This window comes from Pollachius pollachius (genome assembly GCF_949987615.1).
Source record: "Pollachius pollachius genome assembly, chromosome: 8".
NCBI lineage: Eukaryota > Metazoa > Chordata > Actinopteri > Gadiformes > Gadidae > Pollachius > Pollachius pollachius.
The window spans coordinates 20271603-20343691 of record NC_136941.1 but is presented as its reverse complement, the minus strand read 5'-3'; the positions used below and the strand labels follow the sequence as shown (position 1 = coordinate 20343691).

Sequence of the window (72089 nt, the reverse complement as noted above, 5' to 3'; positions counted from 1 at the left end):
TTGTGAATGTTGTAGTGTTTGCTTAACCGCCATAAAAGATTATGTCCCGAAAAACCGCTAAAGCAGGAACACCAGAAGCCCTACGGAGGGCGCCGCAGAGTTCAGAAGGCCTACAATGAACACGGGGCACATTGGTTCATACGGGGGGATAATAATAATAACGGTGTCAACGGCAATATCTGGGTTTTTTGTGCCTGCTAGTGTTTGTAAAGATAAAAATAAGTCTACATAAGTCTGGAGATCTGGCTGTTGAATAAGCGCCAAGCCGTCGGGAGTCCCCGCGTTACCACAGGGAGGTGTGGGCCGGATCACTGCAGAAAGGGACATAAATCCAGTTGTTTTAACAGTGAAAAGAAAGGTGCTTTCTGGTAGAAAGAGGCGAGGATGAAAAGGGTGGGATGAATGTGGGGAGTGAGTTTTTTAATGACGCTGAAAATTGGCCCGTGACTGTGGTACGGCCCGGGGGTAAATCACAGCTACGGCTTGCTGTCGGCGCGTCTGTCCCCTTGTCCCCCCATCCTGCAGCCCGCCCGCACCCCCGCCCGTCTTTGTCCCACTCAGTCCCCCACCCCCGACCCAACTTTCATTTACAACCACATATTCAAAACTACCATCTCTTAGCCGTGCTCCCTCTGCCACCATAAATAACCCCGCGGCGGTTCGCGTGTGTCTCTGTGTGCGGTACGAAACCCTGCATAGGTAGCGGCTCGTTTCTGTTCTCATTGCGAGGGGGTCCGGCTACCTGAAGATGGCGTCCGTGTGCTCGGGCAGCAGCGGTGCCGTCTCCTCCGCAGAGCTCTGGCTGCCACGCGGAGCTGCCTCAGAGCCCTCCTCCTGAGGGCAGAGGACAGACGCACGCAGGCACACTTAGACATATATCTGTACGGCAGCCATTATCCTGTCATAACTAGCAGAGGCCTAATTGCCCTTCACAGATAATGCATGCAGCCAATGATCCACTGCCACTGCGTAACTAGCGGCCAGGGCCATCGGAGAGAGCATAAAGCTCGTTTTCAGCGTCATATATAAACTGCTCAGCGAGGAGCCCCTCTCCACCCCCCCGACGGTGTCTTACCGACTCAGAGCTGTGTGCCATCGCGTCGGTGCTGGCCTGCCGGGGTGCGGACAGAGGCGCGGGCTGGCTGATGACCACTGTGCCACGGGCCAGCTCCCTAAGGGAGGGGGGAGGCGTGGTGGGCAGCAGGGGGTCCAGCTGGCCCTGCTCACACAGGCTGTAGTGGCCCAGCGGGCCCGGGGAGGGGCGGGGCGGCTGGGGCTGCAGCGCCTCGGGGCTCTCCTCCTCAGAGTCAGATAGGGGGCTGGACGGCCGCCCTGGACACAAGGACAGCGGGGGGGGGGGGGGGTCAGTGGGGGGGTGGACTCAGTGGGGAGGTGGACTGGGTGGGGAGGTGGACTCAGTGGGGATGTGAACAGTGTTGCCTTAAGGTCCAATCTTGTCTGAGCCCTATTAGCGTGTCATCATGCAGTGTGGTAGAATCATGAGTTGTGTGCGGTTGTGTGTCGACCTGTGGCTTCATTCACCTGCAGGGGTCATGGAGACCGTGCTGAAGCTGGGGTCCAGCATCAGACCCATCTTCTGTTCCACCATGCGGATGTACTCCCTCAGGTCCTGGAGGGGAAACATCAATAAGATGAACCATAACCACACCTAACCTCCTGCCTCCAGCTTCTGGGAGGCGTTTCTGACCTGTTTCTCAGCCAGCAGCTGCTCCTTCTCCTTCTGAGCCACCCTCACACTGGCCTTCAGCTCCTGGAGCTCTCTGCGAGTCTCACTCAGCTGAACCTGCAAACAACATTAAACGTTGGCATCTTTTAATGGGAAGGTTTTAAATAACAATCACATACAGGATAGCATGCCTGCGCATTGTATTTATTTAATTTATCGAAAATGTTATTACAAATTCTGTCCCCATCTGCAGCTCAAGGTTGCATAGCCCTGAATTAGCGACTGCTGCGTGTCCCCCTTTGTGTCTGAAGATAACTTCAGGGATAAAGGGAGCCACTGAAAAGACTATCAGCAGCAACATTGCTTATTGCGATATTTTGTAAATTTGTATCCTCCACATGAAAGTCTGGATATTGTGTCAAACCTACTTCACGTGTGAAGTTCCATAAAGATCCCATATCATGCTTTTTTAGGGTTAATAATTGCATTTGGGGGTACTACTAGAATAGGGTTACATGCCTGTATGTTAGAAATACCCCTTGTTATTCTCTCACTGACTTCTGTGCATCAGTACCGGCCACCTCCGTCTGACATCACACTGTTCCGGAGGTAACGTAAGCAGAGAAACAAGCTGTTTCCAACACTTATTGAGGGGCGTTCTCGGTGGGCGAGAGTACTCCCCCACCGCTCAAACTTTGATTTTTCTAGCTTAGCAGACATATAAGCATTAAATCCCCCCTTTAACATCTGATGCGTTCTTGGGACCTGGTTCCTACCCTGTTGCAGTCCTTCTCTCTGCCCAGCTCCACCTCCACCTTCTCCCTCTCCATCCTCTCCTCCTGGAGCTGCTCCTCTGTCCTCTGGAACTCCACGTTGACCTTCTCCAGACGCTCACAATCCTTCTACCATGGGGGGGGGGGAATGCAGTTACTTTCCACACAGCAGAGTGGATTGCCACTACACTCTGAGCTCTAAGCTTCCATTGGCAAGCAATGACTGGATCGGCCTCTTCAAGGTAATACTGTTGTCTTCAACCACTTCATTCACTCAAAGGGTAATATCGCACAGTGATTAAGTGTGTGTGTGTGTGTGTGTGTGTGTGTGTGTGTGTGTGTGTGTGTGTGTGTGTGTGTGTGTGTGTGTGTGTGTGTGTGTGTGTGTGTGTGTGTGGGATATATCAGTCAGAGGGGTCACGTGGTAAAGTAGTGTACTGCCATACAGCAGCAGAACGTAGGGCTGTACAACAACATACCTTTAGGCTGTACAGCAGCACGACATACGTCTGTACAGCCACGTAACTTAAGGCCTGCAGCCACACACCTTAAGGCCGTACAGCGGCAGAAGATAGGGCTGTACAGCCACATAGCTTAAGGCCGGACAGAAGGCAGAACATAGGGCCGTACAGCCACAGAACTCCGAATTAGAAAGTTGCCATGATCCCTATAGTATTCAAATCGTCCAACTCACCTCAGGACAAATGCTGGTGCCTTTGACCCCCAGGGATACCGTGTAACACCACTCTCTGGAGCTATAACGGACAGTGTGGTCCCAGGGGTGCGTACCTCGGCGGTGTGCTGCAGGTGCTGCTGCTCTTGGGCCCAGTGGGCCCGGGCCTCCCTGAAGGCCAGGCTGGAGTCAGCCAGCTGCAGGGTGAGCTGGGCGGCCTGCAGGCGGGCCTGGTGGATCTCCGCCTGCCCGTGGTCCCTCTTGGTCACCATGGCACTCAGGTCCGCCTTCAGGCCGTCGACGGTCCGCTCGCTGGCGCTCAGACGCTCACGCAGGCTGCGCATGTCCTTCAGCGCCGCCTCGCTCTCCGTCTGAGGGGGTGCGCACCGGGGGACAGGGCGATGGCCACACGACTTAGACACGATGAAAGTGTACACACGACCACTTCTTGGGGGGGGGGGGGGGGCGCTGGGAATTTGCAGATGAACGACTAAAGCGTTCGAACAATCCGTCTAGGGGGACTTAATGGGACATGAAACAAATCAGATGCGTTTGTAAGACGCTGAATAAGAAATAAGGGGTATTTCTAACATACAAGCATGCAACCATATTCTAGCAGTACCCCAAAATGCAATTATTAACCCTAAAAAGCATGTAATGGGATATTTAATGCAAAGACAATGTAACTATGGCCCCGTTTACACGAAGGGAAAACGCAGATATTTCCACGCAGTTTGGCCTCTCATTTACACGAAAACCCAGTTTATATCACAGAAAACGATTATTTCTAAAAACTCCGGCCAAAGTGGAGATTTCTGATAACAGAATGATGCGCAGAATGATGTCAAAAAGAACATTTGTTTGACCGGTTACCATGGTTATGGTTAATGTGCAGTTGCGGTGTTAATTAGCGATGTTGTCAGCTTACTGTTACATTAAACTGTAATCAGAAAACGCGGTTATATGCTATAGACCCTATAGTATCTGTTGTATAAAGGATTTCAAATTATAAATATGTACATTTTATGTTGAAAGTATAGACTGTCGCGATTCCCATTGAAACGAATGGCGCGGTGATTATTCTTCAAAATGAGAGCCGGTAAATTGTGAAAAATGAATTAAACTGTTGTTTTGAAAGGAACAGGAAGTCGCTCGTGTTATTCGTTGTTGTTGTTGATTCAGAGGATTCTGATTGGCTTGCATGGCTTTATCCTTCTCCCTACACTGCTGCCCATAGGTTTGGCAGTTATAATGGCGCTCAACAGCGTGTTTATGCGGGTTGATGTAAATGACAACTTTTTTGAAAACGATGTTTTGTGCACGATGTTATTTTTGAAAATGGAGGAGGGGAAATATTTGTTTCTCTAAATACCCTGCTATGTATAAACATGGCCTATGAGTTGATATCTACAACTCGCTGTCGGTCTCCTCGCACTGCTGGTTGATTCCCATGTCTGACCTCTTTCCGGTGGGCTGTGGTGAGCTTGTGGGTGAGGGTGCTGATGGTGTTCTGCAGCTGCAGCACGCTGGTGTCCCTCTGGGCCAGAGAACTTCTCAGGCCCTGGAACTCCTTGGCCAGCGTCCGGAGCTCAGCCTCGGTGTGCTCCAACTTGGTCTGGGATCAAATGGAAAAAGTCTCCATCATATTTTTGAAAACGAAGGAGAAACAGTAGGCAGAAGTGACATTGACCCTAATGTGTGTAGTGTCAGGAAAAGCATTGGCTTTGTAGTAAAAGATGAGAACGTTCAGTACCTGCAAGTCTTTTTTCTCAGTATCTTCTTCTTTTTTCTGTGTTGCTGCCCTCTTGGCTCTTTCCTTGAACCTGTACACACAGATAGATAAAGTATCGCTCTTAGGTAAAACCAAGAACATTACTCAATCAAGGCAGAAATCAAGGGAAAACCGGCCGAATGTACGATGATTGCTGTCACCTGTCCAGCTCAGTCTCTCTGTCTGCAGCCCTCTGTGCTAGGGTCTTAATGTCTTCCTCCAGCTCTCTGATTCGCAGCTCGCCTGCCTCCTTCAGGGCCAATAAGGCACCTTGCTGCTCCACTAGATAATCCCCCAGAGCTTGTTCCTCCTTACAAAGGAAAAAAAGGTAAAAAAAAAAAAAAAAAAAAGGAAGAAAACGTAAAGGATGTTACTTTAAAGAGAACGATTATCTTGGCTATTCTTATTTTAAAGTTTTAGTTTTCAAAGTAATAAATCATATTTGTGAAGTTGGCAAGTATGCAGAGCACCGCAGAAGGGAAGGGAGTAATTTCCTCTCCCCTTCCCTTCCTACCTTTTGTCTCTGTTCCATCTCCACCACGCTGTTCTGGCTCCTGTGTAGCTCATCCTGCAGCCGGGCCATGTTCCTCTTCAGCTCCCGGCGCTCCGTCTCCCAGGCCACCCTGGCCCGTGCATACCGCTCCTCCTCACGTTCCTGCTTCCTGACCAGCGCCTCTTGGCCCTGCAGAAGCTCTGCACGCTCCTTCAGACACTCCTGGAGTCGACTCTGACAGACACAGGGATCATGAGAGCATGTAATCAGCGAGTGGGGAATCAAATCCACCGGGGTTTTTTTAGCACGCCAGTAAACACCAGCATTGATTTACCTCTAATTTCATTTTACAAATGCTAGTTCATTCCACTAAACTGAAAGGAGCCACATGATGTGCTCTTAAATCTCTTCTGCTATTAATGTGTGCCCACCTGCAGTAGCTCAGCCCTGGGGACCACCAGCAGCATGTCCGTGGACCCATCCTCCCCGGGGCCCCCTTCCTCCAGAGTCACCAGCTCCTCCAGGGGTTCAGGGGCGCCGAACGTGAACGCAGGGCTGCGTGAGCACACATCCCCCTTACTGTCCACGTACACAAACTGGTACTCCTCTGAGCTGGGCTTTGGGAGGTAGGAGGCTGGGAATATCAGGAATGAAAATCTAATGAATAAAACCCAATTGTTCCATTTGCATATGAAAGGTTTGCTTTCACTGATCCAGATTCAACCGGCATTTCTGTAAATGAAAAGAAAAGTGTAGGAAATAATGGTAGGAGATTTGACCTCATATTAAAATATTATGGGGAGTGAGGCATATCCTCACTCCCTGAAACAAGCCCATGCGACAGCACTGGTAGTTTCGCTTTACTTTCACATCACTGGGGAACAGGAAACCATCAGGGTTTGTTCTTTAACACTGGTAACCAGTCGCTAACCTCCCACTAAAGCAAGGCAATGGGGACGCATTTTAGCAAATTATAATTCAATTTGACAGAGGTCCATGTAACACCTGCTGGGGCCCACCCAACCCTTATTTGGTAGCACCCTGTCAGCGGTGACACAGGGCACCAGTACCAGTGTGTCGTATGTGATCTCAGTCTGGCTCTGAGCTACTGCCTCCAATGTGCCCTAACTCAACCCCTGCTTTCAAATGGTAATTAATTCAAGCCATGCTGCTGATGGGTTTAAAATCTCTGCAAGACAGGAAAAGAGAAACAGGAAACACTTGTTTTTTTTCCTAAAGCCGTATATTGTTTTATTTTCCTTTGGGCTCCCCGGTGGGGAACACTCTGCGTGACATATCTATCACTAACAATAAAGTTTCCTGGACGCTACACACCAGCCGCAAGCCTGCTCCTCACAAGAGTGATTCAATTTACGAAAAGATCAATCCAGCGCACGGAAGGTTTTATTTGACTTGGCCAGAGCAATAGTAGCGATTACGACCAGCTATGGGATATAAAATACAATTACAAAGCAAGGAAGTTAGTACCCTGGAACTGCACACAGCAGTTGACATCTCTGCCCTCCTGGTTGTCAGCGGGGGCTGAGGACCAGACGAATGTGTGGTAGTCCCTGACCGACGACCACCCCACCTGAGGAACCCACACACACACACATTTAATCACTGTGCGATATTACCCTTTGAGTGAATGAAGTGGTTGAAGACAACAGTATTACCTTGAAGAGGCCGATCCAGTCATTGCTCGCCCATGGAAGCTTAGAGCTCAGAGTGTAGTGGCAATCCACTCTGCTCTGTGGAAAGTAACTGCATCCCACGTTTTGAAACTCCACCAGCCAAGCCGTTTCCATGGCAACACGAAAGCAACAGAGGCACAGTTATACCTGTTGGAAACGATATGGGATGAAAAATAAATAAATTGCGAAATGTATACACATTCACTGAGGTATTTTAAAAGAGTGAAAAACAAATAGGTGATAGGTGAGCACTAGGGAATGGAGAGAGAGAACACCCGGTGAATGTTTACTCAAAGTAAGGAGATACTCTGACTTAGCACAGCATGTGTTCTAAACCTCAATGGCAGCAGGGTGGCCTTGGGCCAACATGACACACGACACCTCGACATAACATGACCGTCACCAGCCACCAGTCTTCTCCACCGTTGGGTACTGTAGGTTGTGCAGGTAATTTCATTTTAACATATCCTTTCCAACAGTAGTTACAGAATAGACAGGCTAGTAGATAGATAGAACGCGTGAGGGCTAGAGAGCTGGGTGGATGGATGGACGGACCCATGTATAATGTAAATGCCATTAAGGATTACCAATATAATAGATTGGCTAATAAATATATGCGTCAGAGGCTTTATTAAGCATATTCTCATATACAATCAATTTACTTTAGTTAAATAAAACGTTATTAAATAACTTTATCTAACGTTAGAGGTGACACTTGTACAAAGCAATGTTTTTTTCATGTAGGCCTATACCACAAACAATTATATACAATTAAATATTTTTTATTGAGCAGAGAATTGATCAGCCTAAATGGAAAACTGTGTGTTTGAAAGCACTAATCACGTGTCGCCAAACATAGAGTTATAAGACAATAGTAAAAATGCATTTGTGAAGTGTCCGTAGGATGCACATGTAACCTATAGACACTTCACAACGCATTTTTTTACAACGTGGTCGAGAGCTCCCATTACACAGACACTTAGGGCCCGGAGCACGCTGATAGCGGAGGACATGTGTTATGCGTGACTACAACAAGTAACAGTAGAACCGAGTGTGTAGTAACCAAGTACAAATCCACAAACACGATGTGTTTGCAAAATGTGTGTCACTGGATACAGTGCAGATAGTGAGAGATAATGAGCTGCTAAGTCGTGCTATGTTAATTGGAGACGTCAACTGCGCAGTTATTTTCTAGGACACTTCGAATGGACCTACCTTTTCCTCGCCTTTAGTTAAACGTAATATTCAGACGGATATGGAGATATGTGTCGCAAAAACCACTTGGAACCCAAATACCAGCTGCTGTCTTCTCTTCTCTGTGTTTGGTTCGAGTGTTACAGCATAAAACAATAACAAAAACAAAGCAACGAACAAGCATGACGGCCCACAGGCAACCACATAGTTGGGATTTGTAGTTTTAAAGTCTGGCACGCTAGCAGGAAAATGTATTAATAAACTACAATACCCACAGACAAAAGAGAATTCCAGGATTCACGTCAAACGGAATGGTTGACCACCGTTGTATTTCTCACCGGTTTGGAGAGCTCGCTGCGCCATGGATGTGTGAGGAAAAGTCCCCAACAAAACAAAGACACCAGCGGTGGGCTAAAATATTGCAAAAATAACTGCCAACAATGCGTATCTATTTGTACAAATTAAACGTGAAATAATTCATCGCTGTAGATCTTTTTTGTGCATTTTCACTAGTAATATCATATAATAATAATAATAATAATAATAATAATAATAATAATAATATTATTATTATTATTATTATTATTATATTATTATTATTATTATTAATAATAATAATAATAATAATAATAATAATAATAATAATAATAATATAAAAATGCATGGTTACAAATATAATATGGCTACTTTGGTTAATGCATGTGCCTATTATAGATAAACACTTCTCTCTCCATCTATCCATTACTTTAAAGGTTTGGCACGTCGAGGTACCATAGTTCTCCGCTGGGTTGTAAATAAACATAGCCTACATAAAACCCAAGAACAATAAAAAGATGGGGCTGGTCACCAGATGGCAGTACATCATCTTGAATACCCATTGACTAATCAAGACAAACGCACATTGTGTACATATACCAATAAACGATGACCAGCTAACGAAAGTGTGAAGAGTAACCATGAAGGTTTTTTAGGTTGTCCTCCGATACATATAAAAACACATCACGTAGAATTAGAACATCGCTATGGCACAAACATTGGCATGAGCACAAACTTTATGGGAGAATCCAGGACACTTTGCCGTCTCAACAATCATCGGGACCAGAGCTCTGAACGGGCCACACCGGAGGCCACACACTGGGGGTCACCGGGGTGCTTAAACGAATATCACAATTATATATTGTATGAATGCATGTTTTTCCTGACACACAATACTTTTGGATATTTTATTTGTGATGCAAATGTCAGTTTTGCTGTCAAATTTCTTAACGTTAGTGTGTATCGTGAAGTCTCGACCATATCTCAATTAGCCATCATTTTAAGGAGACCATTATCAAGGTTCGTAGCATAAAGGGATTTACCAGCCCACTAGTGGTGCAGGGCTCAGTGAGGACGAGCCACACTGAAGGGCTTGGCGTTTCAAATTGCAGTGACCGCCTCCGTTTGGGAAGCATTGGCCTTTTCGTTTTTGGTCATTGTTTAGCAATTCTTCAAATGATTTGTCCTTATGTGAAGACTTGTTGTCTTTGAACTGCACTAGTGTTTCTCATGTGAAACATGGCAAAACCAAATCCCTATCCGCCTTTGTCACGTTATATTGTCATTTATTTAGAATTTAGGGGAAGCCACGAAGGCATAACAAATATACAAGTCCTAAATTAAAAACATTAAAAGGCATTTAAAATCTTAAATATAACTTGCATAGCTGATCATTTGTTGCGACTGTCGGTGGTAAAATAATAAACCCTTCAATAAAGGTCAAATGTTTGTGAAATAGATATGCATTTGGCCTCTCATGGCATGCACAAGCTGTGTTGACCCCTTCATTGATAGATAACTATAAGTTTGTTGTAAGTCAATCAGCACTGCTCAGATAAATTGGCAGGGAACTTGCTTATTGAAATCAGATTAAATGTACCTGCAATTTTCCATTAAAGGGGTTGTTCGGAATTTTGGACATAGGGCCTGATTCCCAAGTTAGCCTTGGTGTTCTTTATCATTGGAGACAGTTTTCAACACATTTCATTCAGTCCTTCTAGTTGCAGAGTTCGCTCGTGCTAGGCCAGTGCACGGCAACGGGCAATAGCCTGCTAATAAAACTGTCTTACCCACTCCACAGTAAACCCGAGGTAAATCAATTATAACACCAGGCTATATATGTAAATGTCTCTGCTGATAGAATAATGTTAGAAATAAAACTAACCTCGCATCTTATAAATCATCGCATTTTGAGGGACTACTTTCTCAGCAGCAGCGGAATTTGACCTAGGTATCAGTCCGCCGCTGCCGTAGTCTACTCGCCTACTACCAGGAATATAACACTGCTGCTGAGACACAGCAAGTCCCTCAAAATGCAATGCAATGCAAGGTTGGTTTTATTTCTAACATTATTCAATCAACACAGACATTTACATCGACAGTCTGGCGTTATAGTTGATTCGCCTCCGATGTACTGTGGAGTGGGTACGATTGTTTTATTAGCATGCTAGGATTGCCCGTTGCCGTGCGCTAGCCCAGCACGGGGTCACCCTTTTTTTAAAAAAAAAAAAGTCCTATGTTCCCCGTTTTTCCCAAAAAGGGTCCTATGTTCCTCTATAGCAATACATAAGGGGAGCAATGTTCCCGCAATCTATCAATCTTTACGGTAGACTCTCAGCCAGTGTTTCCGCTAGTAAAAATTGGTGTCGGTCATTTGACCTGGAAGGTTTCATTTGAACGTTTTTAGATCGGGCCCAGAAAATCAAGCCCGACCCGACCCGAGTCCGTGCACGTTCTGTCCGAGTCCCGGCCCGGCCCGACACATTCACTGTAATTATGAGCCCGAGCCCGATTTCAACCCGACATTTTTTTAATACATGTGTTACTTTGTACACATTTGTTACTTAGGCCTACTCTGTTAAATATATATGTAAGGAATAATGTATAGAACGCCGGTCATTATTGGGAAAATAATCCCCGACAGGGCGAACAGGACACCGACGTGCAGCGGAGGTGTCTTGCTTCGCCCTGAAGGGGCTTATTTTCGATAATGACCGGCGACGTTCTATACATTATCCCGCTTATTACACAGCTACTTGCCAAAACGAAACAATAACTTCATATGGTGTGTCTTTTTACAAATCATTCGTTACCAGCATTCGTAGTGTTGATCAGCAGTGAAATAGTTCGCCAAAGACGTTGACGTCGCTTAGCAACAGAAGACGCTGGGGTTGACAAGTTACCGGAATACTACCCATGCAAGTGAACGGAGCGTTCCACGGCATTGAGAAGACCCGTGTAATAAAGGCCTATTTCTGTTTATGGCATAGATTTCTCCTCAGATTAGGCCTATAAAGCAATGATTAAAAAACCCCACAAACGCTTGATCAAAGGCACGGCCCGACCCGGCTCGAGGATAGTGGGGAAATATCGGCCCGACCCGGCCCGCGGGTCTGGTCAATCAAAACCCTCATTGTTTTACATGAATTGGCTAACAGAATGTTTAGCTTATCAAATTGTGCAGAGAGATTTATTTCCATTGGTCATTCTGACCGGAGACATTTAGAATTTCCGTCCTCCTCATTTTTTTCCGGTCAATGACCGGTAATTACCGGACGACGGAAACTCTGCTCTCAGCATGGCCAGCAGGCCTACCGTCGCATGGCCCACCTTAGGTTCATTGTTCTGCTTTTTAAATCTAGGATTACTCATGTTTGTATATTCCCACCCCTAATCATAGTCTTGCATCGAGGCTTAACCTTTTCCTTTTATTATCCTACCAGTTATCCATTGTATTGTGCACCCTTGTGGAGAGTTTAAAACTAAATGTCATTATACATTCACCTCTAATAATGTTTCATTTAATTTGTTTAATTAGATCTGTTTCAGATATAAAGTGCTTTACAAATATAAATATATATAATAGGCTACATCAAGGCAGAACAAGAACCCAACTACCTTCATTAGAAAGAAACGACCAACAACCATGTATTTTAACCATGTATGATTGAAGGCAATTTACCTTTTTCCTAAGAAACCTTCTCTTAGTAATTTATTGTAAACACCATGTTTAGGTGCAAAAATTTGGCTGCTGGATTATCTGTTTATGGTGGTTTAATGAGATCAGATTAAACTTTGTGGACAAAAATCACAAAGGTAAAATTTAATTTTTGGTTGTTAAAAGAAAGGGGGAAGTTTCTTCTTAAATTGTTATTTGCAAGTTTTAGTCCCAAAATGATATGGTTTAGATTGTCGGAATCAGTGGAGGCTCAGCTTTCATATAATATATAGTTTGTGCAGGTCCAATTTCGTGAAAAAGATCGCGATTGCAGGGCTCTGAAGTCTCACGCATTCAGCGTGAGACACACGCAATTCAACCCATGCACACGCTCACACGCCACACTTCGTATTTCTCACGCAGAGAAATTACCAGGATTAGCGCCCAAAAATTTGGGCCGCTATTTAACAGTGGAACAGGTAGGAATCAAATGGGTTTCCCGTACGTAGGGTAACCAGACGTCTTCTTCTCATCTTCCAGTAATGATGGAGAAAGTAACAGACCGGGGAACATAGGACCCCTTTTTTGAAAAAGGGTCCTATGTTCCCCGGTCACATACATATCGGGGAACATAGGACCCTTTTTGGGAAAAGCGAGGAACATAGGACCCTTTTTTACAAAAAGGGTCCTATGTTCCCCTGTCTCATACAAAGAGGGGAACATAGGACCCGGGGAACATAGGACCCGGGGAACATAGGACCCGGGGAACATAGACACGCTCCCCCTAGCACAAGCAAACTGCAACTAGAAGGACTGAATGAAATGTGTTGAAAACTGTCTCCAATGATAAAGAACACCAAGGATAACTTGGGAGTCAGGCCCAATGTCCAAAATTCCGAACTACCCCTTTTAGCATACAAAATTATACACTTAACAAAATCCATTACAAAAGTGCAATCAAATAAATAAACAAACATATTGGCACTAAAATGATTCGGGTTTCAGAATGCTGAATGTACAGTTTGTATGAATTAGTAACCTATAAGTTCCAATTAAACGTAGGCACCGCATCAACATAGCTCTACCCTTGATTTATTTATTAGAAAATCTGAAATCATGTATGCACTCAAAACCAGTGGAATCAGCACCTTTACGTTTGCTACTAAATACGGCCCTCCTGTAGCAAACAGTGTTCACACATTCCCAGTGCTCTTGTATTATGGTAGCAATGCAAGAGCCTATTTCAGGCTAAAGGGCTTGTGTGTTTGAGAGTTTAAGTAGTGTTATCACCGTGGTATCCCAATGTTTACTACCTGCGCTAAATTTGATAGTTTTTTAGCACAGTCGTTGTGTATGAGTGTTATGAGTGATGTTTTACATGAAATGGGCCAAATACCGTAGCATTATTCCATAGTTGTCCGCACAGACCAGAAAATTAAATAGATCGCTGCTTAGAGGAAGCTTCACCATTCACACACACCCTAGTGTTACACTATAAGTGTCTGGGAAACCCCGCAGTCAACCACTTCTTAGAGAGAGCACCACAGACACCTCGCAGGTGGTGTCTTTTCTTCGCGATGTCGATGAGAATACTTCTGGCGCGTTTCCACCAACGGATGTGGTTCTGTTAAGTATGAATATGGTGCGGAATGGTTCGTGTTTCCACTGCCAAAAGTGTGCGTCCGGAATAAGCCGCGATTAGCTGTACCTATCTCTCAGTAATCCTCTGTTGGGGTACCAAGCGGTCTGAAAGGGTGCCAACAAGTTCGAGCTACACACGCCGTCCGTTGATTGGTCGACAGAATCATAACTTCCATGCGACAGGGGGATACTATAAACAAACGCAGTACCTGCAAGGTATTTCTGGACAACGGGGAACGCTTCATTTATTGAAGAAAATGTTGCGCAAAAGTTTGCCGTCCTTCATGGACGTCCTAGATTGTTGTTCTTTGTTTAATGTGTCGCATTCTTCTTTTCATTGAATTTATTAGCAGGCTACACTGCGTCGGGCTACTATGAGGTCACAATGCTTACGTATCTGCCGCGGCTATCGCCATCCGGCTTAAATCCCGCCCTACCTCCATAAGGGTTCTGTCGGCGGTGGAAACGCGAGCAGTGACTGAGCAGCGCCTAACCGCTAGTCTGGCTATTGCCAGACCAAGATCAATCGGAGATTGCACGTTGGTCTGGGGAAGCTGCTGTCATTTTCTTCAGCACAAGAGGCGTGATCAACGGGCCTAGTTCAAATGACACTGTAGGCGATTGCCTGCTTGCCGTCGCTTCCCTGTCGTCATTGTGTTAAACCAGCCAATAGCGCGCCAAGGGGAAAAGCCAGCTTGGTGATTGGCTCCCGCAAAAACGTATCGGAAGCAGAAAGAAATGTATTGCTCTTCTCCAGACCCTTGTGCAGGGCGAACTCAAGACGCCGGCAGAATGTCCGGGGCTACCCAGTCTACTAAACTGCACCTACACTACCGGACCTAATCGTACTGGGCCTAACCGCATCACCTGGTGGAAACGCGCCAGTACGTGCACCTTACTGGCATTGTCACACCAAAATTGTACCGGGGGCGAAAATTGTACCGCCTACGTAATCCGCGTCGAAACATTACGTCGTCGTTCGATGCGATTGTCTGTTGCCAGGCAGTTTTCAAAAAACATTCGCGCTCATCAAGAAGAAATAACATAATGCAGATAACACTTGTTTTTACTTTATATTTGCATTGTTTTGAATTTAGCTAGTAAACTGAGTGTTTAAAGTGTATCAAAGTACAATTTTGGTGTGACAGCATCACACATAGACCATTACCTGCATGCGATTCAGGGTGGAACATTCACGTAATGTTTTGGGGATACTGGCAAAAACATTGATTTTAATTCTGATTTTCTAGATGACAGCCTTATTTCAGTAACAGCGATAACATTTCATATATTACACTATGTGGACATTCATAGAATATATATTACCACGTTTAATCTAAAAATTAAGATATTTGGGTTTACTGGCTATTTAAAGAGAATTGTAGTACTATGAAATCCTAAACCAATGTAAATATACTGTAACCTAGGGGTGAACGTGGACTTTGACAAGCCTTTACTGCCCAACATTGCCTACTGGGCTATATTGCCAAAATACACTAGTTTAGTTTAGTTTAGTTTATTTGTTTTGCACAAATGACAACATCTGTCCAAGGCGGGAGGGAAGCCTATGTAGGATTGTACAGAGTTCCACGCCTAAAAGTTAGCTTCTTAGCAAGCTTACATCAGTGCAAACTCTGCGTTTTCCTTGCATTATAGATTGTTAGCTTCAGCTTTAGCTTTATCTCCTTACTGCTGCTTTAAATGTTTTTGTAGCTGGTGAGAATGAGTATTACCCAGACATTAGCCATGAGAGGCCAGGACAACAATACGTTTTTGTTGACCCTTTCAGTCTCTCAAGGTGATTCTCAACACTCAAGCAAATTAATATCAGTAGCTGCTATCTTTGCTTTACACAGGGAATGGGTTAGCCTAGCGATTGTAATACTTGCACTTGGTTCTATGAACATCTTTACTGTACCGACAGCGATATATTGTTTCACTTCTTATGACAAATGTACTTATTGTAACAAATGCACTTATTGTAAGTCGCTTTGGATAAAAGCGTCTGCTAAATGCCCTAAATGTAAATGTAAAATGTAAATGTAATACAAGACTAAAAAGCTAACTGAGGACTCAGGAGCCCTTAGAGGCCTACATGGTACTCTGCAGTAAAAAATAAATCTGCATGTCCATAGACAATGAGACAATTAATACAGCTGCAGACACCAGGGCCCTACGTGTTGTCGCTTCGTTTATCCAATTTCCTTGACCACAAAAACAAGTGGGCTGGTCTTTGGCATGCAACTCCTGGCCAGAAATGAGTCTCCACTTTGGCCCTGGCTTTGGGTAGGCTACTGGTGCTTGAAACAGTAGTACCTTTTGTTGAAATGTGTGATTTAGCTGAGTCACTAGGGGGCATGGTTGCTCTGTATCACGTGATGTAAAAGCTGAGGTTAATCTAGCTTTTCTCCCAACACCCTCAGCGCTTTAGTCCCCCCCCCCCCCCCCCCCCCCCCCCCTCTCACCAGGAAATGACGCATAGAGCACATGCAGGAGATATGCTGAACCCCATTTCAGTGTGGACCCCCATGTATATCGTAACCCAGAACAACTGCAGTCAAGGCCTTTAAAAATATAGTAAGCTGTGGAAAGCCAAAAATTGTGTAATGTTTTCATACAAATGCTTGTTGAAACATTCGACATTGACTTCAGTAAACACACAGATGTCTTTCAAAATGCCTGGGCTCGCGACGTATTCACAGTTTATATGTAGCGCCTGCCGCTGCCTTGACCTAGGCTAATGGTAACTCTGCGTTAGCCACGTCTAAACCACGTCTCTCATGAGAAACACAGCAATGTCTTCCAATAATGACAAAACACTTCATGATTAATTACTAATCAATGACCAACATTCGTTTCTAACAAGATAATAACTGACAATGCTCCTACACACCAAGAATGGTGCTGGTAATTGCGATGTTACGTTGCAATGTACAACTGTATTTAGCATATTAATTACCTTCCAAAATAAATGGTTGCAGTTTTGTGAAATGAGTAATTGCATTCCAGATTTAGAACTGTCATTTTCCTAAATAACATTTGGCCATGAAACCTGTTTTAAATTGTGTTTTAAGAGGTATTAGTGAATGAAAAGTCTTAAATTGAACTTGTTGCAACCTGCAGTTATCACTAAAAATGGTGTATTGGCAACAAAAAATCCCATGATGCATTACGATGTTCAGGCTCTTACTGATCCTTGTCGTTATAGCAATTTTATCATTTTATCCATATCTTATTTATATTGTAATAATTTTTTAAAATGTCGTTAGGCCAGTAGTATCAATACAAAGAATCTCTATACGAAATCCAAATTGTCAAACCATTAATTCATTCCAGGACATTACAAGGCACATATTATTGTTGTGGGATGGTTTTCAGCTGTTGACTTAAACATTTTCCACTGAAAATTCTCTATCCCTTTCTGCTGCAGTTTTACTACCTGAGGTGGTCTGCCTGAATATAGCTTACCACATGTCTCATTCTAGGGGAATGGCAGGTATGTGTCAGTAGTCATAAATTGCAGCTTGCCTTAAGCGCTCATCAGTTGCCAAGGAAACCTGCCATGGGATTGCATGCTTTGGTTGTATTATTTAGACAAGGAATGTCCCAGGCGTGGTAAAAATGTAACAATTGGTATAAAAGATGCACGTTGTCTTGTCTTTTCAAAATTGATTTGGTCCGATTTTATTTAGCTCGTGAGCATTGCAACATAAATGTAACAGATAAATAAGTCAATTCAATAATGATGTCCTTGTCAGGCGTAGGTGGTGAATTGTAATGCTTGTTGGGTCATAGTGTGAGACATGAGGAGGGCGCAAAACAAAAGCTAAGCTGAATGCTGGAAGGGAGGCAGCATGTTGGGGAAGGAGGATATAGTGAGGAAAAGGGGGATGGAGGTATTTAGTATGCACAGCCAAGCTGCTCCATCTGCTTAGCGCAGCAGTCCCTGTCGTATAACTGTCTACAGGCCGTGGGCCACATAAAGAATGTCTCAGATTTGATGTAATTCCGCAAAATTAATGACAGCTTTACTCGGTATAGGCCGTGAGGGAATGATTAGTGTTTGATCGTCCATCTGATCAGCTTTCTAGCCTGGCTGCTGGTGCGATACTCCCCTTTATACCAGGATGCTACCAATGACACACACACACCACACTCTGCAGTTACACCTTTTACAAAAAAAACCTCTCTCCCTAGACCTCGCTTGCAAGCAGGATTCTGTTTCCTGTTGCCCATAACACTGAAAACAAAAGGGTTGTTAAAATCTCTGTGCTGTGATACTTCATTTCCAGATCTGACTGGAGCTCTACCCTGGTCCCTTGTGGGTGGATTTGACACCAGACCATGTCATTTTATATCACCCCAAACGGCCTGTGCAGTATTTCAATAGAAAGTGGGCTGGCCGCCGACCGATTGAATAAACCCAGAGGTTGCACTGTGACCTTTTACAAGACCTGCTTTACTGCGCTGGCGATTGGAAATTGAAATTGGGTATTCGTTTTTCAAAGAGATAGGGGATAGATAGATTGGAAATTTGAGAGAAGAAATTGATCCACAAGACGTGCTACAGCAGTTGGGCATGCAGAGTTTCTCCTATTCATGTGGCCCACCCCGGACGCCCTACCCCCAACACGGTGCTCCTGGGCCACTGCGTTTACAAGCGGACAGGGCATTCTGTTTTACAAGTGTTCCTGGTGCGTCTCATGTGCTAGCAACATTAAAATTGAACCCATCTTATCTGTGCAAACCGTGAAGCTTTACATCAGAGGCTGTCTTGCCACTGGCAGGAGGCTCATGTGAGCTTTAATATAATGTAAAAGCCCAGCGGACAATTAAAGTGAGCCAATAGATAAACAAGTGATTGAAGACGGTGTTGCTGGTTGGAGGAATGTGGCACGAGGTGGGGGAAGGGGAAGCTAGCGCACGTGAACAAGGCCAAGGCCAACACATGTCTCCAAAATGGATGCCCCAGTCAAATGTAACCCTCCGCCAGGGTTCGGTTGGAATAGTACACTTTCTGTGCTCGCGTTGGTTTGAGTTGGTTTGAGACACATTTTGTGCTGAGTTGCATATAGCAAGCTAAGTTCCTGCCGGTCTATTAGTGTTTTGGTCTCATACCAAGCACAAGCAGACTAATTCAGTGAAGGCGTAAAAGCGTAATGTTTGTGCCAACACAGATTGCTGGACAGATTGGCCATCCTTTACTGTATGGAAACAAAATGTTTTCCCCTCACAAATTGTAGCCCATTATAACAAATTAATTTGGAAACACCATTAAACTAAACAAAAAAGTATCTTTCCTCTGTTTTGATACTAGATCTGTCCCAGTTCAGTTCCATGGTGAACCAATTGTCAATGTTTCCCTTTTTCCTCAGTATTTTCCTCCATCTGGCATGCCCCTCCACAACGCTGTCTTTCCTTCTGATCCAAAGCTCTTTCCCCTCACCACCCTTTCCTCATCGGCATCCTCTGCTCTCCTTTCATTCTGCCCTCTTTCTTGGCGTCCCCTCCAACCACCGCTTTTCTTTCCTCCTCATTTTATATTTTTGGCTGAGCCGGGGACCTTTCTCGACGCGGTGACCTTTCTGGTTTTAAATGAAGCCCCACTGCGGCGTGGCTCTCTTCATAGTCCGCCCGTTACGAGCCTTCAGAGGACCGCAAAAAAATAACGATTCTGATGAAATGGCCCCTTTAAAAAGCTCTTCCAAATTCCTTTTTACATTTTTCTTCTCCTCTATCACCCAATCAGCCCCCCCCCACCACATATTCACCCCAACCAATTATTAATATTCAAACTAATGAACACTGTCCTAAAGAGCATCCATCGACATTTGTGCAACACACACTCCAACCACAAACATGCACAGAACCTTCGGCAGCTGCCTAATGCAAATGGATCAATGCGATTTCACTAGGAGGTGATTGTAATAACTGGTCAACTGATGTCTGAAGTATGATGGCTTCTTCAGAAAGAGACAGTTTCTCAACGGATAACCTACATTGTGGCCTTTTAGGAGAGACCATGTTTCACATTGTGCGATGAATAGACTCCATAATCATGTTGTTACCTGTTTCTTCTCTAGCTTTATACTTGTTCTTTCACACATTGCTTTCAACCCAACTGGCAGGTTTCATGTTGGGAAATTAAGAAATAAAAAATATGTTGCATAATTTTTCAAAAAAGTGTTCAAAAGGCGTTCAAAAAAGTGGCACCAAGGTCAAAGAAAAAGTGCAAGGCAAAAGTCAGTTGAGCTCATCAATAAAAAACACACGCTGGGCCTTCTCTCCAAAGCTACAATGGAAGCTGCCCTATTCAGTGGGCCTCTGTAAAACTCAGAGACATAGAAAGCAACAACAATTATAAGGAATAATTAGAGCAATTAAGTTGTCCAGTGAGCTCAAAGCTGGAGTCTGGTTTTAAGCCCTATGCACAATGGCTTTCATTTGGAATGCTGTAATGTTTCTAGTCCAGCGGTAAACTGGCTCTGAAAGCAAACAGAACAGAGCTGCCTTATGCTTTTTGCCCACACTTTTCTGAATGTTATTTCCAGTCTAAACATATAGCAGCTTAATGTCAGGTTGCCTAAGGTTTCCATTCTGATTCAAATATAGAACTAGCGTGATGTCTTTAAATATGTTCATGAGCAAGGCTACTATTATATCGGAAGAAAAATAAAACATTCTAGTCACCATGCAGTACGCACCCAGTATTGCAGTATTAATAATGCAACACTGGGTGCATCGCCATCTAACCCCATCATTTGACACTGGTTCCGCTGCAGTATTCCACCTCATTACATTACTATCATTAGCACAAAACACAGATGCAATACTCTAGACTGTAAACATGGGGTTGTGGAGGAAATATGAGCACAATATAGAGCCGCTTTCTCTAATAAGAACATGTTTCATGTAGGCATTGTAATTATGCTCCACATGGGCCGTTCCTAACAACATGTAGAGATGATTTCTAGGACCCTTCTGCTACGGGGCTCCCAGTAGCCTTAGTAACCTTAATAAATTATAGGCCAGCCCAGTTAAAACGTGTGGTATTAGCCCATTCCAGGGTGTGGCCTCCTGGGTGTCTATGAATCATTGATCTCGTCGGACCGTTTCTCTCTCGCTCTCCCACACTCTCCCCTCCCCCAGGCGCTGTCACACTTCAGTCCCCCTGGGTGCCCGTCTGGGATCTGCCGGGCTCATCAACGGTGTGTGGGGCTGGCGGAGGAGAGGAGAAAGCTATACTGAGAGCTGATGCAGGCCGTAAATCTCACTGGATGGCGAGGGAGGGGAAGCCTGCAGTGTCCATTCTAACACCGCAGTCCAGTAAGTCCAACTGTGTCCCGGTGTTGGAAGCATAACACTACCTCTGATTCAGGTCTCACTCTCACACATGTAGTAGCCCATCCCAGACACCTTCACACAGACACACACACACACGCACCCAAGCACACTGACACATGTACAAGCGCACACACGCACACACATACAAGCAAACGCGCACGCACCCACGCTCACGCACATACGTACAAGAACATACACGGACCCACACACGCACGCACACACACATGCACAGACACACATGCACAGACCTACTTACTGCTTACCGTAGAAAAAATCTTAACATGTGCAGGATAATGACCTCTCACGCATCGTTGCAGCAAATCATTACCATTCTTTTATATCAACCATCATTAATAAACATGTTGAAAACAAATTGTGTTTTTATTGCAGAATGCAGGTGAAGGGCAGCTAATGCAACATCTGCATTAGCTCTTTGTTTGGGAACAATTTGTTCACAAATAACAGCCGAACAAGATAAATATATCTTTATTTATTTAGCTTCAAGGGGATGAAGCACCCATTATAATTTTTTTTTTCTTTATTGAGATATATTTCAAGCTTACTGGGAGCGATTGGCTTCAGCATAAACATGTAGGGTTTGCATAAACAAGGAAACCATTTTGTACTATTTGTACTTTCCACAATTCTTTAATTCCTGGAGGGAGTTTCAGGAATCTGTCGCTAAGGTGATAACGAGAGACCTTAGGATTGTGTTTTCTATCGAGGAAAACAGAGGCGGCTGAAGTGATACACTAATAATAGTAAAAGCATAGCAGCGCACTACGCACTGCAATGCAGTCAGGTGAATGTGGCTCCCTCATGCATACATTTAGCTGGGTGTGATACCGTTCCAAACACATAGACACGCACCCTCCCTCTCCTTATCTGAGAAATAAGCATTTTTACAGAGTTTGAGCTGTAAAAGGCAAGGAGCAGATAGCCAATAAATCTATCCATAAAAACGTTAAGTTGTCAGAGGTGCCATCAGCCATCAATCGTGCGAGGCAAGCTGATGAAGGGGAAATAGGTGATAAAAAACAGCATTTTAGGGAAATTATGTCCAGTCTTCCATTTGCAAAGTGCTGCAGTCGCATGGCGGCAGAATCTTAATCATGGAGCGGGTGTGGATAGGGACTGTTCTTTAGTGTGACGGTGAGGAGGAGCACACCCTAGGAGGAGGAGGAGGAGGAGGAGATGAGGAAGAAGAGTGGTAGTGAGGTGGAGGGTGGGGGTTGGAGGCGGACGGGTGGCAACATTGTAGAAATGTATACAACTAGTGTAAATCACTTCTACACTCCCTGTCTTCTCCCCCCGTCTCCACCGCAATTTGTCGCATCCCCAATCTCCCTGTTTCCTACGGTCCTCGTTCCCCATCGCGACCCATTGGCTACTCTCCCTCTGCACCCACTCTCCTACTCCCTCTCCTCATTTGCACTCTCCCTGCTCCTCGCTGTTAGCCTCCCTCTGGCTCTCTGCCACCCCCCCCCCCCCCCCTCCTCCAGCTCCCTGCCGTAGCGCTTTATGTGAAGCACCACTGGCCTGCCCACACAGCCCTCTGCCATCCATCTGCAGCCTCCTTCCCATTGTGGTTTGTTTACATGCTTTCTTTTATTGATCCGTGTTTTTTTGTTGCCTGCCGGGGATTTATCCGCTGTCCACAGACTGTATCGGTGATCCTATAGATTGACTCCTCTCTCTCTCTCTCTCTCTCTCTCTCTCTCTCTCAGATCGTCTACATATAGTTTGCTCCAGAAATAAAAGGAAACACCATTTCCCTTCCAGCTTATTTTACACTTTATCAAGCTGCCTCGTGGTTCCATTCTTGGCTCACTCCTTCATGGAGGCGTTTGTTTCCCCAAATGGAAAAACAAAGCAGCAATGTTTTCATATAAATAGACATTTTAATGGAATACGTCCTTTGGGCTTGTCTGGCGTGCTGTATTTACGCAGGGCAGCAATTAAAGTGACATCAACTTCCATTGAATACAATGTATTACTTATTTGTGTCACAATGAATGGGTCTGTGAACACAGCGGCGGAAGATACATTACGGCGCGTCATGTACGCACTACGCATTGAGTTGATAAATGCCCCCATTGTCTGATCTGTGACTCCCCCTTTAATCGAAGGTCATTTGTTAATTAATCCGGATAGCCCTACACACTCACACACTTTGGTTCAGCTCCAGTGGTCTTAGCTGAGTGATGTCATTCTGTGCCGAGCTGACTTTAAGCGCTGCAAAATGGATGCAGCCATGCATGTACATCTGCATTGGCCCCACTGGCATATTCGTCCCTAAATCTATCTATTATAGGAAGGTGTTAGTGCGCACAAAGCACTCCTTAAGGAGACAAAGAGCAAGTGCTGTATGTGCACAAGTCTAATCCTAAACGTAGAATAATTAGTTGTGGAGCACAGCTCTGTATCTGTGGGCTCCATCATTAAGAAGATGTAATGGCAATGCAGGATCCAAGCACAATGCATCCTCATTCAGGACTTAGCCCACCACATGATCCTCAGTGTTCAGTGCAGAGTGGTCTAGCCCCCAAGTCCATAAAGACTGTGGCAGTCACCATGGATGTGGTTTTACCCTGCTGGTGGTAGGGCCTGTGCTGCCACCTTTAGTTGGACAGTGGTACTGTAATGCAGTATCTCGTCACCTCAGGTTTGCTCCTGTTTATCTCAGCTAGTCTGCTGCATGGGTTTTTCAGAGGACTTTATGATACAAATAAAAGGCAAGATATATTGTTTATGTTTTTATTGTCGTTTACTAAGCTCCAGTGTATAGCTTGGTGTATTTCTGCGTGTATGCATGTGCATAAGGTATTTCCAGGTAAATGGACAGAGGTATATCTTTTTGAATATCAAGACCGTATTAAAATACTGTAAGAATTTTTCACCAGTACTCAGCAATATCACAATAATTAGCTTTGTTTGTGCTTCTTGGTGCTGCAGGTCAACAACCCATAACATTTCTAAAGCTCTATTTTTCCTCTTCAATAGTAGAATTAGTCTGGACTTAAAAACATATTCTTTCAAATAAATCGTGTTTAATCGTCTACCACAAATGCTTGTCTTGTTTTGCCCTGGCGTTTACAAGTGATGAGAGGTGAAAAGCATAACATTATTTGCTATTCATGTACGTTAGCTACTGCGCAAATAACACTACCAATGAATTTGAATGGAATGAGAGGAAATCACACAGGCTCTTTTCCTGCTATTGTTCTACTCTTAGAACTACAGGAGCGAACATTGACCTAATAATAATCTAATTGAAGTACAATATTAAGGTATTAAGAAATGTATCATCTAAATGACTGGCTCCTACTCCTATTACTATTGTTTTGTATGTCAACAGAAACAACCATTTGTTATGTTTAATTGTGTATGATAATATTATGATTATATTATATCATAGTATCTCTGTGGCTTCATTTTGCATCATCTGGCATTATAGATACATCTCTAAGATCGGAACATCTTCGGATGTCTTTAGCGGTAGAAACAGAGGTGGGGAATCTTCTCCCACAGGGAGTGGTTTTCCTACCCTGAGTAGACCTGGGTGTAGTCCCAGCAACCTCTGCCAGGGGGCGCTTTAGCACACACATCCAGATGCTGGAGACTGAGGGAACAGGCAGAGAACTACACGATCTCCCTCGCTTCATCCTATGCAGCAATATTTACCTCAATGTACATTCTTCTATCATACGATGGTGAAAGATACACTCATGTTAAATATTCCATTGAAATGCTAGATTACAAAATGGATGGAAAGAATCTGAAAAGTGTCCATTGTGTCAATTGTGAATCCTGGGCTATTCTTCTGTGATGTGCACAAACTATTAGTGCTTCTCGGTTTATATCCACTATTAATGTTCTATTCATTAGCATTAAATCATGTCAATCTTTTTTCACATTTAGAGGTCAGAGTGGCTGGTTGACGCATATAAGAAGAAGATTAATTTATCAATAGAACACTGTCTGGAAAATGTGTGCATGTCTGTAGAGAGATATTATGTTTGAAAAGTATTTAGAAAGTTAAAGTAGCACATATATTAAACAGAGCATACATTTCCCTTCCATTGCTGGAAAGTTTCAGTACGATAGCTTTGAAATGTGAAGCTGTAATTCTTTTACCAGTTCAAAATATATTTTTTCTTAATTTCACTACTTAAATAATTGATCATCCATTGGATATATATAATTCAAAAGAACATGATCCAGAGCCATCACAAAGTATAGATATTCACATCTAATTGTCCTTTGTTCATATAAACGAGTATGCCCAAATAATGAATCTTTATAAATTGTGCAAACATTTTTTTTTTACCATTTTAAGGATTACTTTATTAATTTTGATTTTAATGTCTAATCGTTTCTTTCCATTGTTATTTTTTTAACAACACAGCCTATTGCAATAAAAAATATATATTTCTTTTGACTTGGACTGTTGTGATTTAGAGCAGCTTTGCTTCATTGCATATGACCGTGTTTGCTACATAAATGTTGATTGTAAACCCAATGGTTACAAAGTCTGCAGCGTAGAGCTATTTGTTATTATGCTATAAATATGATTGCATCCTGGGTTTAAACTTGTTTTCTAAGCCCAATGTCACTGCTGTTTCCTTAGCCCGCCATAGAAGAAAAGTCATAAACCTTTTTTTTTCTAAGTAACCGTGTTAAAAAGAACACCTGTAACTCAACACACAGAGCTCGCTACTGAAATGCCATGGCAGAGTTTATGACTCATGGGAATGGGGACACATGGTTAAATAGATAGCTTGTGTACAACGGTATCTTCCAATTGAGAGTTCTCTTGGTTTTCAAACAGAAAAACGCATTGGGACAACATCTGAATGGAGGCCATTTTGGTCTTGGCTTTTTTTTGTTTGCACAGTCCTGTGGTTGAGCAGTGCTTGTGGGGGATGGTTTGGCTGCCGTTACCCTGAAGACTCTGGTTAATGTTTTAGTCATTCTGGAGCTGCTGGGCTGGGAGACAGATTCAGTCAAAAAGCATTTCAGTACCCTCAGGTTCTCCTAGTGATTTACTGCTTATTTGGACATCTGCAAAGAGCTTTTGCACCTTCTGCATTCCATTACTCTTGCTCTCTCTCTCTGTCTCTCTCTCTCTCTCTCTCTCTCTCTCTCCCGCAGCAGTAAACCGTTTGGAACATTTCCGTGCGACTGCGTCCCCTTGAAGGAATCCAAGGTAGAGCCACTTCCTGTCACCTTCTCGCATTAACTATTCCCCCTCCCGTACCTGATTTTCAACTTACCTCATCTCCGTATACCACCTTAAGCCCTTTTTTCTGTGGGCCACAACAACCACACCCCGGCTCATCTCTGCAGTCATGTTTTATGTGTGCTGCTCTTGCTCCTGACTGCTTTAACTCACCACTTGGACACCAGCTGGACACATCAATCCATGTGACAGGTGCTTGTCAATTGGCCCCTTACTGGGTAAGCAGCCAAAAAGGCAACACAAATTCATAAGCAGCACACCTCAACTGCTAAAGCGAGACAGAAATTTGTCAACACACACACACTCACGCAAAGCAATATATCTTTATGGAGCATCTATCTTCATTAACAAGGCGTACATCGGAAACTAATGGTCACACTGGTCCAAATGTTTTTTATCTTGACATGTTGTGTTTGCTCCTTGGCTGACGGCCACCCTGACCGGAGGAAGGGAGAAGGAGTCAGTGGTCGTCAATAACAGGTCTGTGTGCTATGGGTGGTGCAGGCTGTGTGGCATGTGTTTAAAAAGTGATGGCCAGAGGCCTTCTGTCTCTGCAGCTCTGAAAATATAGTGTCATTAGCATCTGTGTCTCCCCAAGTGGGACGGTTGCTGAAGAGGCCCAAACATATCTGGTATGCAGAGTTTAGGAGGCACGCAGACAGGATAATTGGTGGGCAGAAACTGTCCACAGCTCAGGACTTTCAAGTGCTCATTGCCTCTTTGCAGTTTTACACCCCAAGTGGCTGAATAGCCTAGGGGGAAATGAGGTGTGCTTTGATTTATGCTCATCCTCCAGTCTTTTGTTTCTTAAGACCAAGGGCAACTCAATTGAGCCATTGAAGAAAGGCAAAAGTCTTAAAAACCCTCTCTGTCATATATTATTTGTGGCTTGTCAAATTTCCGACAGAGGTAGCGACATACTTGTGTGAAATATTAGCAATGAGCTTAAGTTATATTCTTCACAAGTACGATTTCTTTAGGTTTTCTTCTCAAAAATGAACATGAAAAGTGTGGCTAACCACAAGTACACATTGCGCTCACTCCTGGCTTGTTACACTTAAGTGGTAAGTGGTCACAGTCACACCAGGGTATTTGAAACAGTACTTGTGTTTTTCCTATACTGCTTCTACCCCACTGTTGATGCCGTCTAATTAATTTACCGTAAAATAATACTGTAAAGGAACTTCCAATTTAAAAATACAATTATTAGTAAATTAACACAACTCCTTCATTAAAGTTGTTCAAGAATGTAAGACAAAAGATCCAACTTCAACATAATACTAAAAAGTCACCTTTCTTAAATTGCCTATACTTGTTTTTACATCTAAAGGCAATACAATACTATATTTAAGTTTAATGTTTGTATTTGCAGACAATTGTATGTATTTGTGTGAGTTTTCAAACACAAATTGAAAAGGAATGATAATGATAAAGGAATTTATTCTTCCACATGTACTAGCAAGAATGACACAATGAATGACATCCAACTATGAAAAGGTGGAGAAACATGATGTGCTTTCCATTGATCAGTCAGATCAGTTGTACTATATTGCCAATTGTTACATTATTTAGAATTTAGGTTTATATTTATATATACATATTTATTTATAATTGCTGTGAAAAAAAAAAAACACATTGTCCTACCACAATAGGTGAAGACAGTTGATGTAGATGAAGCCTTAATGAGAGAAATAAAAAAATTCTAAGTATCTTGAAATAATGCCAGAATAGATTCTGTTCTGGAGTTGGTGACTTCCAGTAGAAGGAATACACTTTTACATCAAAAAACAGTAGCAATATATTCTGCAGAGGTATGTCATCCTTTTTGGCATAACGTTTCAGGCAGTGGATTTAAACATGCATTGAAGCTGTGACTAGCCAAATTCAAGAATGAGTGATTTGTGTGGACTTGACTGGCACTCCCTCCCTAGTAACAATAACTCATTGGGATTTTTTTTAGATAGATAAAAAACATTGCCTCAAAAATAAAAACAATGTGTTATTGGTGCTTAAGCTGGCTGGAAGATTTGGATTCTCAACTACTCCACAAACCTTTAGATTTCATTCTAAACTAGAAACAACAACAATAGACAAATATCTCACAAATAGTGAGACATTTTCGTTGATCCTGCTCAGAGAAATAAAGGAATCTTGCCAGTTTTGACATAGGCAGTATATCCTTTCTTCTTAGTTCTACTTTTACAAATCAGATACTGTAAAAATAAATTCCGATATTTTCGGAACTACAGCTGCACTAAAGAAGGGCTGTCTCTAATGAACACCGCTCTAGGGGTTTGCAGTCAGAATACTCGTAGTGTTTTTCCTAGTGGCATCATTTGTATCATGCAGTATGTTTAGTATGCATTCACACTGCATTAGCAGTTGGTACCTTAGTTACAGCGGTCCATAATGTCTGGATGTCCAGGCACTTTGCTAATGTTAAGAAAGGAATATATTATCCACTTTTATACACTACCACTGTATGTACCAATGTATGGCTCGAGGTATGATGAACTCAGGCAGCCTTCATTGCCAGCCCTATAAATCCCCAGATGTCGGTACGTAAGCAGAACCTGACGCAAGGAAAAATGATTCAAACAATCTCCAGTGAAACAAGTAACTACAGATGATTAGGTTTGCATGATTTGCTCTGCAGTCTATAATTATGCGCATCTGCTTAAAGTGCAATCCTGAATATAGCAATTCTTCAGCATTGTGGTCATATTTAAAATGCAAATACAAATTAACATTGTGCGCGTATAACTGCCATTACTACAATAAGACCACTTGAACATTGCTTCTACATTTTTTGACTAGTCTTACTATAATCTGTTTTTTTACAATGTATGTTAGGTTTTCATAATGATAATAGCAACTATTTTTAATATCCGTGAATGCAGAGTGAAACACTGTCTGGCGATGTGTTGACACCCAAAAGTATTGAGAAAGGCGTTTTGGCTGTTTAATTTGGGGTAAGCTAATGGCTTCCACGTTGCCCTGGACTGGCTGTTAGTGGAGAAATAGGGAGCTGGAAGGAAAAAGGAAGAGATGGAAGAAAGGGGAGGGACCTGAGTATGTGTACATGGAAAAATAGGAAGGCAAATTACGCAGTGTGATATGGTTATGGAAACTTAAGTCAGATACCTCTGCAGGTGTCAAGACAACATCTCACAATGATCAATGTAGGTGGCTTGGATATATATATATATATATATATATATATATATATATATATATATATATATATATATATATATATATATATATATATTAAAGCTTTGTGTCTGTTAATAGAAAGCAGGAGCCGCCCCTGGTACACCCTTCTCCTGTGTACCATTTGAGGGATTTAAACTCCACCCACAGGTCTAAACAAGTCTACACGGCTTTTCTACTACAAAGCTGAGTTTTCTGCGGCTTTCTCATAATAGTTTTTTTTTTGTCTGATGCAAGGGGTTTATGAGCGTGTTATATGCATATACTGGAGTCATTATTTGCAGGGAATCATTAGGGCTCAGACATGGGTGTGCGACCAAGCAGACATATAGATTTTGTTCTTGACATCAAGAGCATGGTTTATACTATTTGTAATTTTAGGATGTTTCATGGAGGCTATCATACGTCATAAAACAATTGATTTAGAACCAATCACAGGAAGTAAAAAAAGGGGTTGTTATTTGTATTTCATCGCCCAGTTTTCATCCATTTATCCATTGCCAAAGTGGTTAGACCAGTTCAGTGCAGTGGTTGATATCTTGGTACAAACAACTTGGGAGTTCCACTTTTTTTCCGTTTTGTTATCATTTGTTGAAAAAAACATTATTTTCTATTTATCACCTAATTCCCTGGTTGTACATCGAAAAGCCTTTATGTAGTCTTTGTATACAGTATCTCTGTAGTATTGCTTTGTAAGACAGTCTAGGTCAATATCTTTCTGGGTCATTACATTTGGCCACCCAGAAGCAAAAAGATACACATCTTTGAAGAACGGAATTGTTGATCATTACCTCAGAAGCTCACAGAGTTCCAGTTGAATGTCTTTATATGTTTGAAGTGCATTGCCTTCAAATGTGTAAACCTGCTGAAATCAAGCCACCTATACAACATGGGATGAATTTCGAATTTGAACCACAACATGGTAAAACATTAGGTTACGTAAATAAAATCATGCAAAAAAGCAAAAACTTGGGTGAGCAGTGAAGCACAAATCATGCTTTCATTATGTTAATTTTGAGTAAATATTTTTCATATAATTTGATTCTATATTTTAGTTTTGTTGATATATATTTATTTAGGTTCTTATTTTGGTCAAAAATATTTGAGGACGCACACATTTATACACACACGCTGCTCAAGTCTAGTGTGTCATTCTGAAACACTGTGATTGGCTTGTGCCAACACTCTCAGCCAATATGCCAAAACAATCAAAGAAACAAGAACGCGAGGACGAGATTAGCAACACGTTCAAACACACAACCTCAATGTTGATGTCTAGCGTAATTGCACTGTGTGCATGTTTCTTTATGCACATGTTGTGCTTCTCGTACATGGGTGAGCAGTGAAGCATAAATCATGCTTTCATTATGTTAATTTTGCGTAAATATTTTTCATATAATTTGATTTCATATTTTAGTTTTGTTGATATATATTTATTTAGGTGCTTGTTTTTGTTTTGTGTGCATGTTTCTTTATGCACATTTTGTGCTTCTCGTACACCTATAATCTTGTACACAGATGCTAGTTCATCCCGATTCTATACTGTGTCACATTTTGCGATGTAAATATCTGCACCAACTTTAAGATGTCCAGTGTTCAATCATGATTATACTACAATTTGTTGTTTATAATATATAGTACCTCTTTGGTTAATGTCTTGTATTGAACAAAAATAATTGGGATATATAAAGAACAATAATCTGCATGTCCCTTCATCATTGCAGTTATATTTATGAAACCAAGAATCCTTCTCTTCTGTGATATTTTAAGGAATACAGAAACACCACACAACACAAACTCTGAAGGTCTGAGATATTTTTGTGACATCTTCATTCTTCAATCAGTTTTTCATGCAAACCTGTCAGAAAGTTGATTTAGTTGACGGACATAATTGTGACTCCTGACTCATTAAAGAATTCTGACTCATTCTCAGGTATGGGAGTGTGTCAGAACCTCATTCAACAAGCTCTGTGTTTTGTTCAATCAGCTGTACAAAGCTGTACAAAACACCTTACTCCTCTGAAGGTTCAACCAACCCTGCAAGATTAGTATTCAGAATTCAGAATTCATGCAAAGTTGTGATGAGATACAACCATATTTTAATGCTAGGGGACACAGTGGTGCAGTGGTAGGCTGTGTACAGCAGTGCTAACATCAACACTGTCAGACACTGTGCTGTTGGAGCCTGCCCTCGGGAACACTGTGGGACAGTGTGTGGACACTGGACAGTGTGCTGTGGCGGCATGTTTACAGAAACATTGTGGGACAATGAAGCGGCCATATGTGCTGTTCACAACCAGCAACACATATTTTGTTTTGATTTGTGGAGGTTGGAGTCTCGTTGTAATGGTATTTATGAGGTATTTGTTACAGAGTTTCCATGCTACTTCTGTGACTCACTATGGAATAACAGTGCATTTGCCTTCCTTGAGCTTTCATTTGATATTCAAATTCAACATTCAAAGCTATCAAGCAATCTCATTTGCTAACAGTTTGATTCTGATTCACTATATATTGTATAGTAATGGTGTTTGGTGGGATTCCAAAGTCCTCTGATAAACTTGTATCCACAGTGATTTATGGATGGAAGACATCCTTCTGTTGGTTATTGATTGCATTAAGATCATATATGTGTGTGAAATATGAATGTTGATATTATATTGACTGCATAACTTATTCTGTATGCTGCTTGTTTATATATGTAAAGTTTATTCAAAATTATCTTGTGGTTATTGCTCTGTTTGTAAAGTATTCATACAAAATAATATTTCCACCATAAAGGCATGAGGTGAGGGATGGAGGCTGCCACAGTGGACCCTGACGGACAGCACATGACGGCAGGCTCGCTAACGGCCAACGGAGATTTAGACAACAACAAGTAGTATCAAATGATGTCATTTGGATCTCTAGAAAACAATAGATGTAACTATTGCCAAAGATCATTTAAATATTTTCATGTCCACCATTGGAAATGTATTATGATTAATGTTTGGGAGGTGATCACTCACATCAGTATGACAGAGAACACACAGAGTTGAGTTGAGCTTATTGAGTGTGGCACTGTGGTGGCAGCATCTGGCCTGCACATGCTCCTATCAGGGCCACCAGATCAATTAAAGGGCTTGTGCTGCCTTCGGTGCGTTAAAGTGATTTCACACTGAGCTGACCCTCTCCTTACTGTAGTGCACATGTTCAAGTGGGATGTTGGCGGGATGCAATGTTCTTGATATATATGTGATATGAAAGACTTTGCTAATTGGTATCTAACTAACATCACACTTGGATATGTCACACACACACACAGGATAGCTATCATTTGTTTTTGTATAATATTTGTGCTTGGTGCCTGAAGTTTATAACTAAATGAACACTAAAAAAGAAATGAAGTGAACATTGATGTTTTCTCCAATACTGTGGTATACCATTTATTGTCCATTTATGCAAAAAAATAATTTAAGTTGTTTTTTTGCCGTAGTTGTGCCTTAGCTCCTCATGTTTTTTCAATTAGCTAACAAGTAAAATGATAATAATGAATGAAACAGACTAAAATAGTAACTTTAAAACTGCATTTGTCCATTTATTCTTTATTATTCACACGTTATGACAATTGAACGTACCAATGCACTCTTTTAAGAACAGAATTCCTTGGCAGAGAGAAATGTTTGGTCAATCATATCCCACTGTGTTTTCTCAGTCATTGAATAAAACTATTGAAAATCGTACTTGGCTGATGTTGGTGTTATGCATTAAACATTATAATGTTGCATGTGGCCTTTATGACAAAAAACAACAATGCAGACGAAACATATTATGCTCAGTTTAAATTTGATGCTGTAAATATTTAGCTTAAAACTCTGCTTGAAAGCAATACCACGAGTTATCAAGCCTTCTGTCCTTTTAAAGAGTGAATCCTCATCATATGCTGATTAGATTGAATAATTAGGCCATTATAAAGAGTTAAAGTGTGTGTGTGTGCGAAAGTGTCATATTTTCTTGACTACTTTTTTCGATGATGATTCTTGACTAAATTAAGTCGCTGTTATCGATTAATGGTGAACTTGTCTCGTGTGCTTTCTGGGCAGACTAATCTAGGTCTATCTGAATATTTTTAAAATATGTGCTGAAGATTGGTCATTTCCGTCGACCTGGTTTTCATTAAAAAAACAAACTTTAGTTTGTATTCTCCTTCTAACAATCTGCACATCCTCTATTCTAAATTAAATATTTTACCCAAGATGTCCAAAAATGTCGCTCATTTCCAAACGCTTTGCTCTGTTACTGCGGGGTCCTGCACTGTGCATGGGGGCTATGGTGCGGTTCTAAGTGCTCTTATCTCCTTTTTGTTTCGGTTCGATGGGAAACACTGTATATCTAAACATGTAATGGTTATACATAATTGTAATTTTTGAAATCAGGTTTTGCATTAACGAACATGAAAGTCAAATCTTTTTTAATGTCGTAGGCCTAGATGGGCCGCATTTTAGGATGAGGGAAATTAGTGTGTGATTCAAATTATAATACATTTGTAATATAAGATAATGGTATACATTTTAACTTAATATTTATAAGATATTAATATAGCCTATCTTAAATAGGACTACATTTGAACTTCGTTGCAATGAAGGTAGCCTTCGTAGGCTGACAATATGCATATAGGTCTATGATAATTTTGTGCTACATACATTTAGGTTTATATTGTAGGATATATTATTTTCTTACACTCAGCTTAATCCATACTTCTATTGTTTATAAATATGTATTGAAGATATCGCGTTTATTCTTATATAACACCCGGCCTGACAACACAGGTGAAGTGTGTTTCGTTCACAGAAGAAAATAATTAAACGTACAACTGATCTGCAAATGTGTTTTATGATCTGATACGCATGGTATATGCTTCAGACTATAACTTAAAAAGTGATAGTTGTGTAACCTGCAAACTTTGCCATGACTAATTTGGTGTGGATAATTTCACGATTTGGATTTAACATTTCATGCAAAACTGAAAGAGATCCGCACACAGGTCCGAGAGCTGAAACCGATACAACCGGTAGTTTCAGTGGAGAAATAATGGAGAATGCTAAAATAATCGCTAAATAATATGTTGGTGTAGGCTACTGGGTTTTACCAAATCCTTCAAGCATCATTAAAATTAATCTGATGCTTAATTCTCTTGCATATACAATGTTTCCCGTTATATCCCCAATTGCACGTTTAAAACTCATCGAGCTTCGAACTAAATTGGTTGCAAATTGAAAATGGCCTTGAATACAAAATCTGCTTTTCAATACTAAAGTCAGTTTTTCCATACAATAGTCTGTTTTTCATTCAGCAGTCTGTTTTTCAATACAACAGTCTGATTTTCACTACAACAGTCTGCTTTCTTATACTAGGGCGAGAGTTGCAAGTAACGCCAAAGTAAAGATTCATGGATGAAATGGGAGGCTTTTGTGCGCCGTTTCACTTTATTAAACCCCCAATGCACTACTATTTGCCAAACAACTAACAGGTGCGGACGCCACTTTTGGCATCACTTATATATTTTGCAAATACCTGAAAGTATTCACAGTCCAAATTCAATCAATCAACCATCAAATATTGTTATTTGCAGGCCTATTCCAAAACCCAGGCTATATTCTAGGCCTACTCCTTGTTATGATGTTCAATCCACGCAGGGCTCTAGATTATAATGTAGCGTACACCTGAGGATTTTAGATTAATATCGATAAAAACAAATGCAAGTGTTACCTTTGCATAGGCCCTAATTGTTGAAAACAATTTTCTTCAAATTTCGCTTGCTTTTAAGATTGGATAACATATCGCAGACTGCATCTCATCAAAACATCAATCAATCAGTCATATTGTATAGCATTGATCACACTAGGCCCATGCTTTCTGTATGAATATTCTTAGTTTGTCAACGATTATTTTAACAGCCTGCGTGATCTGCAAATAATCTACAAAGATTCTCAACTAATAGTTTGGGTTAGTACACCTCTATTTAACACACTATGAGGTATTTCTCGTTATTTCTTTGAATGCAAACATTTACAGTGACATTGAATGCTCGGGAAACTTGAAACATTTGAAAATCGTTCGCAGCAAAGCGATGCTCTATCAGAAAGTAATATGTAAGCCTACCTTACCCTGAGGATGATAATTAAGTCTCAATAGTCTTAGAAAATATTCCAGAATTATAGAAGAATCGAATCGAATAAAGCGTTATTATTCCCCTCTGCCACCTTGCATAGAAATTCATCAGATAATTTAAAACTTTTATATTCATTATAAGCCGACATTTAAATGCAGGCTATGGCTATCTGGCAAATATGTTGTATCCGAGTTGCAGGACTTATAATAATACCAAAACAAGAAGCTCTATCATGCTAAGAACAATTATTATGTATCCTACTTAATATTATGCTATATGCTATCATAATCTCAAATAAAATCATTAAAAACTCAGATATGTCTCTATATCTGCAACAGTTCCACTTAGCCTACTTAAGAAAAGTGAAATGATTAACGTCTGTCTTTGTGCGGCTGTCTGGCCGGACGGGGCCCGCCTCCCTTAACTTGAACTTGGACTTCCGACGAGACGTGTCCTACTGGGGATATGTTATGGCTGCTTTCAAGTTTCAAATCATGTCGTTGTGTCGTTTTTCACATTATTGTTTAGCATTTAACTACGTAGGATATTATTTCCTTATTGAAAATAAGGGCGATAAAAAACACTTTCAAGCGGATAAACAGCTTTAGAAAAAGATCTATAGTTTGCATAAGAAGCTAGCGAGGCTCATCATGCGTTATTCTCTTAATGTATCATCATTGTAGACCTTTTGATTTGTAGGGGAGTCGAAGATTCCTTCGAGTCCACAGAAACACACCGGCTCAGTTCGCTCCAGAAAAAGGATTTGGACACAAAGTGGATTCGGGCTCCGTGTTAAACCTGTTTCGGGCTTAGCCGGTATTGGTCAAATGTACAGCCGTCGTTGAATTGAGTTATTCGAATCGTATTGGAATTGTAATAAGTTACAATTGTTTTTTTGTATTTCACAAGAAAGTGTCTCTCACTGAACAAAAAACTCAACACAAACACAAAAACGTCTCCGTATGATGTGAAGATCCGTCAACGCTAATCTGTGGATGAGCAGAATCAGCATCAGACACAAGGCAGGCATGTCAGTAGTCCTACTGAAATGAAGGGTAGGCTACTTTAGACCGAATTGTGATGTGTGGAGACTTTTTAGAAAAACACGGATTAAAAAAAAATATATATATATATGTTTCTATCTAAATAATTATTTAAGGCCTATAGCAAACCCGTCGAATCTTTATCACATTGTCATACACACCGCGAAGCGGATTGCACCAATTTTCGTAGAGACTGAATTTGGATTAATGCAAATTTGATTAATAATTCACAATCCAGTGTTTGGTTCGGGGATATTTGCTGATGCAGGCCGCATAAGGCGGCTCCTGCATGGACTTCAGTCGTTCAATCCCCTCCCTTTTCTTTGCTCGTTTAGCGAGCATGCACTTCTCATTGATGCTTATATTTGGATAAATGTTTTGTTTTTATAGTTTAAAACCGCTTTTTACCTTTTGCCTTGGAAGGTCAACTCAGTGGTCTAGAATTTGCCCTTATGACGCACATTCTACAAAAGTTATTCAGGTTGTCATTGTTATTTTCTTTAGATTAATAAACCAATCAGGCCCATAGTTTGACCCACGCACAGGCACACACGCGCACACACGCACATGCACACGCACACACACGCACGCACAGACACATACACACACACACACACACACACACACACACACACACACACACACACACACACACACACACACACACACACAGGCTATTTATATTTAAAGGTGGATCAATACGCGATAGTGTATAGTAGTGTAGCGATAGTGTAGGCCTATCCTCGAAGTTAAAGTGAGAGATTGCCAATCGTCTACCATCACGCTCGTTTGATTACGGCCGAAGCGTGATGTTATTTTTGTCATCATATTTGTCAGTGAATATTTATTTATATGCATCTTTAGAGAGACCATGCAAACCGTCTAATCTGATCTAATTAAGACCCTATTTAAAGTGATCTTGATATTTGTTCGGCAAAATGGCTGATAGGCTTTCAGGGCAGAGCTTGAAGCGGACCAATCTAAATAGTTAATGCTGCTGTAGCAGCTTGATTTAGACACGGCGCCCCTCGGCCGTCAGCCCACACATCCCTTAAGACGTGTTTGCCCTCAGGATCATTTGTTAATACTAGAGGAAATATGACGTCATATTTGAATTGAAGTTTCGAACTTTCCTCCAATATGGCGCATGTGAGACTTGTGAGTTCAGCAAAGATAGCACTTTGGCTGCTTCCAGCTCCACCGGTTCTACCGACCTGAGAGCGAGCAGGTAAGCGATCTGGGAGTTAGGCTGGCGACTAGTGGTTACCAGCCATGAACCACCCCCCTGACGTCCATGTCAAACAGGCCTGCAGCTCTCTGTCCAGGCTGCAGGCCCTGCCTTGGAAGATATCTGTTGTCAAGCCTTCTTCATGTGAACTCTGCTAGGCCTATGTATAGCGTGAACACCTGCAATATATATTAAAGTAGATCAAATAATCTACAATTTGCTTTATATTTAGGACGTAAATGTTGAGGCTTAAATCCGTCAATTACATTTTTTTGTTTTAAATATTTGCATAGAAAGCTGTCCTTGAATGGGGCGACCGTCTAACTTTATTTGTACTTTTCTTTTTCATTAACTCAGTTCTGAAGTTTACGTGTGAACTAGGTTTGTTAGAACCAGCGACTTGTGCTAAATTATATAAGTCCAAATGGCCCTACGTGTTATCAAGCGAATTTATTTTCCAATGTGTCATATGTCGCCATGAGGTTTAAATAGCCAAGGATTCTCGCAAGTCTACTACGTAGAAACCGTGAGAACCAGTCTTTCTAAAATGGTCAATGAACGTTCTTGCCTCTATTTACTGTATCGTCTAGGTCTAATATGTTTAGCTGAACCGTTTACTCACAAAAAATACGAAATATCTTAATGTCTTAACGTATATGTAAAGAAATATATATATATATATATATATATATATATATATATAGGCGCGCGCGTGTGTGTGTGTGTGTGTGTGTGTATGTTTGTGTGTGTGTGTAATGATGGTGAGACCAAAACATGTATAAGTGTGCATATTAATTATATTAATTGTGTTAATATACAATTATTTGCACAACATACAAATAATTCCGTTTCGATGACCAGATGGCTACAAAGAAGCGAAGAGTATTCTCTGCAGAAAACGTAAAATCGAAGACATATTTGTTAAATAATGGTTGAGGTTACTTCGAATAGTCAGTTCTTTAAGATTGACATTCAGCAGATAATGAATAGTAAAGGCGTGTAAATTGCAGCCATAGTTTGCATGCATTCTCTAGTGTGAAGTTCATTCTTGTCTGTCTAGACCCTTATTACGACCCTGTTTGTCTGCGCTTCTTACCTTGACCTTGGACTTCCGGGCAGCTGCCGTTGGTGTTGTGAGTCCTAGTTGTAATATGTTGAGACAAAAGATGAAGCAGTTGTAAGAGGAAATGCACAGGCGTGCGTTCACTCCACAACACATATTTATCCAAACAACTCTCGTTGGAAGCGGATCGATCTTAATATGATCAATCAGATTACTCAGAACTGGGATTGTCGGATTTATTGGGTCGGCTTCTCCTACCGTCGACTCTGTTTATTATAATTTGTTTAAATACTGGTAACATATTTATCAATGAAAGAAGGACCACTTACAAACGGAATCCTTTAATATCGAAAGCCTTTTTTAAATCGAGTAGGCCTATTAGATATACAGTGGAATTGCATCCCATGGTAAAGGGTTGGTAAGCCTTCACTCGTGCTGTTAATTAAATCCTATAATAACGTAGATACGACTCCTTGAAAATATTTTCACCAAATATTCCTAAAAATATAAAATTGTATTACAAGAAGAGCTTACCTCACACGGCCCACAGAGCTAACTGGTGTGCGGCAGTTGATACCCATCCTGTAGTTTTTCTCCTGGAGCGCCTCTGACTGAACAGAAAGGGATGAAATGAACACTTGCTGCAGTTACCGATGTTGTTCCTGTCCTTTAAGATGATGTAAGAAGAGGGAAAGCTTAAAACGTTTATAATTGAATTAAACAGCCAACTAGCATCAGTTTACCACACAATATAGACCTAGGCGTCATACCTACTCTGAATGTGCAAAGGGAATTATATCATTGGGTTATCGAAGGCTGAATTGTCAGATCTTGCTCGAAATGAAGTTGGTAAAAAAACGAAAAAAAAAAAAGAGAAACGGCGGGTGGCGACTTTCCATTATTTTTGCACAAACATAGGCTTATTCTTTCAAATAATGGTCTTAAATCTATGCATCAGAAATAATACATTTATACCAGAGAATCTTAATTTTTGGTCTTTATTCGAAAAAAATGTTGGCTTATTTACTCAACAGTAAAGGCTATAGCATACTAAAATACTAATACTTCTGCTGCTCTACTTCTAGTATTTTGATGATAGACACATGACTATGGAGGTAAATTAGCCTATGACATCTCTTGTTTAATAATGGCCTCGAACTTCCTCCCAAAACCAATTGTTGTTTACCAAAACCTTTTTCACTCTTTCAGATCGAAAACTCCAACACCCTAAAAATCTACAAAGTCTGCTTTGCCTCCAGATATTGCAATCCTGAAGTCACCATATTCAAAATGCACATTTTCCAAACTTAATCTCCGAACTTTGGAAATAGGATGTTGGGAGAATGGTTTAACACAATAATGGTATTCTGAAGAAAAGTAGTGATAAGAGAGAAAAGTCTTTAAATGGCTGCATGGCCCAGCTCAAACCCAATCTCGTCGGACTTGTTAGCATATCACGTGCCAGATTTTTAATGAACTGGACACACGGGTCTGGTCTGCGCATGCGCTTGTGTAAAATGTAGTTGGAAATGAGGTGTCCTTCTTGGAGTAGTCGACTTTTAAAAAGCATCGGCTGCCCCTGATATGACGACTTCGCTGGTTCTACATCCACGCTGGGCGGACACCTTGATGTACGTTTATGAAAAAAGCCCGAATGAAAATAATCAGACGAAAAGCCAAACAATGGAGGGACTGAGCGGCAATTGCCCTGCGACCCACTGCAGGGACCTAATGTCGCACGCCGCCCTGGGACGACATTCTGCCAGCATAGCGACCCACCAGGGCTCCGTCTACTCGGATATCTCTTCCCCAGACACCGGTCGACAGTGCCCCGCTCCCCAGACTTCATCAAGTGCATCTTTGGGCTACGGCTACCCATTTGGAAACCCTTACTACGGTTGTAGGTTATCTCATTCGCACAACGTGAATTTACAACAGAAGCCTTGCTCGTACCACCCTGCAGAGAAATACGCCGAGCCAAGCGCAGCGCTCCAAACGGAAGAACTATCCAGCCGGGCGAAAGAGTTTGCGTTCTACCCCAGCTTTGCCAGCTCCTACCAAGCTGTCCCGGGTTACCTCGATGTCTCTGTGGTGCCCAGTATTAGCGCTCATCCTGAGCCGCGACACGACGCCCTGATTCCCATGGAGGGGTACCAGCATTGGGCTCTTTCGAACGGTTGGGATGGGCAGGTGTACTGCTCCAAAGAACAAACACAGTCCGCTCATCTCTGGAAATCACCGTTCCCAGGTATTTAACCAAAACATTGTCTTTTCAGCATAGGGTAATTTTGTTATTTTCCCATGTCTCTCTTGCACTTCATTCTTGTCAGACTTTTTTTTGCTCCTGCTCTAAATGCTTGACAGACGTATATTACAGTGCACCCAATAGGTTAACTACAATCAAGAACATGTTGTCATCGTGTGATTTACATCATTTAATAATTGCATTATATTATACTCAATGGGGCTGGTTATAATGTATTATGACACGTCAATAATGTTGTGATTGTTTCCCTTTGAATAAAATACACACTACTACAAAATCCCACGTAATGATGTGATTGGTGTTGAGGTCTATGTGCATATTTTGTCATTTGAAACTCCTTCCCAATTCCGTTACGTTATTAGCAAAACAAACAGATAATGTGGTCAAAATACCCATGTAGTTTAGCTTAGCACATGCAGTGGGATATGGTTAAGCCAAACAGAGCCAACGCATAATTTGTCCGCTCCCATGATAATATGGCAAGTAAACAACTGTTTGGATTTCACAATAAATCTCAGCCTTTGTCAGCAGTGTTCTGCAAAGTGTCCAGCGTTTTGCATATAAAAATATTTATATGTGTGTAACATTCTTTCATATTGAATTTATATTTTAATGTCCTTGGAGATAAACATGTCATGAAGGACAGATTGGCTAATCTTTATAAGACATGCATCTCCTATACTTGATGTGCACGATATCTAATAGCCTACATAACATAAGAACAGCCTAGAGGCATGGTATGGTCGCAAAAAGTTTTTTTGTACATCTTTTTTTAGATCCTAGGGAAATACGTGAATTTCGAATTCTAAAACTTCTCCAACTCAAACTAAAAATCCCAAGAGCGAGCCGGCCACGCAGGCACGGGAACGCACCCAAGCGCGGGCACGCAAGCATGATAACAAACACGTGCACATAACACACACACCTACACCCCTACACCCCTACACAACTACCCCCTTGCAAACAAACACACACACACACACACACACACACACACACACACACACACACACACACACACACACACACACAAACACTTTCTCATATAAAATTAATTCCAACACTTGTCGTGATCTTGAACGGTTCGTTTGCATAGTACCAGACTTGAACAACATTTACTCGTGAGGGTCAAAAAGTAGTTCTTTATCTCTCCATTTCCATCGAGATTTATGATGACTTATTTATTGTAATATCGTTGTTATCACAGGAAATGGAAGCTTTTACAGTGTGAACTGGAATATCAAATAGGGCTATCTGTAGGACTATATATTTATATGTAGCCTTCAGAAAACCTTAGTATTCTTTGAATTATACATAACATGACATCCTCTAAAATATAAATCTCACATCATCTATATATATAGCATATATTACACAATATATATACACAATATGTATATATATATGTATGTATGTATGTATGTATGTATGTATGTATGTATGTATGTATGTATGTATGTATGTATGTATGTATGTATGTAACGACTAATATACCCTCGAGGTGAACATTAGTTATCCACTAGCCCTCCTAACAGGTGCATTTACACCTTGATTCAGGCTGAAATCTGGTATGCATCACCACCAACTCTCAGCCCCCCTCCCTCCCCCCTGCCCCCAGTTACCATCCCGGTAACCGTAGTTATTTCATTAAGAGCTACATAAAAAATGATGTGTCTACCTCTGACTCAAAAAGCTCCATCTTATTAGCCTGCCTAAAGTGGGCTTTCCAGTGAGGGCTAAGAGTTTTTACGTCATCTGCTGCAGCATTTTACTGGGGGGATTCGCCATGCATGCTTGAACCTCGTATCAGTTTCCATGATATTCTCTTTTACTCATTATATTCCGATTCCTTTTTCCAGACGTGGTGCCGTTGCAGCCAGAAGTCAGCAGTTACCGTCGTGGACGTAAAAAACGTGTTCCTTATACTAAGCTTCAATTGAAGGAACTGGAGAAAGAGTATGCAGCCAGCAAGTTCATCACCAAAGACAAGAGAAGGCGCATTTCCGCCGGCACCAACCTCTCGGAGCGCCAGGTCACCATTTGGTTCCAGAACCGTCGGGTCAAGGAGAAGAAATTCGTCAGTAAATCCAAGTCGAGCAATCACATGCATACCACTTGATACAAAGTAGATGGCCTCTCAGAACTGCAGCTGATCTCTTCCCCAACCCGTCCCGTAGGCCTGTTTACCTCGGACCGAGCATCACGGCTGAAGAACACTTCGGCTGGTTCTTTAATTTAAGTTCGTCAACGACATGCCACCAAACCCATGATTTAAAGGTGTTCAATAAAAAACTGTGAACATAGGTCTCCAAAAAAAATCACTTAATTTTTGTTTTTATATTATGTACATATAGAAAAAATATAATATTTAAATATCTGTATTTCAACGACATAAGTATTGCGTGTTTGTCCTTTTTATCAAACAAGTTTCAACAGGACTGAGGAGGATTCTTGTAACAGGCGGTACAGCGTTTTCTTAAGGTACTTGAGGCTATATGGACATTGATGGAAGATAATAACACATCGGACAACATATAGCCCACATCTTATGCAGATGTCTCCCAGAGACTTTTCCGAGATTGGATGCCTTTCATTGAATATGCATTATGAATTCAAAAGCTACAATCATCTCGGTGTAATATGTTCAGTTAAGCCTAGGTTACAAAAGGCTTATATTGTTAATCTGTATAGTGCAATGACTTTATTATTTAATTCATATCCTCGTATGGTGTGACTATAACTTGGAATAACTCACGCTCTGTATGTTTCCCTTTATCAGTCAAGGATCATTATGTCATGCAACTGGAATGATTGTTAACAGTTAGTCAATGAGTATGACACACCAATGCACAATCCTTTAACTTTTTATTTGTTAGTGTAGCATCTATGGTGATGACGCTCTGTAAAAAGTCCAACCCTTTCATTTGTGCAGTTTGTGAAATGTATTGTGATGTTGAATTGCGTATCGGTAACGTGTTTCATAAATAAATGATGATTCTAAAAAAAATGATTCAATATTCAATGAAATAATCAACTGAAACACTTGGAGCATGTCCTCGTTTTGCAGTAGAAGACACTGAGTTCCATAACCGTAGGTTTCGCAATAGGCCTAACTTATTGATTTGTGATTACTTATGGAAACTTCTTATGGGCAACCAGGGACGAATGAATATGTGTAACACGTCTGGTTGACTACTGGACGGAAATAATTTATATGATGAAGGTATATGGCAAGGTGTATATGTAGTGTATCATCTAATGATATTTAAAGTTTGCCCATAATGTGTCCGTGTCAATGAGGGCGGCCATGTTGATGAACTATTTCAAGTAGCGTCTTCACCCCTTCCGACTCTGTGAAAAAGTCGATGATTCTCCTCTATTTGTAGCGTGCGATCGACTGTCTTGTGATCTAAAATAGGTTATCCAGCGATTCAATTACACACATATAGATGTTTCTGGGTATCGAGCGCACAGAATGTTTTGTTTATTCGCTTTTGATATTACACACACACACACACACACACACACACACACACACACACACACACACACACACACACACACACACACACACACACACACATACACACACGCACAAACGCATGTGCACAACCACGCACGCACCTGAACACACACACGCACACACACAAACACACACACACACACACACACACACACACATACACACACACACACACACACACACACACACACACACACACACACACACACACACACACACACACACACACACACACGGATAATTTTTTTTGCCTTTCTACAATTGTTGGTCTATATTGTTGCTTATTTGAATACTTTACCACAACTTTTACTTTCGCACTCTTAGTTGCAAATTGAGCACATGTCGGATACAAAAACAACCTTATTACCCCTAGGTCTCCATATTATTATTATTATTATTATTATTATTATTATTATTAAAAAAGAAGACCTTAATAATCTATGTATTTCTTATTGGGCATATAAAATCAGATATGATAACGGTTGTTGCACACATAGTAAAATTAGGCCCACACCAAGTCCAATGAAGTCATAAAGATGGATATCAATGAGGGATTAGAAAAAGGTCCGTCTTCTCGAGACTTCATTTAGTATTTTACTCATGTTAGTAGGCTTTGTGTAAATAGGCTATAGGAACAGAATTGCAATGCGGGATATAGGCCTAATCGGAGATCAGATTTACCAAGTTTTTCAATTCAATAAAATAGGCATAGGCCTACTTTATGTTGTGTTAAACATGAACCTATATGGATTTGGAAAAAACACGTTGGATAAGCACATGTTTTTACTAATATAGCGAATCAACCGATTAATTGTCTTTATTTCTCCAGCGCCTTGTAGTATTGAACAGCATTTATTCGATGAGTTTGGGTTGAACTTTAAATTGTTGCATTGTTATATATAGGCTATTTACTTTGCATCAATTGAAGTTTAGACCCTTCTGTAAAATTGTGGTCTCCTGGATTACCCTTGACCATGACTATGCGGTCACTTTGACCTTGACATCACGGTAGATTGTGAATAATATATAGGGGGCTGGACACCAATGGCGACGGTTTGTTTGCGAGCAAACACGTTGTTATTTCCCTGTCTAGACTGCCAGACTTAATGACATGCCATAAATACATAAAAAAGGGGAAGTGTAGTGATATCCTCTGACCTGAATTTTTGACCATCTCTAAGAACAATCCATTACAATGCAGGATTTCCTCCCTGTTTTTAGAACTTGTGTAGAAGGTGATTGTAGTCTACTGCATATGCGTGTGACGCCGCCAGTGACTTCTTGAATTCATTATGAGGTGTCTGGTATTGACCTAGAAGGACAGGTAGACCCCTTTGACATCCCCCACTGACACCAGCAATCACACAGGCTAGTGTCTACTTAGCTGCGCTGCAAGAATAAACGAGTATAACTCCGCTCGCACAGTAACGATTAAAGGTATGGACATTTTCTTACTACTACGGTGAAATGTACTTTTTATATGTATTCGATATTTTTTGGACAAATTCTGACATTTATGCAAATGAAGTAAGCTTTTCAAAACTCTCTTGAATTTATATTACATTTGTATTTCTCATCCTGACGGAGTTTCAAAGTTCTCCCAGTTGAAATAACCTTTATTTGTATCTTTCTTCGGTCGCACCTCGTTATTTAATAGCAATAACAGTATTAGTAAGTAAAGAGCAATAACAGTAGCTTTTTTGTAACATGATTTGTTCGCAATAGCAAATGGCCGTAGTTTGGGAAAGCAAATATCAAATATGTTTGTATAAATATAGCAACAAAAACTTACAGCAACGATAGCCTACACTAAGAATGAATTAAAATACACATAGGCCTATGTGTTAAAGGAAAAGATACTTCGCAAAATAGGCGAACATGACGATAACAATGATAATGAATAAGTCCCTGATTTATCTAATAACAACTGTACAGCTCGCTGCAGTGCCATGCCTGCTTCGGCCCCCACGGCATTCAATGGAACCATTGGAATTATTAATTATGAATAAAATAAGCAGCCAAATAAGTAAATTAAGATATCGCTTACAGCCCTGCGTGACGTTTCGTCATATATAGGTTATATAAAGCCTATGTCAACGCCTTGTTTTAAATTCTTGAAGAAGTTGACTTGATTTGATGGCTTTTGCAGTCGTCAGGGCTGAGAGTGCTGCAGGCCTTGAGGGCAGGAGTAGAATACGGAGGGCGGCTGATAACCTCTGCTGGTGATGATGTGGAAATATCAGGAAGTCTTTCAGACCTGCTGTCAGGTCGCCTTTGTGTGTGTCCAGGTGTTATGCTTCGTGTTTGGCCTATTTTTCGTTAAAATCCTTGGCGACCTTTATCATCATTACATTGGCCTACACACGATTACCCTGTACACTAATAATGCATAATTTAGTGTTTTCTTTAGAGTAGGCCTACGGGTTACGACATTAAAGAAAACAACCAGGCTTTACAAATAGGCCAAGTAGGCCTATTCTGTTGTGTGGAGGACTATGGATTTGGGAATTTTATTTAGAAACATAATAATGCTTTCCGTATATATTTTAAACCAGGATTCTTCAAACTGTTGATAAATAAATGCAGGTGCATACCATACTTTACGCTTAGTAAAGCTTCCTTTGGCGCGTTATCTGAAGAACTCAAGTCACTATTTTAGCTTAAAGTTGTATATTGATGTTGTAAATTATTTATTTAGTTTTTAGATTTAGTTTAGTCATGTTAAGAGTAGCTTAGATCTCAGTAGGAAATATCAATCGTTGATATGTAGTATTCTGGTCAGCATGACTACACTTAATGACATTCTTAGGCTCGCACACGCATACAAACAAGCAACCGCTTGCATACAAATATGCACGGTTAAATACACACATGTAATTACACACACACACACACACACACACACACACACACACACACACACACACACACACACACACACACACATACACACGCACGCACACACACGCACACACACACACACACACACACACACACACACACACACACACACACACACACACACACACACACCAATTTCGTGTGCAGGCCTGATATGCTAATAATATGTCATTACAGAAGGCCTACAGTTACCGCTTTGGAAATAAGAATTGCTTTACGTGACATCACATAAAGTGATGTCACGTAAAGTTCAAATCTGTCACCATGGTGTCCTTTACCACAAATGTTGGCAAAAAGGTAGTTTTATATATTCAGAAATAGTTATCGTCCTTTTTTCCGGGCATTATTTTTAATCACGAAAATTGCAGGCTAAGTCATGGATCAAGTTTTTACGCGTTTTCTTGTTGTTTTTGTATTTAGAAAATAAGTAAGCTATCCAAATGCTTCGGCATTTCAGAAACGTTAAGTGATATTAATCTATCCTAACACGAAGCAACATTTTATTGTGTTTTAATATTGGTCAATTAGCATGTTTTATCTATTTCTTTTTTTACAGATAAGGCTCATTACCAAAGCAATGTCTGTAGCCTACTTTATCGCAGGAAGTGACATTTTGCTCTATTGAGGAAATACACCCAAATCATTAAAAAATAAATATATATTTATATACACACATATATATATATATATATATATATATATATATTAGACAAATATACGTGTGTGTTATGTGCGTATGTGTGTGTGCGTGCGTCTGTGTGTGTGTGCGTGCGTTCCTTCGTGTGAGTGTGTGTGTGTGTGTGTGTGTGTGTGTGTGTGTGTGTGTGTGTGTGTGTGTGTGTGTGTGTGCGTGCGTTCCTTTGTGTGAGTGCGTGTGTGTGTGTATGCGTGTGTGTGTGTGTGTGTGTGTGTGTGTGTGTGTGTGGGGGGGGGGTGTTTGTAGCCTAGCAGTTTTCTTTATCTCCAGAGGCTAATCTACCATTCACTGGGCCATAATGGCAAGCAGTTGTCTGCACAAATTCAGAGAAACAAAAGGGAGGAAAACTTGCATTGTTTCGGTGATTCTCTGTCTGGGAGCAGCAGGGGACTCCGAGAGTACATTCTATGCGTGCAGGCGGTGTACTAGACAGTGACCTTGACCACTGCTGTGCTCACGTAACTTTTTTTTTGTTTGTTTCTACTAGCTGCTGACCACTATTCCAAGGTCTACTTCAGGCCTATTTAGAATCAGAATTAGAATTTAGAATTGTAATCGGAAAATTGCAAACCATTTATAGAGCCTATAGAACAGGTTTTATTTTTGTATTGGAATTGGGGATCTCTGGAAGCCATGATTGGGATGCATGGGAGAGGAGCAACGAGGCACAAAACATGGCCTACGAGGTAAATTGATAACCTTTTTTGGAAGGAGAATCTCTTTCAGAGGCGTTCAGCGGGCCATTTTGCAATGCCTACCTTTATTGTAACAACACAGGAAGCTGCATTGATGCCAAGACACCAGATGCTCTTGAGACGAGTCATAAAATATATCTAATGGATTGCTGATTATTGCATCGCGAGACTTCCTAAATATATTCAATTAGCTCACGGGAAAGGCACATGCACGCAACGTGCAATAGCGTACAAAACTGCAAAGAATCTGGGAGCGTCACCTGTTAACATTTATCTTTTTCGTTCTATTTAGGGGTAGAGCGACCTCGGGTGCCAGTACGATAGGCTGCATCCACGCCAGTGAGGGATGGGGCTATCAAATAACGACTGAGTTGCACATTGCTTCGAAACCAGCGTTTAAATTAATGCTAATGTTCTCACATAACACTCCATTGGCAAAATTGTCGCACTCGATCAGCAGCATTCAGCACGCATGTGGAAAGTATTAATACAGGACCTAGGCCTACTGTATCACTACACAATAAAGTTGACCCGTGGTCTCACGGTTTTACTAATACTGTGATAACTTAATATTAACACCTCGTTAAAATTGCAATTACGAATTGTTTTATTATTGAATTAACGATTAGGCCTACAACCATGTACCAAATATAGTTCCACTTTAATCAGCGCAGATTACACATTTTAAGCATATTGGCTTTCAATCACAACGCTATTCCTAGTGCCAAGAGCGTTAACTTTTGTTTTCTCAATAGGTATCCTTTTGTATATTCCCAAATACTATGTTTTCCCTTTTAATGTTTTCATAAATTGACTTCAAAATCAAGTTCACCGTCGCCAGATGGGGAACCCAAAACCCGAGGTGCTCCCACATGAAGAGTCCCACGTCGCACACACATGGACACTTTCCTTTGTCATTAGAATAAAACTTGAATTTGGTGTTTGTTCATCTAACGTTCACATAACGTATGTAAAAATAGCTATATGCTATACTTCATACACACATATATATATATATATATATATATATATATATATATATATATATATATATATACATATATATATATTTATTTATTTATTTATTCATTTATGTCATACTTATCCCATATTTACCTTTGGGAAATCTGCGATTGCTCCAGGCTACATAAAAACAATTAATGTATTATGATATATTAATATAGGTTTAATGGTTGATTAAGTGATTGATCAGTTGATTGATTATTTGTTTGATTGATTGCATGGCAAGGGTAATTGTTGGTGTATTTTCAAATATGTGGAGATGTTCATCATTGTGTTGTGGAACCTGATGAGGACTTTAGCGCCAGGCACTGTATACATTTCAGTGTCTCGAGTGTTTCACTATAGAGAGTTATTTTCCTTCCGCTTTTGATAACTTGTTAGATGTTTTTTTTTTTTTTTTCTGTAAACGGGTTTATATCGTGTATTTCATAGCGTATACACATCCACACATCTATTTGAACTCATTTTAAAGTGGGTGTTTACAAATCATCCAGGCCTAATTAGCAAGATATAGTAGCAAGTGTTTCCGATTATTGAATCTGTTAAGTGCCCTCTACTATCTTGTAAAATTCATATAAAAGAATTGTGAGAGGTATAACAATCCCACCAGAGTTTGGCCGGGAACGTTTATAGGAGGTATCTGTTAAAGTTGCTCATGTGAGGTGTAGTACAGGATATTATTTGAAATATATCTTGTTAAAGTAATCTTATATTAAATTGTGATTTTTTTTTTACAGAGCCAAGGGCCTCAACCTGCTGACCCCGTTACTGTAAATATGAGTGGAGGGAGGCAATGAGCATCAGTCTTTTCTTAAAACAAGCTTGTAAAATAGGAAATCACAGCTTTATATGACATCGAATTTAACAACAATACTCTTGAAAACAAAATGCCATATGCGTCCACTCATTCCTAGGACATAAGTCGTTTTCATAACAAATACTCTATGTAAAAGGCTTTTGCCATCTTATAAAGACACGATAAGAGGCCAAAGACACTGCCACTTTGGTCACAAGAGACATTATCAGATTTAACTCCATGGAGTTCTCCTGGAGAAAATAACACGATTCTACACTTTGAATAAATTATTTATAGTATTTTTAAAAAGCATATAAACCCCAGTAATACAGGAGTTAATGTTTTGTTTTGTCTGAGATGGAGCAAGTGGGTGGTACTATGAGTAGGCTACAGCATAAGTTACCCTGGCCACGTGACCGGAGGACGGCCAATCAGCGGCCCTCCCAGGTTTAACTATGTTAAATGTCAGATTGCAATAAACTAGAAGCTGTTGGTCGGGCCCGCGGAAATGGGCGAGCATAATCTCCTTAATCCAGGGTTTGTGGGACCTTTAGTAAACATCCACACTGGAGACACATTTTACTTTCCGAATTTTAGAGCCTCAGGGGGACAACTGGCGGGCTTACCGTCTCTATCCTACCCGAGAAGGGACAATGTTTGCTCCCTCCCGTGGAATCCAACGGAGCCGTGCAATGGATATTCTCAATCCTACTTTAGCAGCCCCGTCTCCATCAACCCTTCGTTCAACCGGTCTTGTGAAATCACCCGACCCGAAGATAGCAAATGTTATTATAGCAACGGGAATAGGGAGAGCTGCTTAGGTGGTGGCAACAGCCTCAAACGGGAGGATAGGACGAGAGACACATCATCCCTACCGCCCGACCACGGGATGCACGGTGGAATGGGCAGCACCGCTGCCTTCTCCAAATACGAGTACGGTGCTGAGCAGCTAGCGCAAGACCCGCCGTCCTGTCAGTCTCTGGAATCCGACTCCAGCTCGTCTCTTCTTAACGAGGGGAGCAAAGCTTCATCCAGCGACACACAGACCTTGGTGTCACCGGGAAATCATGCAAGCAACCTAGCTGCAGGCGGAGGTGGGTGTTGTGTTCCCCCCCCCCGCATCCACAGCTAAGCACACTATCGCCTTGTATCGTTTCTATGCATTTTGCATATAGTCTTGGCTTAGTTGCAAAATAAACCTAGTCTTTGTTACTAAGCTGCACAATTTATTGTTTTATGAGCCTGCTGGACACTTGAGGTTGTCGAAAAGCGCCGCTAGGGGCTGCCCTATAATACCCCCATATGCCATGTGTTTGTGTATAGAGCTGTATTTACTACGACGCATTTCACAGAAGATCTTCATGTTGTAAGCATGTCGCCAATAGGCTAATCACGACTGTAGTCTACGTGGTATATGGCAAATGCAAACCTGCTTCTTGGCATACTGTAACCCTAAAACACGTTTAAAATGGAGCGATGATTTAAGGGGAAACTCGCCCTGGTTGACTGCATTGAAAGGAGAGTTTTCTTTTAATGACTCGTAAACAGAATTAATATGTGGCGGTGTGCTCAAGAGTTATTTAATGTGCTTTGAAGCTCGCAAATAAGCAAGGGTATATTCAAGCAATTACAACGTCATGGTAACTTTAACTGTACAATAAAGGGGTCGTGACAAGACCACTACACACCAGTGGTCTTTAAATATGAAGATGTTAAAAAACTGTCTATCCTATTTGTTTTGCATGTCCACATGTATTACTGCTTTTCTAGATATGCAGGAATATAAATACATCAATTCAACATCTTGTGCAGCTACTCAATTAAGTCTTGGGAGCAATATCTTATTTTAAAGATTGTGACTAATCCGCTGTGTGACCCCTCCAGGTGCTCCATGGTACCCGATGCACACCCGGACCAGAAAGAAACGCAAACCATATTCCAAACTTCAGCTGGCTGAGCTCGAAGGTGAATTTATGCTAAATGAGTTCATCACCAGGCAGCGACGGAGGGAGCTCTCGGACCGCCTGAACCTCAGCGACCAACAAGTTAAGATTTGGTTCCAGAACCGCAGAATGAAGAAGAAGAGACTTATGCTGAGAGAGCAAGCCCTGGCCTACTTTTAAAACCCCAGTAGGCTAGAAGGGGAATCAATAGGCGGTACAGATAAATCCTCGTATGCCTATAGATTTTCTTTTAATACATGTACGAAGGCTACATCTACCCTTAAGTAGCAGGGATTTACAATCTGGAATCCCAATGTTTCGATGGGAGTAGCTTATATTAGTCGTGGACATGCCATCCAAACCGGACAGTGCTTCCAAAGGTGCGCTGTCTCAATATTGTTTGTCAGTAGTACTATCTCATGGTGGGAAATGCAAAGCTGTGATATTACATATATAAGTTGCATAAAGTGTTTTTTCCTTTCTTGTATTATAAGAGGTAACGACCTAAATACCCCCGAAATGTGGTTGAGGTTGCGATGCTATATTTAATGGACCACCAGTACTTTCTCGTTGGCCATGAGGATGGGGAGGAAGGCAGGTCCACGTGAAATCAAAATAGTCCTAAAAGTAGCAACGTTTTGAGGAGCTGGGAGAGACACACGTCATCCTTTCACCATAAATGTATTAACTATACTATCTTAAAGTCTTTTGCGGTTTCTAAACGTATGCATAACGAAATACTTGTTTGGGAATCGGGGCGTTGTGCATATATCTATTTACCACAGCTTTCCCCACGTGTTGTGGACACGTTCACGGTCATGGACAGCAAGAATGACTTCAGAGTAGGAGGACAGGGAAGCACATCGCCCCCTCTCCAGTTTCTGCAGGCCTATGATCACTGCGTTCATGTTCATTTGTTGCATAACGTGCCAAAAACTTTCTGGAGTTAATTTCTTCTGAAAATCGTTAAAAGAACCCGATAACGTGCTAAGGTTGCATACTTTTAGTGGACTGAGATCACAGTTTCTGAGCTGCTATGAAAAAATCGACATATTTTATAGCATACATATACCGTTGTCCACCTCAACGTCGCAGGGATCTAATTTTGGTTTTGTAATGAAATCAACATTATCCATTTTCTATTTCAACAATCAGCAGAGTCCGCTTGCCACAGTTAGGAAAGATATGTAGGCTCTGATGAAAGAGGCACCACTGCGTAATGCAAATGAGTATCTTATAGCTTATGTTGAACTTTCCGGAGTTCCATTTGTATTCGTATCGAGTCTAACTATGACATTATCTATAATATATAAGTAGGCCATAGCATTGTAATGTATTTAAAGCATGGTATTGACGTGAATTAGCTATAAGCAACGTTCAGCGGACGAGGCAGTCCAACTTCTTTTATATATATTTTTTCTTTATTATTTTGATATCTATAAAAATAAAAGTTAACAAAAGCTGAATAAGTTAAAATCAAGCCACCAAAATTGATCCTAGTTTTATTATGATTATACTTATTCGTATTATTGCTGTTATTATGACTATTGATTGATTAAATTCCGAATGTTTTCTAAAGCTTATCAGGTCTATTTGTTGTGGTTGTCCTGCAATGTGTTGGATGTTGTTTGTTTCCTTTTCTTGAATTCGTGTACAGAACCTATCTTTGAACGAAATGACATAGGCCTCCTATTTGCATCCTATTCAAGGATCCTTTCCCTTTGTAGTTGTCATTTATGTTAATACTGTATTGTACAATATCGCATTCCACTACATCTTATGTGTTGTTGTAAAGGGGCTACACTATATGTCATTAGGGGGGCTATACTGTCATACCAGCCTATAGGCCATCAATTCAGGAGGAATATGAAAAAGAAAATGGCGGTGGGTTCATGGCACATTTGAACATGTAGTGGCTGTTGTTAAACCTTTTATACTTCCCACATTGCATTCCTCTCCTTTACGCTTGTACGGATTGCAACGTTGTCTTGTAGCATTAATGTTATGAATGTATACGCGTAAGCTATTGAATAAACAGATACGTATATTAAACGTGTTGTCTCATTGAGCTGTCTGACTATATGAGCATATATATATATATATATATATATATATATATATATATATATATATATATATATATATATATATATATATATATATATATATATGTATGTATGTATGTATGCGTGCATGTATATATCTATAGATATCAATATATATGGTATTAGCTTTAAGTCTGCAGTGTAAATACATACATATTTTACAAAAGTGTAACAAACCCTGGTATGTCTATACTTGCGCAAGGCCTGCACATTTAGATTTCGTATTATTAAACAGCCTTTTTCTTTATATGTTCTTTATCGGTAAAGCAAATTCAAAACTTGATTTACGTGATGTTAATATAACACATTCGCTACCCCACAACTTGGCCCCAATCAAAAGTCTCTTTTTTCCACACTGTTATGGTGCAGCAAGCACGCCATGGCTCTGTTTGCAATAATGGAGTTACACCCTGCTGCATGCAGTCCTGTCGAGGTTTACAGCGACGAGTCCGCTTATTCTTTGTTTGTACAGTTTATTGTCTGTGTCCATCAATGAATCTTCACCACATGTTGCTTCACTTTCAAATAAATATTATTTTGGGCAAATAAATTGCAAATGATAGGCTTTTTGTCGCATAGACTCAATGTTACAATGCCACAAAGCACTCCCTACTGGCGAAGTTGTGTAAAGGCATGCAGGCGTAGTCAATGTTTGCTGATAACTATCTAAAAGAGGCCTTCCTTTGCATATATAACGAATGTCTTGCGATATATTGAGAACCAAGAGGTTGCTTGTTTCATATTATGATCACGTGTTACTGTAAGGCCTAACAGTATGACTGGTAGGCACCAGAATGTTATCTTTCGTTTTTGCAAGATTATTCCGGTGGAACAAAAATGATGACTGTGCGCCTTTTTCATAGTTTCATCATAGATCAACAGCTTATTCATGGACATGTTATTCTTAGTATCAAAACTGATTGATATTGTGTGTAGTAACTGGTCAAGTTATTGACGGAATGCATTTTTAATTTTAACTGGATATCCAAAAGGCTGTTTTTGGCATGTCATCTATATTTAAGATGCGAGCATATATGTTGTACATTCAGAAAAATATCACTAATCGTACGAGCCTTCTATAAATACTATGCCTACTATGCTTGTAGGTCGACTACAAGATTAAAAGGCTTGTGTTTAGTGGGCTATTAAATGCGTCACCCAGGCCTAAGCAAATAGCACAAGTGGGATTCAATGATATTGTAACGACCGCGTTTGATCTGTAATATACGTCATAAATGCATATTACAGTGATTGTTTAAATGTGTGTTGTATTTATCCTATAAGCTTAGGTGTCATAATACATAGGCCAATCATGCACACATAGGCGACATGCAGTAAGCCAGTTTGCGTATACACTTACATGGTATAAGTGAATAATAATTGTAGGCCATGCTGCATTGGCCATATACTATAAATTAAGTTGGACCTAAAATCCATGGATTTCGGGTAAACCCTTTTGGTAGAATACACCCGTCATTTATATATATTTTCGAGGTTGTTTAACGTGAAAGAAAAATGTAAAGAAAAGTCCGCAGGATGGCTGAAATAGCCTATTCTCGTATATGCTTCGAGTGTCTAAAGGACACATTCATCAGCATTTCTACGATCAAATCATAATTTGCCCAACCACGAATTAACAAAGGTGAATTGGCCTATGCAGATATATATCCCCTGATGTATACATGCATTTATACATGCATTTTGGCCTGAACAAGTTACATATAAATAGGCCTATTTATGAATATGTATATATATATATATATATATATATATATATATATCCCCAATATACATTCAATCAGTTGAAATCCATATATATTGAAATAGCCTACATTAATATGAGTATAAAGGGAGGCAATAGCCTCTACAACACATATTGGAGAATAGGGAAAATAAAACAATAAAGTAATTTTTAATACAGGTATACTATATAAACGTATGCCTATACATTTCTAACGAATAAACAAAGATAGAACGATAATCAATAACTGCATACCAATAGAATTAGACGTATACGACTGAAGAGCGTCTTTGATCACGCACGTTTTAACTTGAACTTCAAATCTCCTTTTGTTGCTAACGCATGCAAACGTTTTTCTCATCCACTTCGAGATTATTATCTCATATTAGACCCATTTGAGCAATTACATGTTATATTGCAATCCTTCTCTTGCATATAATTTAAATTATTTGCATCATCGTATTCATAATTTGTGTTTGCAACACAAATAACCCAAATGTTCCTGGTTGGCATCTCACACACCCATCAAAATATGTGAGTTGTAACACTGGATCAATCTCACTTGGCCTTGCAGGTCTTTCAAACCGCCTTTGACTGCTCTTGGAACACTTTTGACTTTGAGACTTGCTAAATGTGTTTATGGTGGCCTGTCTCCTTGTCCCAGAGGTCAGAGAGCTTCTCTGTGCCCTTCGCAGAGAACTTGTGTGTCATGTGGTCTAGGTCTCCGGCCAACCCTCCACCGTTTATGGCATGGAGCTGAAAAGGAAAACAATGTTTTTTTCCGACGAGTCTCTCCCTCTCTTTCTGTGTGTTTGTGTGTGTGTGCGTGTGTGTGTGTATGTGTGTGTGTGTGTGTGTGTGTGTGTGTGTGTGTGTGTGTGTGTGTGTGTGTGGGGGGGGGGGGGTTCATGTGTGTGTGTGTGTGTGTGTGTGTGTGTGTGTGTGTGTGTGTGTGTGTGTGTGTGTGAGTGTGAGTGTGCGTGTGCCTACGTGTGCGTGTCTGGGCTTCCTGCACTATTTGTGTCTGCGCCCATGCTTTTGATCTAATTCTGAGACGCAATGGGTAGATGCGAAACGGACAGCATTGTGTAAAATGAACAAGCGATAGATCCATGCCATTGAGAAATTAGATACTTGTTTCCTAGTTATAGGCTATATTGATTTAACGTTATAGTATCTCATTTTATACCGTAGAATATGTGGATAGTTATGAGGAATAGGGTATTTCCACGTCATTTCATTATGTAAAGACACATATTGACCGTTTAACCTCAACATGTAAAGAAAATGTTTATTGCGTTAGGCTACCAATAATCATCGTCTTCTGAATAACTATATTTTCCTTCCTATCGCCAATAGCTAGGCTACATTAAAGTAATAGTCTCAGCTTTGGAGAATATCATATGTATAATCCTATTAATACTACATAATAGTCGGCTATGTCAAAAGGATTTCAGAAACCAATGCAAATTCATTCTAAAAATCGAAGTCCAATCTCTTCGATCCTTCCATGTCAAGTTATTAAATTAAACCATTCAAATGATTTAAGAGGTCTCATTTAAAAAAAATATGTTTAGTAAAAAACATAAAACAATCTTTAAGTTTTCTCATAGAAAGCTGACATTTGAGCTAACCGTAATAGCACTGTGATTCCATTTTATTATATTGGATAGGCCTATTTCATGTTCTAACTAATTAGTTGGATTGTAGCTTTATATTGTGGTGTAAATTGAAAATAATAATGGATAAAGGAAAATAAATCCATGGTTAAATGTGTCGGAATAAACGTTTTCAGTGTGGTAGACTAAATTCGAATAGCAAACTGCGTTCATTTCGTATTTTTATGTGCAATTTTTCTTGCTGATAACGATTTACACGTATTTCGTTTTTTGTTAGGGTACACGTTTTGGAAACCAAACACATTAATATTTTCGCAGATTGCCTCCAAACATGTATTATGTGTGTAAACACCTGTACTATTTGTAAGCAAGCAAAAATGTTCCAAAGGCAAATATTTCTAAAATCAAAAATATTGCAATTAGCCATTTCTTTATGCAAGCAAGGCCTAAATGCATTTATTCATGTTTATTTTTATCTATAACTAAAGCCTACTTTTCAGCACCTGAAGACGATACTTTAGTCAATGCATCTGTGCAAATAGACATTGTCACGCATATACATGTGAATAAGGCCAATTCAACCCACATATATACCTAAACAAATATGAAGAATGTGTCGAAAAGCACCATTAAAATTCATATAGTTTGGAATCCTTTAACACCTTATTTGTAGGTATTTATATCTTTGTGTTAGTAAACACAAAGATATATATAGCTTTGCAATGGACATCATTGTCTTAAAACAATCGTAGAAACTACAATCGCTTCTTATTAGCTGGACTTACTGGGACCTCAGTAAAAACAAGGTTATTCTGCGTTTCTTGAACATGTTAGCAGCCCATGCAGCCAAGTTTACTGGCCGGCTTACATCCAATTAAATGTATCTAGGCCATGGGGGGACAGTAATATGATTACACGGGCTTCCCACATATAGCACTGACTTTAGGCCGTTTTAATATGAAGCAGCTTGCTTACTGTGAGATGTTTGTAAAACCACATGTATCACTGTGTGTGTGTGTGTGTGTGTGTGTGTGTGTGTGTGTGTGTGTGTTTGTGTGTGTGTGCGTGTGTGTGTGTGTGTGCGTGCGTGCGTGTGTGTGTGTGTGTGTGTGTATGTGTGTGCTTGTGCTGGTGTTTATTATTGTTTGGTAATATCATGTATTGATGCCGCTAATGTATTGACGTTCGATAATTGAACTACAAGTTCAAATCTGAGCAGATCGAACGATTCCAAAAACACGGAAATAAGTCACTTATAATATACTTAATAATATATTATAAGTGAATAATATCTGAACTGATCCAAAAGCCGGCCCATTCACCGTTCGAGTAATGTGCTTTTAGGAGAACATCGCTTGGAATTCCCCAGACGTGGTCGCGAAGCCTGCTTCCTATAACAGGGGCGTTTAAGACCTCCAAGATATTTGCAATAATGCAGACTTCTGCTTCGAACTCCTGCTCTTAATCTTGACGCCTTTTGTCAGTAGAATAGAAACAAGACGGCACGTTACAAAGCCCTGCTTGTGGCCTGTTGGCTACTGTTCCCCCTGCATTCCCTTAAGGAAGCAAACGATTGTGGCAAACCATTTACTTAGACTGGACGGCTCCTTGGCGAGAGTGTCAATGGATAAATTGTCAGGAGGCGGAAATTGTCCACCTCGATACCACCACCTTTGATTTGCCAAAAGCCACATTAAGAGAAGCCATTTAATGGACAGATGATCAGATGATCAAGAATCCCAGCCAAGAAAACATTTCATATTTGTATATCGTGTGTGCATAACACACACACACACACACACACACACACACACACACACACACACACACACACACACACACACACACACACACACACACACACACACAACATGTCGATTATGCAACTGCAACTAACTGTTGCATATCATAGCTGTTTAAATTAATATCAATTAAAGCCAGAATTACCTTGAAACAAAAAAAATATTTTCTCGAATCTTGCTAGGATTGGTTAATTCTTACTCTAGCTCTTTAGTTGGTTATAGGCTAAAATGGATAAAAAACATGTAACATTGTAACTCGAGTTGCTACAACCGAAATGCTCTCATTCTTACCTAGTTTCGTCAAATACAAAAGCCTTTACCGTTTCTATAGCAATGCTGAGTTTTATGGTGGTTGTAGAGAATTTAGTGGTCAAATTCAAGTGCTGTGCCTGGACAGTTGTCTGCTTTCTTTGTACTTGGATGCAGCACGCATATTGGACCGCCTTTTGTCTGTCCTGTTGTAAATGAACTGGTAACGTTTTCCCAAATTAAAAAATCAACGATTCTTGTGCGCCAATTTCTTTCCAAAATAACCCAAGATTACTCACTTTCCATAGATTCATAAAACATGTTTTTATTTTTCTGCTATCATAAGTTATCAAACATAACATTTTTAAATTCGATTGAAAGTAGCCTACGTACAGGCATCTTTCTTACACCAGCACGACATATAGGCCTATTTGTGTCTTATTATCCTAATGTCATATAATTATGTCGTTTATCCTCTTATGTGGAATTAGCACGTTTATAAAAGTGTGCACATAGCTCTCAATTGTATTATTTAGTTAAATTAAATCCATATTACAATTGTAAATGTACAAAAACATCAACTGAAAGTATTGCCAATAGGATTTTTATTTCATATGGTAGGCGTATATGGTATACGCCTGATTTGACGAATGAACACTTTAACATGTAAGTAGGCTACGATTAATACGTTGCAATTGTATTAGGCTAAAATGAAAAAAAGTATAAGGCATCGACCTCAACAACATTAACACGTTACGACGCTGAATGCTCTTCCTTTGTCACCAGGCCTAAACGAGGCTCTACGCAACAACAAAAAAAACTTTACCAATGGTCCAAATAGTCCTGCGGAATTATCATAACTTAAACAAATAAGCGTTTTAAAACGCCGGCCAGCATATTACCAAAAAACATCTAATCGTTCCCCCACTTAGCAAATTAGCATTACAAATTCCCCAATTGTAAATGTTATCCTATTCTACCACACCAGGACAAAATACGCATCCACACTTCAGGTAAACATGTAAGAGTGGATTTAGGATTAGACATTATTCCTTGTGAAGTCCTCCGTTGCTCATTTGAGAAGACGTGGGCCTTGCTGCTCAGGCTCCCCCACTCCCAGTCGAACGACGGCCTTGAAACGTGCAGTCGTCCTTCAAGGGATTAGATCATGGTCCAAAGTCAAGGAAATGGGAGTTGACAGATCAGTTAAACATCTTCAATCAACAAACAATGGTTGGGTTGACACGGCTCTTTGTATGATAGCCTTCAAGCCCACTGGACGTTTCATGTAATGACAGAAATAATATAAAGGCTGACCTATTGAAATGTATATATACTTTTACCCAGGCACAATTATGCAATAATCATTTCATTGTTTTAGATCGTCTTGTATACGGACTTTGCTGGTTGAAAGCAATCCTCAAAATATCGTATTAATAACGCAATCCAACCTTCTATAAAAAAATATATAGGCCGACCTAATCTGTTGGTAATTACACTTAAACAATGTAACATTTTATGACAAGAAATGTAAGTGACCATGAAAACCAAACATTTTGGAAAGTAGACATGTTTGAGTAGGCCTTTGACTTCACTATTAAATGTTGCATGGCTAAAATATCACATAGGTATTCTACATGTCCGACTAGTCCCATAAAATGCAGCTCTCTGGTACGCAACGTTCAATAAGAATCATCATAATATAGAAAAATTACATGAAAAGTACTATTTTAATATCAACTCATCTTACCCGCAAATCCTGATTAGTATTATTTAAGAGTGTATCTTTGTGCATATAGTCAACGAAGAGTCTATAAATGGCTTATAGCTCTTCTGCTAACCTATTAGCCAGTAAGCAGAAACACAGACCACTTCTATGATTGTCGCGCTCCTTTCCAACTAACATGCATCTGTAACTCGTTTTTTTTTTAGAAGGGTACTTCATTGGTGTCGGAAAATTAATCGTTTGATCCTCGTATACCTTACCTAAGCGAACCACTCCTACACATCCAACTGTTCCAAACTGATATATGACAATATCTACTTTCGATCACGTGTCTGCGGGGCGACTTAGACGGATTGCGCGTCATCTCGCCTTCCCAAATTTTCCCCTTCTGCAGTTCGAATCCAAAACATCTATCTATAGTACGGAGTACGAGCGAAAGATGTTTAACTCGGTGAATCTGGGCAACTTCTGTTCCCAGTCGCGTAAAGACCGGACTTCCGAGTTTGGTGACAGGACAGGCTGCGCGTCTAACATATACCTCCCCAGCTGCACCTACTACGTCCCTGAATTTTCCGCCGTATCTTCGTTTCTTCCACAGGCCCCGTCGCGGCAGATTAGCTACCCTTATTCCACAAATCTTTCTCAAGTACAACCGGTGCGGGAAGTTTCATATGGCCTGGATCCTGCGAGTAAATGGCACCCCAGAAGCAATTATGCACCGTGCTATTCTGGAGAGGATTTGGTGCATAGGGACTGTCTCCCACCATCCACCATGACAGAAATGCTTATGAAGAACGAGAGCGTGTACAGCCACCACCATCACCATCCAGGCTCCAACCATCCCTCCGCTGGATTCTACTCCGGTGTGGGGAAAAACAATGTCCTCCCTCAAGGATTCGACCGCTTTTTCGAAACGGCTTACTGCAGCGCGGACAATCAGCCGGACAATTGTTTACAAAAGGGCGAGGCGAGTAAACTGGAATCGGAATCCCAGCAGCCCTCCTCTCTACCCGGCGCCAGAGACCAGGAAAAGGAGCGAGAAGATGAGGAGGAACATACAATTTCGGGCTCGTGTACTTCTTCAGTCACCAAGGAAGGCAGCAGCACCAAGAACAGCCACTCCAGTAGGTACCGACGCTGTAAATGGTGAAAGGTTAAGGGACTAGCCCGGTGTTTTGTCGGTCAGATTTTATGTGGAGTTTTATAAGCATTCAAAGGATTTTATTATAACCTACAAAGCTCTTTCTCCCAACGAGAAGAATTTTTACGATGGGAAAGCACTTTGAAAAAAAGGATGTTATACACAGACTCCTCTATCGTGAGAGTCTGTGAATTTTTAAAGAGCGCGCTATTGTGACAAATGCTAACTTTGATCATGAACTTTCGTTGGGATTTTAAGGGATTTTCTTGTTGGGTTGTCTAGAGTTAAAACCAATTGGGCAGAACATTGCTTTTGGCGTATTGTGAATTGCCTCTTAGCACAAGCTTATCAGCTAATTACCATGCATTATTACACACTGACAGAAAAAGGAACTCTCGATTATCTCTCTGTCTATCTAACTATCTATCTAGCCATATACTTATCTATCTATGCATTCTATCCATCTATCTATCTATCTATCTATCTATCTATCTATCTATCTATCTATCTATCTATCTATCTATCTATCTATCTATCTATCTATCTATCTATCTATCTGTCTATCTATCTATCTATCTGTCTATCTGTCTATCTGTCTATCTTTCTACCTGTCTGTCTGTCTATCTGTCTATCTGTCTATCTATCTATCTATCTATCTTTCTATCTATCTATCTATCTATCTATCTATCTATCTATCTATCTATCTATCTATCTATCTATCTATCTATCTATCTATCTATCTATCTATCTATCTATCTATCCATCCATCCATCCATCCATCCATCCATCCATCCATCTATCTACCTATCTGTATATCCATCCATCTATCTATCTATCTATCTATCTATCTATCTATCTATCTATCTATCTATCTATCTATCTATCTATCTATCTATCTATCTATCTATCTGTCTATCTGTCTATCTGTCTATCTTTCTACCTGTCTGTCTGTCTGTCTTCTATCTATCTATCTTTCTATCTATCTATCTATCTATCTATCTATCTATCTATCTATCTATCTATCTATCTATCTATCTGTCTGTCTGTCTGTCTGTCTGTCTGTCTGTCTGTCTGTCTGTCTGTCTGTCTGTCTGTCTGTCTGTCTGTCTGTCTGTCTGTCTGTTTGTCTTTCTGTCTGTCTAACTAACTATGTTTAGATATATATTTATATATATATATATATATATATATATATATATATATATATATATATATATATATTTCTTTCTTTCTTTCTTTCTTTCTTTCTTTCTTTCTTTCTTTCTTTCTTTCTTTCTTTCTTTCCTTCTTAACCCTTCTTCTCTCGACATTTATTGTGTTGGGAAACAAGGGATGTATCGAATGTATGCTACATCATGCAGGAGAATGCACAGCAGTTCATGCTGTTCTGTTGCAACTGAAAAGCTATAAGTTTCGTTTGTATTTGACTACAGTACTTGCATTGCATTTCAATTTATGCATGACTCTAAGGCATATATTATTATTTGAATTGGATGATGAGTATAAAGTAGGATTCCATTACATAGGCTTTATGTTGAAATAGGCTACGATTGAATGCTACAAAGCAAGCTTCGTTATACTTTTATCAACCAACATTGCTCATTTAGGCGTATGTGTACATATTAGACAAATGCCTCTGATTTATGTCAACTGCTATTGAGTATGCAAATAAGGTTGTGAACAATATTATAATTCTAGGCCAAAGAGAGCATTGTACCAACAAATGCATTGTGGTTGGACTTCTCTCGTCACTGTGCCCCCTATACGACAGATATAGGGCACTTGATGCATGCGGTTATTTACTTTATTTCTGTGTATCTTGAGCAAACAAACACATCGTTATAGCTCGTAAGGGGATATCAGTTCCTCTTAGGGATGCGGTTATTCATCTCTCTAATGGCTGTTTTTCGGATGGCTTGTGTTACTTTTCACGTTGATGTTGTCTGAAATAGTTTAATTACCTAGGCCTTCACACACCGTTTCGCCAATATGTAAATACTAAATCCCATCTCAACCCGGATTTCGTTTACGACTGTGTTATTGTTCGTCAAATAGATGACAGAATCTGATCTTCATACTATTTATCTCCTTTAGGCACCCCTCGTACAAGGAAGAAGAGATGCCCTTACTCCAAATTTCAGATTCGAGAGCTGGAGCGGGAGTTCTTCTTTAACGTTTACATCAACAAAGAAAAGCGGCTTCAGCTGTCACGAATGCTGAACCTCACCGACCGACAGGTTAAAATCTGGTTTCAGAATAGAAGAATGAAAGAAAAGAAGCTGAGCCGAGACCGCCTGCAATACTTCTCGGGGAATCCCTTATTGTGAGCCGCATTTGCGTTTAATGTCATGGTCCTGGCCAGTGACAAATCAACATATACTTATCTCGTTGAGTTGTATTTGTGGGCATTACCAAGATTTAAAATGAATCCCATAATACCAACAGTGCAATGTAAAAAGGACAGTCTAAATTGTTATGCCCGCATGGAACAAGTCGCCATTTTCTTACCTACGGGCGGTGGTACATTTCTATCTGGCTATCAGAGAGGTCAATGGGTGGTTTAAGATTATACTTTTTATTACCAATACTGGTCTTCCATAATCTATACCATCTATTAACCATGATTTTTGTTTGTGTTTATTCTATTGTTCATTTAGGGCAATTATAGAAAAAAAAATACTCCTGGACCCCTATCTGCCGGAGTTACGCCTAACCTTTCCTCTCCTCTGGTATATGTATATAGCATATTATTAAAAACTAATGTTTTCTACCAGATAATGGACAATAAGACATTACAGGCAGTATGTTGCCATTCATTACTGTGAGATTAAATCTGTGAAAAAGTATCCCATGTACAGATTAGCCTATGCAAATGCACTCATTCTGTAAATAGGTAGATGTAAAAATGGCAATTTCCCCACTCTGCTGCTATTCCCCATCACACTGCCCTTGCAACGATATCAGCTTTAATGCAAGCCATTAAATTATTTGTGTTTAACATTGGTGCTTTTGTGATCAGAGAAGAGGAAAATGTTGTCGGGCTGTGTATCATTAATATAAGAATACATATGGAATAAACAAATATATAGGCAAATGAATAGTGTTTGTGTTTTCTTTATGTTATCGTATAGCTACAAATACTGCATTTGATCTGTGCATGTTGATGCGGTGCAGCGGGGCTTTTTAGAGAGAGGCACAGGCTAGGAATCAATTTAACCTGGTGCGTTTTAGTTGCCTCTTTCCAACCAGTCCAGCTGTTGCCGTGGATTTGGTTGGAGGTGCATTGGAAATACCTACAAGTGTTATGCGTTGGCTCCTTAAATATTTGGCCTAGACATCATTGAACGATTAATTCAATTAATTAACAGTTAGGATTAAGATTTAGTTTTCAAATTCATGCAATAGTAGCAGGCATAAGCTTGGACAAATGAAGGAAAACGTGCAATGATAACCTATTTTAGTGCCCACTAAATGGAATCGCCACTCTTGTAGTCTAGACACTGCCATAAAGACCGAGGCACTAAATGGCTATTTTTTTTCTCTTAATTGCACCGTCTGTTCCGAGGAATGGCATTCACTTCCGCAGTAAATAGTAAACAAGTACAACTGGATGTCCGAGTGTTTTCCAACAGCATCACGTCCCGTGTAGTCTACAACGTCAAACTCCATTCTCCTTGAATATCACAAAGGCCACCATTGGTGTATCCCTGTTTGCAGAGTCTCGTGACTATGAAAAAAAAACGAGCTTCAAATGATGTGTTTCCCCGTTCCCCGTCAGCCAATAATGGACCCTGTGAAACGACTTATTTCGTTTTACATGACCCTAAAGCCTTTATCCGGTCATAAGTTAGCTCTGACTAATTGGTTTATTTGGTAAGCGATAGTAACAAGTTCAACGGATATACTAATTTGCACGCACACACACACACACACACACACACACACACACACACACACACACACACACACACACACACACACACACACACACACACACATACACTTTAGAACATAACCTTCGGGCGTTTGGTTTGTCTCACTACGCGTGTAAATGTCCTCAAGAACATTTGTACGTAATGATCGCACTTGTGTATTAACTGCAATTCACAATTAAATGTAGTCTTTGAACTTCCATAATGTCAAGGCCTTCACCTTTAACCCGCCGCAATAAAGGGCAATCAAGGAATCCCTCTAGCCCGGAAATGTGTGCAGTTCAGTAATGGACCAATGAGAAAGACTGAGAAAGAATACGGAATGTGTAGAGAGACCAACTTTGACCCCAAACATTAAACTACAGCAGGTTACTCTGCTGCTTTAGTGCGCCCAGTAAATACCCTTTATAGTCCCTGTAAAATGTATATAGTTCCACTTTAGACATCTTATAACATAGCCATCCTGCTTAATCTAAAGATGTGTGTCATTTCAAATCTTTTTTTGGTTCGATTCTGGTTCAGTTTGTAGACGGCGCAGATGTTGTTTTTTTCACGACATGCGTTGTGCAGTGCTCTTATACCGTGCGCGCTTGTGCAAATTGGTGCACTGAACTTTGTGGTCTGGAAAGGGGGATGTTTCGACAAAAGGTTCGGGATGCATGCTGGACGAGATCAAGGCTAGGAGCCTTTTCTTGTCACGCCCACCAACCTTGGCCCTGGGCCGATGACGTGGATCATTTGATGAATTTCTCCAACGTCCAACGTCACTAACATGTGACGCTTTCTTCACAAGTGGAGAGCAAAGATTTACTCGGTTTGACAATATTTTATTTCAACTTCTTAGTTTTTTAAATACCAATAGGAAATCACAGGATAGGTATAATGTCAGGCAAAGCCACAACCGTGGATTTGACTGAAGATATTTGATAGGGCTCAGTCGGATTCTAAGTATTTCAACAATAATGCAATGTGATTTATGCTATACTGCTGTAAAACATATTTCCAATTTTTGAAATAGAAGTTATTCATTTTAACAACCAATCTAAAACTAACACAGATATTTTTGTTTAATATTTATGGATGGAAATCCAATCCGACACTGAGTGTAATTGTGCCGTTTTAAATTGTAGTTATTAATACTAACACACACACCCCGACACACAGACACACAGACACACACACACACATACACACACACACACACACACACACACACACACACACACACACGCACACAAACAATTTTAGGCTATACGCCTACATTTATTTATTATATAATTGCAGTCGAGAATTTAGAGTTTATTTATTTTCTTTCTTTAGAATGAAGCTCTGTCAATGCTCAATGGTTGTTTTTACAACGAACAAAAAAAATCTCAAACGGGACGGATTGAGACCGCAGTATATAGCAAAGCAACAACTCTATACATTAATTTTATTTGAGCTTTATTTTATAATGTTATAACTTATTTTAGTATTTGTTCTACCATTAATGTAGCCTGCATACACGACGATTGCCTGACCACGGCCCGGCATGCATTTGAGGCGTTTAGGTTAAATTACTTATTAGTTTTTATTAATAACCAAAATCGTTTTTTCAATTCAATTTGTTTGATTGATCGTGCCAGTTGAAACGTGTTGTAGCCTAAATCAAAATCGACGAAGCTCCACCGATTTATCATGTTGTGAGCCTAAAGCCGAAATAGGTCTAATTTTTTTACGTTGGTGTGCCGTTAAAATAGGCCTATAATATTATTATTTTCGAATGAAAAGCACAGAAAGTATAACATCCTATGGAATGACAGTATATTGCCTAATGGTGTCTAAAAGCTTGACGTATAGGCCTGAATATATATTTTAGATACAAATGTGAAATAATACGCTTCTTATTTTGTTTACACATGTGTTCCCGTTGTGTGTAGGACTTATTTTATGGTTGGTTTTTATTTACGTGTGTGTGAGGTGGTGTTCTGAGTTGAACTGCTCTTACAAACATGTGCACACGGATCCTTCCGCCACGTCGCTGATATGAATCTGTTCAGCATGTGTCAACCTGAGCTCTTAAGCCTGAAAACTGCTCCATTCATGTTGGTGGAGGTAGCCCTAATGTTTTATGTAAGCTATTCAACCATTGGTGAAACGCACAGAGACAGCATCAGGGTAATGGGAGGAAGGGGGAAGGGTTCGAAACTGGATTCGGATTTAACTTTATTAATATAAGAAGTAGGCCTTTAGACAACAACCAAAATCCATTCGAAGTTTAAAGACGTATAATAGGCTCCTAAAGATCCTTATCTGGCATATAGTTATTATTAGTGAGATTTGCAGGGTTTAATGTCAATTAAATGATTAGACCTTCCAATCTTTTCAGAAAAAGGTTAATGTAACTTTTCGATGACATCGTAATTCCTGACGTAAATCATGCCATTTTTTTTTAACCCTGCGAATCCTGTAACTTTGAAAGGAATCCCAAACCAATACGCTCTTAAACGTCTTGCAGACTATTGTATTCTACAGACTGTCTTGAAGGTTTCCCACTCAGAAAGCAGCATGTGTCTGAAACGGGACGGCTGCAGACCAGGTGATCGCCGTGGCGTCACGTCGTCACTATCGCCTTCCATCAAGAGTGGATTTTGTGTTGAAACGTGTGTGATGGGTTTAAATTTAAAGAGGGACTACAGAAACAGTGGATGTTAGCTTTATTCAACGTGGAGTCCAACTTCGACCAAAATGCAAAGCAATTACAGAAAGAAATCTACAACAATGGCCATGCATGCATATCTCATGTTTTATTGAGCAGGCATTCAAATAGAACAGGGTAAATTAAATATAGGCTTAATTACGCACGCGCAACAGCAAACTCAATCCAACACTTAGGCCTACACAAACAAACAAACAAACAGATACACACACACACACACACACACACACACACACACACACACACACACACACATAAACACACCGAAGCAAACACACACGTACACGTCCTAATTTCTAAGATTGTTAACCTCGTGATATTAGCAAAAACTATTTGCATCAATGAACCATAATAACACCAAATGTTTTTGTTTTTTTATGCAATATATATTTATTTATACGCCGTTATGCAGTTAATACAAACAACATAAATAACACAGACAATATACGAGGACCCGTATATATACGGGTCCTCGTATATTGCGAATATATATATATATATATATATATGGATTATATATATATAGCATATATAGCCTATATATTTATATATATTCGCAATTTCTAAATCTATTTCTACTAATATATTCACGTTTCAAACATAAATTATTATTATAATTGTGGTTGATACCATTAAACAATTATTATAATGACTTTGCCACAAAACATATTGACCTATTATAATTATTTTCAGCCTTTCTCTCTTCTTCAAAGTTCTTGGCTGGTAATTCTGCCATTGCCTTTTCAACAATCGATAGAGATTTCCTCCTGTAATCACACACGCTCAATATTATTCTCTTGGTATTAAAGATTGGCTTTCAAAATATCCGCACTTAGTGTGTCCTGGGAATACGGTATGAATTGTAATCTGCCTATAACCCACGCTCTTTCACGGAGGTGAATCAAGGTGGGCACCACCAGACCTGGGTTTTTTGCCGACAAGATAACCGCATTTAAGCCTGCGTATATTAAACCCCATATTTAAAAAACAATCCTTTGATGATTTTATAACACTTGAAACTGAACTTAACATTTATCGATTAATCCATCATGAGCATGGCCGACAACGTTAACTATGAATAATAATGTTTTTTTTTCTCATATTGCTACTGTTGGCAAAATCCTGATGATACCGTGCAAAGAAAGTCGACGATATCATTCTCTCACTGAATCTAGAAGCGAGACCAATTAACTTGCCTAAACTAAATATTATCCTATAATGCGTTAATCCCTACATGCATATTTTAGCAATTCAAAGGAATAGTTCTAGTCAAATCCGAAAAAATTACCCCTGTTCAGCGTGTCACCTTAAATAGTTAAATATGATGTAGGCCTAGAATCGCTAGGGCTATTTGTCGATTTCACCTTAGTTGAACAGATTTAACATTTCTTAAAAATAAAATAGGCTACTTTAGGTAAAAATGAATATCATCTGATTAGGGAAGGATGAGTGAATAATTATTTAAAAGCGTATCAATCTAGTTTGACATCTAGACTCATATCTTGTTAATAATACAACATGCACAAAGCTACTTTAAATCTCTCTAAATAGGCGATTTAAATGGAATAAATCCATCTAAAACTCATTATGAGGATGTTTACGCCCAAATACTGTTATACACATATTTATAAACTCTGATATTAAGAAGAGATACAAGTTATACTCAAGAATAATGATTTAACGCAGTGGACCATTTAAAAACATTTACAGATCATAATACATAACAAAAAGAATACCAGAGAAAAACGGTCTTCCTTTGTTCCCTCTCTGCGGTGGGCGTCCTGTTGCCGACCCGCTGCTAGATGGCGCTCTTGCTCCATGGAAAAGCTAAATTCTTACCAACTTGACCGCGTTGACGTCACTGAAGTCTGGAGCATCAAGGCCACTTCCAAGCCGCTATTGGTCTGAAAATCACATGACACGTTTCCTAGCATCCATAATTATGTTAGTGATATTTGTACCCCCCAAAAGATGTCAGCATCCCAATGTCCTTATTCTTTTGCAGAAACCCGCAGCCCGCACTAGCGGATCACAAAAGAAACCTGAACC

At 40.3% G+C, this 72089-nt stretch overlaps 5 protein-coding genes across 6 annotated transcripts in view; 4 read left to right on the top strand and 1 right to left on the bottom strand.

Moving 5' to 3' along the window:
* Nucleotides 1–8442, bottom strand: part of calcoco1a (calcium binding and coiled-coil domain 1a) — a 10240-nt gene extending 1798 nt beyond the window's left edge. Inside the window, exons 1-15 of one of the 2 annotated variants that reach the window (XM_079741092.1) lie at nucleotides 8307–8442; nucleotides 7074–7238; nucleotides 6886–6988; nucleotides 5829–6031; nucleotides 5419–5631; nucleotides 5066–5214; nucleotides 4887–4956; nucleotides 4593–4748; nucleotides 3250–3504; nucleotides 2464–2589; nucleotides 1709–1804; nucleotides 1543–1630; nucleotides 1076–1332; nucleotides 743–834; nucleotides 1–311 (exon numbers count right to left, since the gene is read on the bottom strand). The exon at nucleotides 1–311 is cut by the window's left edge and continues 1798 nt beyond it. In XM_079741092.1, coding sequence (XP_079597218.1) covers nucleotides 284–311; nucleotides 743–834; nucleotides 1076–1332; nucleotides 1543–1630; nucleotides 1709–1804; nucleotides 2464–2589; nucleotides 3250–3504; nucleotides 4593–4748; nucleotides 4887–4956; nucleotides 5066–5214; nucleotides 5419–5631; nucleotides 5829–6031; nucleotides 6886–6988; nucleotides 7074–7205 — 1968 coding nt within the window. In that variant the 5' untranslated portion in view covers nucleotides 7206–7238; nucleotides 8307–8442 and the 3' untranslated portion in view covers nucleotides 1–283. The remainder of the gene's footprint in view (nucleotides 312–742; nucleotides 835–1075; nucleotides 1333–1542; nucleotides 1631–1708; nucleotides 1805–2463; nucleotides 2590–3249; nucleotides 3505–4592; nucleotides 4749–4886; nucleotides 4957–5065; nucleotides 5215–5418; nucleotides 5632–5828; nucleotides 6032–6885; nucleotides 6989–7073; nucleotides 7239–8306) is intronic. The other variant, XM_079741093.1, reaches the window with a different exon arrangement.
* A 32325-nt stretch (nucleotides 8443–40767) lies between these two features.
* On the top strand, nucleotides 40768–43568 carry hoxc13a (homeobox C13a; the record flags this gene model as incomplete). Its single annotated transcript, XM_079742555.1, has 2 exons — nucleotides 40768–41431; nucleotides 43309–43568. The coding sequence occupies 2 exons, from the start codon at nucleotides 40768–40770 to the stop codon at nucleotides 43566–43568; spliced, it is 924 nt and encodes a 307-aa protein (XP_079598681.1).
* A 7978-nt stretch (nucleotides 43569–51546) lies between these two features.
* hoxc12a (homeobox C12a) lies at nucleotides 51547–53207 on the top strand (the record flags this gene model as incomplete). Its single annotated transcript, XM_079741819.1, has 2 exons — nucleotides 51547–52178; nucleotides 52969–53207. The coding sequence occupies exons 1-2, from the start codon at nucleotides 51593–51595 to the stop codon at nucleotides 53205–53207; spliced, it is 825 nt and encodes a 274-aa protein (XP_079597945.1). The 5' UTR covers nucleotides 51547–51592.
* Nucleotides 53208–62573: 9366 nt separating this feature from the next.
* hoxc11a (homeobox C11a) lies at nucleotides 62574–65737 on the top strand (the record flags this gene model as incomplete). Its single annotated transcript, XM_079740929.1, is given in 4 exon segments — nucleotides 62574–62600; nucleotides 62602–62677; nucleotides 62680–63393; nucleotides 65505–65737. Coding segments are annotated over 4 exon segments (1050 nt in total).
* A 6242-nt stretch (nucleotides 65738–71979) lies between these two features.
* Nucleotides 71980–72089, top strand: part of hoxc10a (homeobox C10a) — a gene marked incomplete at its 3' end in the record, with an annotated part of 2874 nt that continues 2764 nt past the window's right edge. The window contains exon 1 of the mRNA XM_079741010.1: nucleotides 71980–72089. This exon is cut by the window's right edge and continues 721 nt beyond it.